Genomic DNA, 72,089 nt, shown 5'->3' on the forward strand with positions numbered 1-72,089 from the left:
AGGGTCCCTTGCCATCCAAAATCTCCTCCCATGTCCAGGAGTGCTGCAATCGCTGCTGCTGCTGCCCGTTACCACGCTGCTTGGTCCTTTGGTGGTGGGTGTTTCTGTAACGGCCGTCGTCGGTGGAAGAAGGTGAGGACCAAGGTGCAGCGTGGTAATTGTTCATGATTTTTAATATAATCAAAACTGAACACTAAACAAAATAACAACTAGGAAGAACGAAAAAACGAAACAGTCCTGTCTAGTGATGAAACACAAAACAGAAAATAAACACCCACGAAATACAGGTTGGAAAAGGCTACCTAAGTATGATTCTCAATCAGAGACAACTAACGACACCTGCCTCTGAGAACCATACCAGGCCAAACTCAAAAACCAACATAGAAACACAAACAGACTGCCCACCCCAACTCACGCCCTGACCATACTAAAACAAAGACAAAACAAAGGAACTAAGGTCAGAATGTGACAGTAGTTCCTCGCCCTTCTAAGCAGTTCGAGACCCACAGTAGCATACAAAAGACCCACGGCAGGGGTACTGTACGTATGTACCAATCTGCAGGTGGTAAGATTTTATTAGCGAAAGCATGTCAACTTTATCGTTCTAGCTATTGTAACTAGAGATGTCTATTATGTGTCCCGGCAAAGGTGGAGGCTTTTCTCACTTTCTCTTTCAGTACTAGTCAGGTCCACTTGTGCAGCCCAGCCATTCTCTTTCTTTATTTTTTCTTTTTCTCTTTCTTTCATTCTCTCTCTCTCTCTCTCTCTCTCTCTTTTTATTTATTTTTGTCATGCCCTGACCTTAAATCCTGTTAATCTCTATTTGGTTTGCTCAGTGTGTGATTTTGGGGTGGGTATTCTGTTCTTTCATTCTATTATTTGTATTTCTATGTTTTGGCCGGGTAGGGTTCTCAATCAGGGACAGCTGTCTATCGTTGTCTCTGATTGAGAACCATACTTAGGTAGCCCTTTTTCCCACCTGTCTTTGTGGGAAGTTGTCTTTGGTTGTTGGCACTATAGTGTTTAGCTTCACGGTTGTTTATTGTTTTTGTCGGCTTCATATAAAGGAATATGTACGCTCATCACGCTGCACCTTGGTCCACTTCATTCAACAGCAGTGACACTTTCTTTTTCTCCTCCCTTTTTCTCTTTCTCTCCCGTTTTCTCTCTCTCTCTCGCTCTCTTGGTTTTGATCATTATTTTTAAAGTCTGAGAGCTTGGCAATGTTCTCTAGTTGTGCCATGATTGACTCATGGGGACACTATGTTACTGCCAAATCTAAGGGTAGAGCTAAAACATTCAAGCACCTTTGGTGCTGCCATAGAGTTACATTAGAAGTGCCCATCCAAGAAAGCTCAAGGTCATTGGCGACAGATAAAATTGTCAAATCAAGCTGTATCTACCGTAGCTTCAATTGGACTGATCATGTCAACATCATACTTTCAAAATCTTAGCTAGCAGTCATCATCATGAATCAAGTAGACAATATACTGGCAAATCTTTTTTAATTCTTGTCATATTTTTAATTCTTGTCACTGGACATAAACATTACATTACACATCAAGTAGGAAATTCCAAATTCAACATTGAGCATTGCAAAGCAATCACTAGCCTGCTATTCAGTGGAGTGGGTGTGTGGTCCCAATTCTTGGTTTAAGGGTCTCTTTTCCAAGTTTAAAATTAAAAACAGTCAATATTGGCCATGCTGTAATCAATCAATCAATTTCTCCAGCACTCAACACAACTTAACACGGAACTGGGAAATCTGACTTCTGTGAGTTACTGTAGCTACGAAAGTAATACTAATTGTATGTGGTGTAGTAAGCTGTGCCTCACCCTAATACTTTGGTCTATTTTCCCCTCATATTTTCACCTATTGTTCTGACTTGATTCAAATGTAGCCTATAACCTGTTTTAGATAAATGTAATCATTGAATATTGTAAGAGCTTTCATTGTCTGCTTGTATACCTCCTTTATTTATCCTATAATTCTGACTTGGTGTACAGGGAGAATACTGTAAGAACAGCCCATGTTCTGTCGATGCACATTTCAAAAGTGCTGAACAAGTTAAATTGACTACGTCCTTCCTAGCTCGCTCATTAATGTCTTAATTGAAATTACGGATTGTCTCTTATCCACTTGTCGTCGTCCCCTTATGCCATAGTTGTACATCTCAATTGTCAGTAGAAACCACATTTGTTTAAGCAAGTCAGCCATACCAGCTATGTTTTTAAAGGCAGTAAATGAGGGTGAATTTACTGTTTCACTGCCAGACAAGTTCAGCTATTCGCTCCTTATTTTTAATCAGTTGTCGTTCATTTGGGGCCTGATTAATGCCACCCAGGTTGTGTAGGCTGACTGTTAAATGGGCCAACGGAAAAAGTGAAAAGCCAAATAAAGTATTTGGATTCTCTGGAAGAATCAAGTAATGGGGAGACTGAAATAAATGGCATCATCATCTGTCTTTATCCTCATCTTATTGGAGATATGTAATGAGGATGTGCGTGTATTTGTGTCTGTTTGTGTGTACAGTATACACTGAGTGTAAAAAACATCAAGAACACCTGCTCTTTCCATGACATAGACTGACCAGGTGAAAGCCATGATCCCTTGTTGATGTCACCTGTTAAATCCACTTCAATCAGTGTAGATGAAGGGGAGGAGACAGGTTAACCCATAAGAGTCGAAGCACTGTCTGAGCTGGGGGAGGGGTTCTATTAAGCTACATGGAATGGTTTTAAGAAGGTTAAGGATAATTTTGCATAAAAAAAGTAAAGCAAAATAATTGATGAAACACTGATATTTAGCCCATGAAAACACATTGAATAACAGATTCACTACATGGAACAACAGATAGTCCCCCCAAAGAATTCAGAAGGAAGTTTGGTGTGAAGTGTCTACAATGTAGAAAATAGTACAAATGAAGAAAAAACCCTGGAATGAGTAGGTGTGTCCAAACCTTTGGCTGGAACTCTATATTGTACTTTCATTCATTTATTTTCAACTGGTGCCAGGACACTTTCAGACGGGTCTTATGTGACCTAAAGCAAAACAACCGACATGTACACGACCGGTCAAAAATAATACGGTTGAGAGAAGGCCAAGAGTATAATATCAAATATAAATATCAAATTGTTTAAAAAAATTAAGAAAAACCCTTGAATGTGTAGGTGTTCTAAAACTTTTCACCGGTAGTGTACAAGGTCTTGAGAGTCATCTTTTCACAGAGGGGTCATATTAGTGGGTAGCCCAAAATGCTTCAGACAGACGTTTCCGAGACGCTTTTGGGGGTCGTAGAGAATAACAGAGAACACCATCGTGCTCGTGAGTTTCATCTTTCCATAGTGGGGTCATAATAGTTTATAACGTTTGGACGCTACAGACGATTTTGTTAGAAGACTGATTTTCAGGGTGTCTCATTGTCTGACAAACACTGCTCAGGTGGGATGGGCTGAGAGTGGCTGAGGGTTGGGATTAAAAAGCTTATGTTTGGTAAAATATGATTGTTATGTATGTAAAATGTATGTATATTTAGCAGAAAAGAACTACATATATTTGTCCGCCGAAGAGTGGTAAAAAACAAACATTTACAGTGGCAAGAAAAAGGTTGTTGAACCCTTTGGAATTATCTGGATTTCTGCATAAATTGGTCCTAATATTTCATCTGAACTTCATCTAAGTCACAACAACAGGCAAACACAGTCTGCTTGTCTATATTGAATGCATCATTGAAACATTCACAGTGTAGGTTGGAAACCTAGGCTAATGACTTGTCCAAAAGCTAATTGGAGTTAGGAGTCAGCTAACCTGGAGTAAAATCATTGAGACGAGATTGGAGTGTTTACAATAAATAATGGATAATAGGATAGGCTTTTCAATAGGAGAGAGAGAGAAAAGGTCTCGCTCCAGGCGCTCGCGCATGCACAAATCTGGGGACACCTAGCTATCCACTGACGCGAAGTGATCATTCTCGCTCATTTTTCAGAACAAAAGCCTAAAACTATGTCTAAAGACTGTTCACACCCTGTGGAAGCCATAGGGAAAGGAATCTGGTTGATATCCCTTTAAATGGAGGATAGGCTTGCAATGGAACAGAGTAGTTTCAGAAAAACAGCACTCCCTGGTTGGATTTTCCTCAGGTTTTCGCCTGCGATATCAGTTCTCTTATACTCACAGACGATATTTTGACAGTTTTGGAAACTTTAGAGTGTTTTCTATCATAATCTGACAATTATATGCACATTCTAGCTTCTGGGCCTGAGAAATAGGCAGTTTACTTTGGGAACGTTTTTTATCCAAACATCAAAATACTGCCCCCTTGCTTCAAGAGGTTTTAAGCAGACTGTTTGTCTATTGTTGTGACTTAGATGAAGATCAGATCAAATTGTATGACCAATTTATGCAGAAATCCAGGTAATTCCAAAGAGTTCACATACTTTTTCTTACTACTGTAAGTGCCTTTGAACTGGGTATGGTTGTAGGTGCCAGGCACACCGTATTGTGTCAAGAACCTCAACACTGCTAGGTTGTTCATGCTCAACAGTTTCCCGTGTGTATCAAGAATGGTCCACCACCCAAAGACATCCAGCCAACTTGACACAACCGTGGGAAGCATTGGAGTCAACTTGGTCCAGCATCTCTGTGGAACGCTTCCTACACCTTATAGAGTCCATGCCCCAACATATTGAGGCTGTTCTGGGGTGCAACTCAATATTCTTCATTAATGTTTGGTATACTCAGTGTATATGCATGCATTCATCTTAGTATCAAAGCCCCGGGAAATGAAGAGAAACCACAAAGAATAAAGTACAACGCTAATATACTCTAGTTTATAGAAAACCTCTGTCATTTCCGACATTAAAGGACCTGATCACCCACTGCTCCATTGGAGCCAGGCTGTCTCTAATCACTCTGGGGTAATTGGAATTTTCTGAGGTTGGTCGTGCTGCTTGGATAAACCTGTATTAATCCAAGAGGCGTTCAAGTCGAAAATAGTCTGTTCTCCCTTTGCACCCTGAGAGAATGAAATGCCTTGCTTTAAACTCCTTATTCTAAAAACTAATTTGAAAATGACAAAATGAACAAAAATATGATCTCTATGGTCTGAAGCAGGTCTAAAACTGAGAACTCTGATTCTCTTTTTCAATTGAATTTTGGGGATATAAAGGTATACAGTGGCCATAAGGGGCAAAGTATATTTGGCGACTACAATAGAAGAAGTCAGGGGATGAAAAGGAGTGTGTGTGGGAGAGACATACAAGAGAGAAAGAACGAGGTGAGAGAGTGAATCACCTTAGTCTAGTGAGGTGCAGCTGGAGATGAAAATGTGAGGTGGACAGAGACAGGCTGTGAGCGATGACTGGAGATTGCCGATGTGACTGAAGGCGAGAGAAATGTCTTGATCATCACATCAAAATCCCCGGGCTCCACCGAGATCCCTCTATCTTCTCTTCTCGCTTTGGTCAATGGTTTGATCGAACATATTAAACCATACATTTCCCTAGCTGATTTTTACTGTTTAAAAATCTACTGTTCTGAAACATACACTGAAGTCATATGGTCTCATCTTTGCTCGTTTTTAACATATATTGCTGCATTAATGATGTGGCTAAATGTACAGTGTGTAACGATGTGCGCTGAGAGTCAGGAAGCAAGTTCAGGGAGTGAGTGTTTTAATAAATAAACAACAACAAACACAAGCAACGCACAGACATTGGAACAAATCAACGACGCCTGGGGAAGGAACCAAACGGAGTGACATATATAGGGAAGGTAATCAAGTAGGTGATAAGTCCAGGTGAGTGTCATAATATGCATAATGATGGTGACCTAGAGGCTGGAGAGGGAGCACACGTAACAGTACCCACTCCCCGACACGCGGCACCAGCTGCAGGACGCCGACCAAGATGACGATCCAGGGGATCAGGAGCGGACCGGTCACTTCTGCTAAGGCGCGGGAACCTGTCGATCCAGCTGAGGCACGGGAGCATGGTGACCTAGAATGCCGGAGAGAGAGCATACTTGACAGTACCCCATCCCCGGCGTGTTCAGCTCCAGCCGCAGGACGCCAACCACAGGGACGATCCCAGGGATCAGGAGCGGACCGGTCGCCTCCGCTGAGGCGCAGACACCTGACGAACCGGCTGAGGCGTAAGAGCCTGATGAGCCAGCTGAGACCTCCCTGGTTGCCTTGGACGAGGCACAAGAACCTGCTCACGCAGCTGAGGCATGGGAGCCTATCGAGCCTGCTGAGGTATGGAAACCCATCGAGCCAGCTGAGGCAGGGGAACCCGTCGAAGCTGCCGAGGCATGGGAATCTGACAAACCGGCTGAGGCCTCCCAGGTAGCTCCGGTTGACACCCAGACCCGACATCACCTCCAAAAAGAAGGGGGAAAAACACTCCCTGATGCTTGGTGAGGCGTTATTCTGCAACAATGTGTGTTGAGAGTCCGGAAGAAAGTTCAGGGAGTGAGTGTTTTAATAAATAAATGCAACTAAATACAAGACAAGAAACACAAACAACGCACAGACATGACACTGGAACAGAAAGAATGATGCCTGGGGAAGGAACCAGAGGGAGTGACATATATTGAGAAGGCAATCAAGGAGGGGATGGAGTCCAGGTAAGTGTCATAATAAGCATAATGATGGTGACAGGTGTGCACCACAACGAGCAGCCTTTTGTGACACAGTGTGACATCTGAGATTGAAGCAAGAGTCCTGCTGAGACTAAGGCTGTAATAATATGGACACCGTATGTATGCGTTTTTAATTAGCTTATAAATGATATAAATCAGGAAGGGGCATGGCGATGGTTGCTACAATATATATACAGTATATTTTTTCTCTCATTTTTTAGTTCTAAATTTTACTCCCTTTTTTTTCCCAAATTTCGTGGTATCCAATTGTTAGTAGTTACTATCTTGTCTCATCGCTACAACTCCCGTAGGGGCTCGAGAGAGACGAAGGTTGAAAATCATGCGTCCTCCGATACACAACCCAACCAAGCCACACTTCTTCTTAACACAGCGCACATCCAGCCCGGAAGTCAGCCGCACCAATGTGTCGGAGGAAACACCGTGCGACACAGGATGTTTGCTACAATTTGAACACAGGCCTTAACCGTGGTATACTGGCCATTTATACAACGGGTGGAACTAATCCTGATTGCTGATTGGGTGAGAGAGTGAACGTTAGCCGTGGTATATTGGCCATTTATACATCATCCTGAATGCTGATTGGTTAATAGCTCATTTCAGCTGTTGTATATTCCACAAGTTACCACCTGCTAAATATATGAAGTTTAAATGCCTATTTACTCTGTTCTATCTGACTGCACAATCCACTGTCTCATCAGCCCTGGCAGGGAAGTTATAAACTTTATCTCCACTTCGAAAAGCATCTAGACATTATCTCTTACAGTACTTTAAGACTAACATTTAGTTTTCAACAGCGGAGATTTGAATAAACCTTACTGTCTATATCTCTGTTTGCAACATTGTTTCAATATTCAAATTCAATCTCCAACTGTCCCATAGTAATGTAATGAACGTGTAGGGGTCGGGAGTCGGGACAAAAAAAAAGGCAGGCAGCGTTTCTCAGCCAGTCGAAATCCTGAATCAGCTGGCATCATTTTTATGGGATATATACAAAGAAATGTCAATTGAAAAAAGGTAAAACAAAACTAAGTGCAGCTAGTTTGCAGTCTTTCCAGTTTCAGTTTGAAGTGATTGTGTTAGCTGTATTGTTGGCTAGCTCTTCTGAACAACAGTGTCCCAACGAGAGAGCACATTTTCTGCCAGGCGAAATCGTGCCTCATTAGCTCATTGTAATGGATATAGCCAAATAAATGTCACAAGAAAACAGCTTAAATAAATGCAGCTACTGTTGTTATTCTGTCTGCACTGTTTGACGTGACTGTAAGTTAGCAGTAGTTGGCTAGCTAGGAAGCAAGGGATAAGAATGTTGCCAGCCAGTAAGGAAATGGAGTATTTAGACTGAACGACTGAGTCGCGTCCATAGATACAGAACAAAAAGAACGACGACTGGGTCTTGCAACCCTAGATTTGTGTTGGGACTAAATAATGATTTTAATGACAATATCTCGATCATTATTTGAATATGTTGGTAACCCGTTGTATAAAAGTGATAATGCCCTCGAAGCCGGTGTTTGTTGGATATATTGGCATGGTTTGCCGGTTCGCCGACTTGGTCTCGGGCCTAACAACACCCGTGCCAATATATCCAACAAACACTGGCTTCTCTGAGGAGCCTTATTGCTATTATAAACTGGTTACCAACGTAATTAGAGCCGTAAAACTAAGTGTTTTGTCATACCCGTGGTATACGGTATGATATAGCATGGCTTTCAGCCAATCAGCATTCAGGCCCTGACCCACCCAATTTATACTTTAGAATACCCTTATCCAAAACGAAGTACTATATAATAAGGTAGCAGGTAGTCAACCACCAATTGTGCAAGTTCTCCCACTTAAAAAGATGAGAGGCCTGTAATTTTCGTCATAGGTACACTTCAACTATGACAGACAAAATGAGAAAAGAAAATCCAGAAAATCACATTGTAGGATTTTTAATGAATTTATTTGCAAATTATGGTGGAAAATAAGTATTTGGTCAATAACAAAAGTTTCTCAATACTTTGTTATATACCCTTTGTTGGCAATGACAGAGGTCAAACGTTTTCTGTAAGTCTTCACAAGGTTTTCACACACTGTTGCTGGTATTTTGGCCCATTCCTCCATGCAGATCTCCTCTAGAGCAGTGATGTTTTGGGGCTGTTGCTGGGCAACACGGACTTTCAACTCCCTCCAAAGATTTTCTATGGGGTTGGTTGAGATCTGGAGACTGGCTAGGCCACTCCAGGACCTTGAAATGCTTCTTACGAAGCCACTCCTTCGTGGCGGTGTGTTTGGGATCATTGTCATGCTGAAAGACCCAGCCACATTTCATCTTCAATGCCCTTGCTGATGGAAGGTTTTCACTCAAAATCTCACGATACATGGCCCCATTCATTCTTTCCTTTACACGGATCAGTCGTCTACAGCCCCAAAGCATGATGTTTCCACCCCCATGCTTCACAGTAGGTATGGTGTTCTTTGGATGCAACTCAGCATTCTTTGTCCTCAAAACATGACGAGTTGAGTTTTTACCAAAAAGTTATATTTTGGTTTCATCTGACCATATGACATTCTCCAAATCTTCTTCTGGATCATCCAAATGCTCTCTAGCAAACTTCAGACGGGCCTGGACATGTACTGGCTTAAGCAGGGGGACATGTCTGGCACTGCAGGATTTGAGTCCCTGGCGGCGTAGTGTGTTACTGATGGTAGGCTTTGTTACTTTGGTCCCAGCTCTCTGCAGGTCATTCACTAGGTCCCCCCGTGTGGTTCTGGGATTTTTGCTCACCGTTGTGATCATTTTGACCCCACGGGGTGAGATCTTGCGTGGAGCCCCAGATCGAGGGAGATTATCAGTGGTCTTGTATGTCTTCCATTTCCTAATAATTGCTCCCATAGTTGATTTCTTCAAACCAAGCTGCTTACCTATTGCAGATTCAGTCTTCCCAGCCTGGTGCAGGTCTACAATTTTGTTTCTGGTGTCCTTTGACAGCTCTTTGGTCTTGGCCATAGTGGAGTTTGGAGTGTGACTGTTTGAGGTTGTGGACAGGTGTCTTTTATACTGATAACAAGTTCAAACAGGTGCCATTAATACAGGTAACGAGTGGAGGACAGAGGAGCCTCTTAAAGAAGAAGTTACAGGTCTGTGAGAGCCAGAAATCTTGCTTGTTTGTAGGTGACCAAATACTTATTTTCCACCATAATTTGCAAATAAATTCATTAAAAAATCCTACAATGTGATTTTCTGGAATTTCTTTTCTAATTTTGTCTGTCATAGTTGAAGTGTACCAATGATGAAAATTACAGGCCTCTCTCATCTTTTTTAGTGGGAGAACTTGAACAATTGGTGGCTGACTAAATACTTTTTTGCCCCACTGTATATGCAGTTATGACATACTTGCCACTTTCAATGTCAAGTGCACATCAAAAAAACTTTATTATTATTTATTAAATTTATTAAATTATTTTTGCCCCAGTGCTAAGTACAACATAGTAGCCTGTAATTACTGTACAAAATTATAGCGCCACTATAATTTAAAGAGTTGCTAAAAAAGACACTTCTCACCAAACATGAGATAGTTATATCATCTGGGTGATGTATGTACGTAGGGGGCTATTTTGCTTCCGTGCTTGGTTGGAACTGCAAACTGTGAAATTATTTTTGTCCATTTTCATTAGTGTTCGTATTGTTTAAATAGATTTGAACAGGCACAGTGATGGTCCTACTGGGCCTAACAAGGTGTGGATGGCACTGACACAACGAATGCATCCCAAATGGCACCCTATGCCCTATAAAATATGGGCAAGCTATGGGCCCTGATCAAAAGTAGCACGCTATAAAAGGAACGGGGTGCCATTTGGGAAGCGCTGACACACGGTCTTGTTCCAAGCTGTCTGTGCCACATGGTTTCTGTGATTTAGCGGTTTCCTTATCCCAGAAGCATCTGCCAAAACATGCTCAATGTCACACTTCACCTGACCTGAGCTCTACACGCACACTCGCAGGAATGCGCTCATGCACATACAAGCGCACACAAGGGTGCCCGCAAAGACTTACAATGTGACACTGTGTTCGTAATAATGCGTCTGCTGGCATGAGATCTACTTTAGGCCTACTGTTAAGACAAGGCAACTTTTGAATATTATTTCTGTTATTATATGACTGACACAACAGATTACCACTGAACACAGTCACATGGTGCCAATATTGTTCCTCCCACGCCACATTCAACATCCCACGTTGGAACGGGCAGAGTCAATATCGTTCCCCTTTGTTACGGATAATCGGATAAGCACGATATGCATAATTTGCTGGACTGGATTATCAACGTGTAACATTGCAATGCAGCTAAACCAACTGTGTTGCGAAGCTTGACGCATACCAGGACTTTGACATTTTTTCTCTATCCCAGGACTTCAGGAGGACTTGTGTGTCGCCCTGTTCTAACATCCCCATCTTCTCATTGTCCTACTCTCCTTCTCTCAACCGCTCCCTTCTCCTTTCCATCCCCATCCCCCTTTCTCCCCCCCCTCTCCACTTCCCAGCTCCTCTTATAGTATGTTTTTCCCTCCTCTCCTCTTCCATTCCCCTCTTCCCCCCCATCTCCTCTCACTTCCCCCTCCCCTATCCTCTCACCTACCTTCTACTGTCATTCTCCCCTCACACCTGCTCCCCACTCCTCCAGACCCAGTCTTTCACACTGGGGCAAGCACCATTCATTTCACAAACGTGCTCACTGCTTCGGGGGAGCCTGAGCAATGGTAGAGACATTGTGGGTCAACGATGCTTGAGCCTCGCAGGTATCAACCTTGGTCTCGATTATATCTAACCTCTGTGTACCCTTAAACCTCTGAGTTTTCATAAGTTCAACGCTTGTCAAGGAGGAGTGACTCATCTGCCCCCTAGTTCTGTTTCGAAATTATCTTTGGCCTCTACTCTCATATAGGCATCAATATTTAGTTTTGCCTCTAAGCTTTTGTTCATAAAGACAAGAGCAGCAGTCACGACTCCTTTCAACTGCAGATGTACTTATTTCCTCAGTCATCCTCCCTCCACCACAGGCAGGGTTTGCATCTACTGTATATACAGATCTGGAATCATTTTATCCCAGCCAAATCTAAACCGCAACCACTGGGGAGCTAAAGCACCAACCTGATCTCAGATCAGCTCCTGAAGGATAGAAACCTGAACCTGCATTTACCACAAAATGTTTCTTTTTTTTCTCCCGGCTCGTCCTGTTTAGTTAACCTTTTACCATCGCGATGCACTAAGTGATGCAGCTAATGTGGATGTAGCTGTAGGCTGTTTGAAATAAACATGTGCAACTGCTATATCTGTCTTGTGTTGTTCAAGTGAGAGCGAGAGCGAGAGAGGCAGCCAGAGGAAGAGATGGAAGGTAATTCCAGAGGGAGGGGTCAAAGGAAAAAAAGAACGACACGTGTTCTAAGTGTGTACTATAGTGCCTTCAGAAAGTACTCACACCCTTTTGACTTTTTCCTCCATATTGTTTTGTTAATTGAAGCCTGCATTTAAAACGTATTAAATAGAGATTTTGTGTCACTAGCCTACACACAATACCCCACAATGTCACAGTGGAATTGTGCTTCTGGAAACTTTTACAAGTGAATTAAAAAAGAAAAGCCGAAAAGTCTTGAGTCAATAAGTATTCGGCCCTTTTGTTATAGCAAGCATAAATCAATTCAGGAATAGAACTGGGCTTTAACAAGTCACAATGCATTTCATGGAGTCGAGATTTTTGAATGAGTTACCTTATCTCTGTACCCCACACATACCTTATCTCTGTACCCCACACATACAATTATCTGTAAGGTCCCTCCTCAGTCGAGCAGTGAATTTCAAACATAGATTAAACCGCAAAGACCAGGGAGGTTTTCCAACGCCTCACAAAGAAGGGCACCTATTAGTAGATGGCAATACATACATGTATTTTTATTTTCTTACTTGGCTCAGTCTGCTTTCCACCAGACACTGGGAGACAAATTCATCTTCCGGCAGGAAAATAGCCTAAAACACTTGTTCAAATACACACTGAAGTTGCTTAAGACTTGAAAATGGTTTTCTAGCATTGATCAACAATTTGCCCGTGTGGAACAATTCCTCAACCCACAAAGGCATTGGATCACAGAAAAGCACAGAAATGGGTCTGGAGATGACTACATAAATCCAATACATGATGATGATGATGATGATGATGATGATGATGATTTAGCAAATGCTCTCATCCACTGTGACTTACAAAATACAGTGCATTCAACTAAGGTAAATTAGAACATCCACATCACAGTCATTATAGGTAAAAACCTTCCAAACAGATAATGATAATGACAATTGCTTGTCACTGTTGGTTTTGTATCTTATTATCAAAAACGAGGGAATTCATTCAAAAGACAAACATTCTCGCAAAATGGAAATTAACCTCGAAGATGCTTCGTTAGGCCCAGCAACCTCATTACCATCATTGTTGATAGTCCGGATATGACTCAGCATAATACAATACATATTAAAAAAGTCACCTCTTGAGTTACTACATAATTACCAACCACTGTTTCTCCACTATTCGAGTAGTATTCGTGTGCGCAGATTCATTTCAGAAGCCTTCGTGAATTATTCAGACGAAATCACTCTGCGAAGTCAATGGTGATTTAACACGGATGTACAGCATTAGTTATTACTCTCGCTATAGATGGACCCCCATTAGTTCCAGTTCCCCATCAAAGGATATTAAATGCTCTTGCATTGCTTTACATCATCAGCAGGCCATGGCTGACGAGGGCCTCGGTGGACCAACAGCGTCACTGCACGGGAAAACCAAGCCGTGACGCGGCCAAACGAGAACTAAGGAACTACTTTGATAGGAACTACTTTTGACAGTAAAGCTTCTCTTGTTTGGTGTCGACACCTGTTGACGTGTGACACTGATGAGAACTGACAATGATGGACTGATCCAGTCTGGTTTGTGTTTTTCTTTTTTAGACGCTTGTGGAGTACAATGAAAAGGCAATGGGATTTTCAAACAGGTCCTATGAAAGGGCCTCATCAACAGATGGGGACAAGTATCACAGAAGATTTCAGTAACAAATGCACTTCAAAGACCCTTTTAAAAATTTTTTTTTTACATATTGTCATGTTAAAAAAATGGTTTCATCCTGTTGATACGTGTTGCGTGCTCAAACGTTGTCTGTGATGTCTTCAGTACTATCTACAGCTTTCAGCTTCCCCTGTATGTCTCACAATAGTCACATCTCCCATATCATTTGTTTCAAAGATACTAAGCAACACTGTATTAGATGATTCCGTATTAGAAGATAAACTCCTTCCAGTAGAGCAGTAGCTGCTCATTGTAATCTGCGCATGAAATTTTCAAGAAGCGCGTCAATTCATATTCATGAATTATTGAGAACTTGTGGGAAATATTGCCAAAGTGCGTTGCCATGCAAATGAGAAGATAATGGCTTTTATGAGCCCCCGCTAAAAATAGATGATGATGTTCAGTGAGAAATAGACAAAAAGAAAGAGGGTGTGTTGGGGGGGGGGAAAGATGTGGGGAATGCTGGGGGAGGCACAGAAAGAGGGTGGGGTGGGGGAGAAGAGGAGGGGGAGTGATGTTGGGGAAACGGGAGAGCATGAGGGAAGGAAGTTGGAGGGAGAGACTGAGATAAAGTACATATAGGGAGGTAGAAAACAAAATGGTGGTGGTAGAAGAGGAGGGCGGGGGTGACGGTGGTGGGAAATGTACACACCGAAAACGCGGGAGGGAGGGAAATACATTAGGAGGGACATAGAATGGAAAATAAAGAAAGGCAGGAAGAAAATGGATTAAAAAAAACAACTTTGAAATGAGAAGGAGGAAGCGCTCGAGAGGAAAGTACAGAGAGGGTGGGAGGAAACGATAGAGGGGAAGATGAAAAAGTAAAGAGAGAAGCTCCACGGGTGAGATCATACGAGACATTCTTGAATGTTTTTGTAAGCCGCTTTGTCAAAAGCGGTGGTTTTAAAGGATGACTGTGATGGGAAAAAGGTGGAGAGGTGGAAACATTCTTATCTCTGCTCTGAGAAATCGAACTCATCTTTCGCCCAAGGATTAGTTTCGATATAGGCTTTGGGTAAATAACGTTGGCCCACATCTTGGACAGTTGAATAGATTGATGATGATACCATATGTCCTTTTTCACTTCGTAGAAAGAGACAGATTGTCAACCTATGGGATCTGGTTAATCATGGTAAAAACAATATATGCTAAATATGCTCAGAGAAAAGTAAGGTTTGGCAAATGAATCCTGATTTTTGCAGGTTCAATACATTAAGCCTACAAGATATGACATTATTTCATCCTACAGTACACACACATCCCATGAGTATGACCCAGAATGTATGAAATGTAAATACATTAATAAGCATAATTTATGTTGTCATGAGTCAAGACATGCCTTAAAACCACAGTCGATATACCATCAGGAACCGCCTTCAAGATACGTGAAGGGAATTGGTCTTTTCTCATTTATCTTTTATACATTTATTTGCTAATTTATTTGGACTGGCCAGACCTGATCTAAAGATCCTTCACTTTCTTCAAAGAGCTTCTCAAAAGGTGTAGTGCGCTGTGTAACGCTCCGGGTGTCGTGGGTGTGGAGTCAGACGCAGGAAACAGAGTGCGATGCTGTGCTCTTTAATGCACAAAACACAGGGTGCTTACAACCAAAATGCACGACCAGGAACAAACACGTTCCTCTACTACAAAACAGAAGGTCACAATAATTAATCCCGCACAAAGAACCAGGCGGACCGGCTGACTAATAAAGCCTCACTAATTATACCCAACTCAAAACAGGTGTACTCAATAAACACATAAGGAGGGCGAGGAAAGAATCAGTGGCAGCTAGTAGGCCGGCGACGACGACCGCCGAGCGCCACCCGAACGGGATGGGGAGCCACCTTTGGTCGGAGTCATGACACGCTGTGTCGCTCGGAATAACCATTTTGTCTGTTAATCTTGACAGCTAGCCGCCAAGCAGTCGAAAGAGAACCTGATCAGAAATCTAATTCCAGATGAACATCTACATCTCTCCACCGAGAGGTCTCAGCATCAACCTTCTAACAGAGTCGGGTTTAAAGAGGTAGACGAGGGTCGCAAATCTAAATGAGCATCGATTTCCATACCGAGGAACTCAACATGTGTTCTGCTCAAGCTAATTGCATTCCTCCTAATACATTTGAATGATTAAGAAATCACAGGTGTGCGTCAAATGTGTTACAGGCGGCCCTTTGATGTGGAAAATACCATGATGGTAGGCCTATATGTTATATTAGATAAGGCTCTGGGGGGGTTCAGAGAATCCATGCTCTGCCTGCATGATTCTAGATTAGCGTGTTTGAAATGGACTGAGTGATAAATAGTAATTATAGTGCAGTCTACAGGTGGGAGTGCACTCCGTCACCTGTGTGCTTGTGTGTGTGCTTGGTTCACCTAAATCAAGTTAGACTGTTAGTGCCTCGAACAGCAAAGGTGTATGGAAGAAATGCATACAGGATTGATACTGTAACCTGGAGTGGTTTATCTTGCCTGAGTATAATGTGCATTGATAATGCCCAAGGCATCAGTGAATTTGTTTTTCCCTCATGCTTCTGGCATTTATCTATCGAGATGCCATCAGGTATGACCCAGAGATGAACAAAGATGAGATATATCTCTCAAGATTCCATGCCTGTCAGACCTCCTTCAAAATAAAACCCTGCGACGAAGCTGGCATATGCCTTAACGATGAAAAGAACTACTGAGAGACAAAGAGTTATATAGTTGACTGTATGTGTTTTGGCTGGTGGCTAAAACGATGGCTCTCTCAAACAGACAGGAACACACACATTTTCAAACTCACACAGGCCCTGATTCCAAAAGACAGGCGCCTGTGCCATTAGCCACTCCCACCAATTAGCCACTCCCACCAATTAGCCACTCCCACCAATCAGCCACTCCCACCAATCAGCCACTCCCACCAATCAGCCACTCCGATGAGCAATGCAATTAACTGGAACTGTTTGACACAGACAATGCCGGCTATGGATGAAATGAATGAGGAATTGAAGTATAAAGTAAACACATTGCTTTTACAATAATCAAACGTTTAACATGTCAATAAATGCTTTGAATAAATATGTTTCAAAATAGTAATTCATCTCACGTTCACATGCTAGTCGAAACTAGGACACTCCGAAATTTCGGACTCGCTAACTGGTTGAACGCGGCACGTGTATAACTACAAGCAGTTAGCAAGTAGGACATTTCCAAGTTTCCTAGTTCTGACTAGCAAACACGACAATAGTCCACAGGGAAGGGCTTCCCTTCACAAACCCCTTCCTTCAAAAGGCAGAAATGCCTTTTGTTACAGTATTACTTCATATAATCCATTACGATTGGCAACTACATATACCAAAGAACACAAACTGGTGCTTCTTTCAATGAAAGAAGCTATAGGTCATTATAATATAATTACATTGTCTTCTCATTTCTAAGCACCGGTAAATGTTGGACTGTAAAATAAAGGATAAACAATTCCAACGCAGCTGGATCATTCTTTGGACAATTCAGACGTAGTTCCCTGGTCATTTGTAAGAGGCATACTACATTTTGAAAGGCGCAATTCATATTCAAAGGGACTTTTCGAGTAAACAAAGTCATTCTCGAGTGCGGTAACACATCCGTGAAGTTGACAGACCCGTTTGAGATAATACACGGTTGTTTCTGTACAGATGGAGATTACCAGGAGTCACACCAAGGTTAACCATGTTTCTCCCTCTCCGCTAAAGTACATTGAAGACCAAAAGAGACATCGCTTCTGAGCCTTAAAATGCTTGCCGCATAGAAATGGCAGTTATTTTATCCACATTTAGCGAACCTAAAATGTTGCTTTTGATACCAACAGCACCAAAAACATTCAGTCCAATGTGTTCAGATATTAATCATTCTCATTGTGCATTTGCAGATTTCGATTAGTTAAAACAGGCATTTATTACATCAGTTCAGCCTTTTTCACTTTTAATCCCGTTGGGCCACTACATTTAGAAGATTCCACCAGGATGGTGGAAAAACAGGCATCTGGAAGTGAAGTCCCATTATAGTCCCCCCGAGCAGTTAACTACCTGGCAAAAAGTTCATTGCCACAGCGTTAATGGACGTTTAAATGTCAAACACTTCTATGTAGCCTCCTTTACACCTTTTCTGTCTGTGTCTCAGAGCCAAAAAAAGAGACGCATTGGCTTGGGTTGGCAGAGCCGAGAACAAATTGATTTATTTATTTAATTCCGCGGCAACTGGATATAACCAGTGAGCCTGCCAGAATTAATGAATCTCAAAATGCAATGAAATCATCATTCTTTCAGAACCATTTCCCCGCTGTTTCCTCTCGAGGTCTTGCAGTCGTCTCTGTGTGTCTCGCTGCCAACTTCCAGCACCAATCTGAGGCGCAATCCACGACAATCATAAATCATCTTTGAGCAAAGCCCTAGGAGCTAATGGAGAACAAGCATGGCACCATTTTCAATTCACTAGTAGCTGTCTGCAGGGCCTACGACATGTCATTGATATGGCACACTGATGGCCCCATGCGCCCTTTCTATTCAAGAATTGCATTGTTTTGTACCTTTTCAAACCAATACCCACTGCCATAATTGATTGGTTGATTGATTTTTTTTGATTGATTCATTGATTAATTGATGATATTGTGCCTTCACTCTCATACCTGTCTGGCAAATGCTGAATAAATCAATAATAAAATGAACAAGGAGGAAACTAAGTTGGGCCCAACAAATCATTTTAAAACACTCAACACTTGAAGTTGAAGAGAAAAGAACATGTTTTGAACGTGTTGAGAAAAAAAGTTGGATTAATTGAGAATTGGGAATATTTGATTGAAAACCAAATTTTGAAAAATAACAAAAGAAACGTGTGACATTGATGTCAAACTGAATGGGAAAGATGAAACATAGCTCTTAATAGTGAAAGCATAATTAGGCTCGGTTTCTTTCTCTTGTTGACTGAAGTATGTTGCTGGATGATTGCTGCTAGTTTGATTGACATCAGGCTCCACACTGTCTTTAATCCATCTGTTTTTGAGTTGAACGTACATTTTTGATCTCTCAAGTCAACATTTTGACCAAGACTAAAAATAATATAAGGAACAATGGGGGAGCCTGAGAAGAAATGGTTTGTAGAATGAGTAATAACATAGAATACTGCCTCCTTGATATCTATTTAGTCTTCCGTGACATGTGCATGGTGCCTTTAGATATGCCTGGTGACAAAGCTGCTGCTCTAAAGTATTTCATCTCAAATCAAACTTTATTTGCCACATGCGTCGAATACAACAAGTGTAGACCTCTCCGTGAAATGCTTACTTACAAGCCCTTAACAAACAGTGCAGTTCAAGAAGATTTAAGAAGATTTTTACCAAATAAACTAAAGTAAAAAATAATAAAAAGTAACACAATAAAATAACAATAACGAGGCTATATATGGGGGGGTACCGGTACAGAGTCAGTGTGCGGGGGTACAGGTTATTTGAGGTAATGTGTTCATGTAGGTAGGGGTGAAGTTCCTACGCATAGATAATAAACAGCGAGTAGCACCAGTGTACAAAACCCATTGGAGGGGGTCAATGTAAATAGTCCGGTGGCAATTTGATTAATTGTTCAACAGTCTTATGTTTTGGGGGAAGAAGCTGTTAAGGAGCCTTTTGGTCCTAGAAATCCCCACCCCTCGTCTTAACTTCTTGCGTCGAGCCATCCCAGATCCGGGATCGTGAATACAGCCTCAAGCTCATTACCATAACGCAACGTTAACTATTCATGAAAATCGCAAATGAAATGAAATTAATATGCTAGCTCTCAAGCTTAGCCTTTTGTTAACAACACTGTCATCTTAGATTTTCAAAATATGCTTCTCAACCATAGCAAAACAAGCATTTGTGTAACAGCTAGCGCAGCTAGCGTAGCATTTAGCGTTAGCATCAGCAGGCAACATTTTCACAAAAACCAGAAAATCATTCAAATAAAATCATTACCTTTGAAGAACTTCAGATGTTTTCAATGAGGAGACGCTCAGTTTTTCCTGAAAGATTATTTGTTTAGGAGAAATTGCTCCGTTTGGTGCGTCACGTTTGGCTACCAAAAAAAATAAAAAATTCAGTCTTCAAAACGCCAAACTTTAAATTAACTCCATAATATCGACTGAAACATGGTAAACGTTGTTTAGAATGAATCCTCAAGGTGTTTTTCACATATCTCTTCATGATATATCGTTTGTTGAAAGCCTCCTCTCTCCTCTCAATCACTGGATGACTGCGTGCAGCTTGTAGATTACGCACCAATTTAGACAAAGGACACCGGGCGGACCCCTGGTAAATGTAGTCTCTTATGGCCAATCTTCCAATGATATGCCTACAAATACGTCACAATGCTACAGACACCTTGGAGAAACGATAGAAAGGGCAGGCTCATTCCCGGCGCATTCACAGCTATATAAGGAGACAATGGGAAACAGAGCTTCAAAAATTCAGCCCATTTCCTGGTTGAAGTTTCATCTTGGTTTCGCCTGTAGCATGAGTTCTGTGGCACTCACAGATAATATCTTTGCAGTTTTGGAAACCGTAGAGTGTTTTCTTTCCAAAGCTGCCAATTATATGCATAGACGAGCATCTTTTCGTGACAAAATATTGCGCTTAAAACGGGCACGTTTTTTATCCATAAATTAAAAGAGCGCCCCCTATATCCAAGAAGTTAACAGATGTAGCTTCTTCTCTTTTCTGCCGGTGCATGGAACATCCCGCCAGATCTATATTATTTGTGTCGTAGTTCAGCCACTACTCGGTGAAACATAAGATATTACAGTTTTAATGTCTCGTTGGTAGAAAAATCATAAACGTAGGACATCAGTTGTATTTTCCAATGATTGCACGTTAGCTAGTAGAACGGACGGCAGTGGGAGTTTACTCACCCATCTACAGATTCTCATAAGACAGCCCGACCTGCACCCCCCTTTTCCTCATCTTTTCGTCAAGCAAGTGACGGGGATTTGGGCCTGTTCCTGGGAAAACATTATATCCCTCTTGTCGGACTCGTTAAAGGAAAAAGCTTCTTCCAGTTCATGGTGACTAATCGCTGTTCTGATGTCCAGAAGTTATTTTCAAGCATAAGAGATGGTTGCAGCAATATTACGTACAAAATAAGTTTTTAAAAAAATAGCACAGTTGATTAGGAGCATGTAAAACATCAACCATCCTCTTCTGCGCCATCTGGGAAGGCAAATATGTGAATTTAATGACTGTGTCAAAAAGACTTCCTGATAGACCATATCATCGACACGTTACAATGTAACTTAACACATTTACAGAATGACACTCTTGTACATAGTAGGAACGCGTCTCTAATGATTTGTTGTGTCATTTACTCTTTCATAGGTACATGCAGTGCTTGCTGAATAACAAGAGTAGGTGTCGTGTTGACATCGTCAAACGCTATCTCATTTGTCTGGGATCATCTGAGGCTCGTCAGGCATTCACTCCTCTGCATGGTGACAGTGTTGTGGAACATGAGAGATTGAGGGTGAGTCCCAATAATATATTCTTTCTCCTGAAGTGTACACTTGTTCACTATACATCTCATAGCATTGGATCGTTGGAGGCATGGGCTAGATGGAGTTTCCATGTTTCTTATACCAGTAATTTCTTTTCAAATCAGTGAAGGGAAGTGAACAAGTTTGGGGAGAAAATAGGGACACATCCAGAGAGTGGGCTGAACTTTTTCTGATGTTTGCTCCTGTTCAGGGACTTTTAATGAGTCCCTACACATCTCTTTAGGGTCCTACTGACAGAGAAGCAACAGCAGACATACAGATTTGTTAAAGCTCTCTGAAAAGCACTGAAGGCTCAACAGGATCTGGCGACAGATTCATTCACAGCCACATGATAACTCAGCAATGTTGCAACTGTGCTACCTAACACAGCCAATATACATTGAGTGTACAAAACATTACAAACGCCTGCTCTTTCCATGACAGACTGACCAGGTGAAAGCTATGATCCCTTATTGATGCCAGCTATTAAATCCACTTCAATCAGTGTAGATGAAGGGTGAGGAGACCGGTTAAAGAAGGATTTGTTAAGCCTTGAGGCAATTGAGACATATATTGTGTATGTGTGCAATTCAGAGGGTGAATGGGCAACACAATAAAGTGCCTTTGAACGGGTTAAGGTATTAGGTGCCAGGCGCACCGGTTTGACTGTGTTAAGAATTGCAACACTGCTGGGTTTTTGACGCTCAACAGTTTCCTGTGTGTATCCAGAATGGTCCACCAGCCGAAGGAAATCCAGCCGACTTGACACAGCTCAATATTAGCAATGTTTTCTCCTCTGTTTTGTACATTTTTGTACTACAGGAAAGAAAGGAAACACCAACAAAAAGTGTCTTAGTAGGGCGTTGGGCCACCACGAGTCAGAACAGCTTCTATGAGCCTTGGCATAGATTCTACAACTGTCTGGAACTATAATTGAGGGATCTGACACCATTTTCTCACAAGAAATTCCATAATTTAGTTATTTTGTTGAAGGTGGTAGAAAACGCTTTCTCAGGCGCCACTCCAGAATCTCCCGTAAATGTTCAATTGGGTTGAGATCTGGTAACTGAGACACACACACACACACACGTCCTTTAAACCCCCAATGCTCCTTTGAGAACCATCTTTCAAAGTCACTGAGATTTATTCTTTTAGCCATGGTAACCAGAATAATGGGCAACTGGACATTTTTATGCATGGCTCTAAGCATGATGGGATGTTAATTAACTCATGAACCACACCTGTTTGGAAGCACCTGCATTCAATATACCTTGTATCTCTCATTTCCTAAGGTGTCTTCTCTCTCTCTCTCTCTCTGCCATACTTAATAATTATATGTCTCTCTAATTATCTGTCTCAATGGGCTGGAAGGAGCTTGGCCAACCTGACGGATGGAATGTGATGATACACTAGCAAGGCTGGACGGTAGGTCTTTACCAAACATAAACAGACATACTGCATTGAAGGCTGGACAGTAGTTCCTTACTCTGGAACCTCAAGAAACTGGAGTCAGTACAGTGGGACAGTCTCTGAGTCCATTAGACTGTGGAACGTGACTGTCACTTAAACTTACTGTATTACAGTACTGCAAATGGATCTTCAGCTTACTTTGATCAAAGTTCTGTTTCTGTACAACAATGTTTTGCTACTTTTAACCCTTTGAGGCGTACAATCACATATTTGTGATCATTGTCGAGTGGCCCCTGCAGCCTAACATAGCAAATATGTCATTGAAAAAAAATGCGTCTAAACAGCATTCTTGTCTGAAAAGCATTGAAACAATGTTTTGCACTGATGGAAAATAAAGGTTGACACAGCATTATTCCTCAATGTCACCTTTCATTGTAAAAGGTGAATGCAAAAGTTCATCCAAGCATCACGCGGAACACATCCACAGGTAAATTCGTTCCATAAACCAGTCTACATAGCATGTGGAGCTGACAAACAAAACAGTGGTTAGCGACCTAACAGCTAGACTTGTTTACAATGTGCCACATCTACGGTGAGCACAAGGGATACATGTTTCGAAAAGAAATGCAATGTCAGCTAAGCTAAAAGCATCAAAATTCTTTAGTATGGCAGCCATGTGACTTAACAGGTCATTTACAGATTTTTGCTAATCACGAAGCAAATAAAATGTCATCACCTCACAGATTATCACCTCGAATACAATCCTGCTGCCTAGCTGTCGTGCGAAAGCTACACAGGGTTGCCAGATTTGAGTGAAACCAAAAATTCTAAATTCTAATTCTAGAACAGCAGCATAGAATCCTGGTACCGTGTGTCACGCCCTGGTCTTAGTATTCTGTGTTTTCTTTATTATTTTGGTTAGGCCATGGTCTGACATGGGTGATTATGTGTTTGTCTTGTCTAGGGGTTTTGTAGATTGATGGGGTTGTGTTCAGTGTAGTATTCTAGGTAAGTCTATGGTTGCCTAGAGTGGTTCTCAATCAGAGGCAGGTGTTTATCGTTGTCTCTGATTGGGAACCATATTTAGGCAGCCATATTCTTTGGGTATTTCGTGGGTGATTGTTCCTGTCTCAGTGTTTTGCACCAGTTAGGACTGTTGTCGGTTTTCACGTTACGTTTTTGTAAATTGTTCGTATTTTCATCTTTCATTAAAGATGTTTATGAATAACCACGCTGCATTTTGGTCCTCCTCTCTTTCACCAGAAGAAAACCGTAACACCGTGAGCAAAAATAGCTCACTTTGTAGGTGCTGTTATTAATATTTAGAATTTATATGTCAAAAGGGTTAAGGGGAAATATTCAGTAAATATGTACAGTATGAATTAAAGGGCAATTCCAACCAGATTTTCATTATATCAGGCACAATACCACAATACCAGTGTCTACAAAATGTAGAAATGAAAGTGGAAATGGCACATTTCTACATGTTGTTGGGAGGAAAAAAAACACTACGAGATTTGGGGAACAAGAGAACACCCTACCTCTGGCTAAAAACCTGTTGCAGGTTTAGAAAATCACAGTTTTTCTTTCTTTTAATCCTACCCTGTGATGTAATAAGAGAAGCATTTCTTAGGACCTTTCCTCTTATCTTTTCAACCAAAGATCATAGAAGCGCGCCGTTTTCACACATTTAGACACTGATATGATGCTGGAGATAATGAACATGTGGTTGAAAAGTGGCGGAATTGCTCTTTGAACCCCTTCAATGGAGTGACACTTTCCTTTCCACCAAAATGGACAGGGCTTGTTGATAGGCCCTCTCTCCACCTCCGTTCTGAAAGTGATGCATTATTATTAACCGCTACACTCTGCATCACTTTATTTCCAATTGTTCACTGTGAACAGGCAATGGCTAAGGACTGTCCAAACAATTAGTCATGTCTTTTTCTCCATGAATGAGACTTGTAGTGGAGCCACGACATGGTTGAATGAGGCATCCTCCAAATGGACTAATTTTACACACAATAAACCTCTGTCAAAGGGCTGCAACTCAAGGTCCTGTGTGGTTCAGTTGGTACGGCATGGCACTTGCAGCACTTGCAATTTTATTTTGTTGAATTTGTATCATTATTATTATTACGTCATTGTTAGTCTTATTAGACAGTAATTGCCATGTTATTCTTGTGTCTAAGTACTGTTTGTTTATTGTTTTTCTTTTGGACTGCCTTGAAATTTCATCCTGCAAAATTTCAACTAAATTGATAAATGTTTAAGGCCTGCTACCAGTTCCTATAAAGTGGATACTGGATACTTGAGCATGCCAGTAGTTTATTGTTAGGCAGGTTTGTGTATGAAGGAGGGAGTAAGGGTGGGAATAAAGGGAGAGAATGTCTGTAGACACGCATCCTGGATGCACATGTGAATTTACACCTGTCTCTTTGTTTAGGCATGTGTTTAGTGTGTATGCGTCACAGGGGGCTGCTGAGAGGAGGACGGCTCATAATAACGGCCGGAACGGAGTGAATGGAATGTCACCAAACACAATGGAGACTACGTTGGATGTAGTTGACACCGTTCCATGAATTCTGCTCTAGCCATTACCACGAGTCCTTCCTCCACAATGAAGGTGCCACAAATCTCCCGTGGTATCCAGTGTGTGTGTGTGTGTGTGTGTGTGTGTGTGTGTGTGTGTGTGTGTGTGTGTGTGTGATGTGTTTCCTACTACTGCAGTCTTATTGGAGTCTGAGGAACCCCGAGCACAAACTCGGTCTGCTTCCTCCCTCACTCGCTCTCTCTCTCTCCCACTGCAGGAGGACAAGGGAAGAGTAATCGATCAGCAACCAGGCCCAGACCACAGTGTGAAACCCTGTCAATACAGGATGCTCAAACGAGACACAGAGACGAGACACAGCGAGCCAATCCCTATTTTACTGTCCAGCAGACGGATCAACCGACAACTTCTATTGGATGACGCAGCAGTACTCGGAAATGTGAGGAGTCACAACAAAATCGAATCAAATCAAATTGTATTGATCACACACACCTATTTAGCAGATGTTATTGCGGGTGTAGCAAAATGCTTGTGTTCCTAGCTCCAACAGTGCAGTAATTCAAAGACTCAATCATCGACTCTCTTACTGACAGTTGTGGCTGCTTTGCGAGATCTATGTTGTCTCTACTTTCTTGCCCTTTGTGCTGTTATCCGTGCCCAATCATGTTTGCACCATGTTTTGTGCCGCTATCATGTTGTATTGCTACCATGTTGTTGTCATGTTGTGTTGCTACCATGCTGTGTTGTCATGTGTTGCTGCCTTGCATTGTTGTCTTAGGTCTGTCTTTATGTAGTGTTGTGTTGTCTCTCTTGTCGTGATGTGTGTTTTGTCCTATATTTATATGTTATTAAAAAAATATATACATTTTTTAAAAATATATTGTTTTATTTAATCGCAGCCCCCGTCCCCACAGGAGGTTTTTTGTCTTTTGGTAGCCCGTCATTGTAAATAATAATTTGTTCTTAATTAACTGATTTGCTTAGTTAAATCAAGGTTCATTAAAAATTAAACCTAACAATTATATTAACTAACTATTATATTAACTAACTATTATACCTAACAATTCATAACAATACACATGAAAAAACTGTGGAAAATAAGGATTTAGAGAAAAAGAATGGAAAAATGTCATAAGAGATTAGGCTGCACATCTATTTTTACTCTGTGGGGATTTGTGACTGGGGAGATAATCTAATATAGGTCATTATTGTCAGTTGCCAGTTATGAGGATTCATGGAGATTTTTTTCGCTGAGCTCTCGGCACAAAACTGTCCGTGAAAGCCTTCACACTCTGTCAGATAAATCAAAGCTCTTCTGAAAGTAAGAGCTAGTAAGAGCTACAGTAAGAGCTACATTCAATCAAACCCGTAGTGCATGAGTTTTAGGTAGTGGCATGTAAATATGTTCCTGTACTTATATTGATGATGCTTCAACAGCATTGGGAGATGCAGAGAAAGGGAGAATGTGTGTACACATAAAGTGCACCGCTGTCAAAACTCATTCATTTACCAACGTTTGATCTATTTCCAATATGTTGTCAACTAAGTACTTTAGTAGAGTGCTGATAGATTACTGGGTTTATTTGCAGTATTTACTGGTAAAACGCCACTCTCATTTTGTGAGTGTGTCCTTTGCAAAGAAGAAGCTGTGAGAAATACTCAAATGGCAAGGTATGCAATTACACCAAACTGACACTTCCAGAGTACGCGGAAGGAGGGTGTGTGTGTGTTTGTGTGTGTGGGTGGGTGGGTGGCAGGTACCCTAGCAGTTAAGAGCAGGGGGCAAGTAACTGAGCCCTGAGCCAACTAGGTTAAAAATCTGTTGATGTGCCCTTGAGCAAGGCACTTAACCCTAATTGCTCCTGTAAGTTGCTCTGGACAAGGAGCACCCGCTAAATGTTTCAAATGTAAATGTGTGTGTGTGTGTGCATCTGTAGTGTACATGCATCAATCTGTCGATCAATCTGCATAACGAACTTACACGACTGCCTGGTGAACCTGTAGAAACACGTCAAATAGTGCCTCTTGTCTCGACAATAGAAAACGAATGTGCTCATAGCCAGCCTTCGCCATGATGTCTGATGAATGTAACAATCATGCTGCTTTGTTCGCCTAACAGGTAGGAAGAGAACACACAACAAAACATCACGTTAGCAGCCCCTCAATTAGCATGCATTACTCAAGCCCATTAAGATTACTTGACTAATTAATTGTCTAATTGACCTATGCAAGCGAGCGCCATGCGCCAAGTTAAAACACCTCATTAAAATCGGGGAGAGGAATTATTAAATGATTAAACGTGTGCCTTTTGGGAGTACAGTTTACGAAGAACCTCAGGACAGTGAATGGTGGGGTACATAAAATCCCATCCCCTCCTGAAATCAGAACAAAAAACACTCAGAAACATGAATTATAGAGTGGGAAAGTATATCATTGGAGTTTAGCATTGTAATTGATGGCAGTGAAAACAAAAAGGTCTTGGGTCTGGGTTGACAATGGCCTGTTCCGTTGAGGCAGGATTATAAACATGTCCGTTTTTCTTCCTCATCCACTTTTCCGCGCTACTCCATACATTAAATAAAAAAATGAACCGCTACTGATTTCATAATGATGGTTTTGTGGCCTGGAAAAACAACACATACACACACACACACACATGTACACACAAACTGAAGCGTTTTACACTCCGGCTTGAGTGATACACCATTCGTCTGCATGTTTATTCATTAGGCCGGACTTCTTCTGTAGCTGAATGCAGTCAGACACAGAGAGAGAGATACAGAGATACAGAGAGCCACATTATCTATTAGCACAAACACAGAAGAACAGAGGGGACCCGCATGTTAATATTTATTCAGCCATCAGATAAGACTCCCTAGCCCTGTGGAGTTAGTCACTTCTAGGCCACGGGAGGGATATGTATGTGCCTCTGATGTTCTTGAGCCTCCATGTAGGCTTCAGAGATCAGGAGTCAATGAGGAGCAGCAGTATATAGGGAGAGAGAGCATCATCTGAATTATTCATCTAGTCCTCTCTCTGTGTCTGTCACTCTCCGACAGCATTTGCAGATACTTCCCAGTTCAAGCTCGCTCTCTCTCTGTGTCCAGTCTGCTAATCAGATCACCCACTTTCATACGTCTCTTTCTTGAAATTAGCACTCATTCCTCCCTCTTTAGCATCTTCTACCTCTTCCTCCTCTTTACCCTCTGCATCCCTCTCCGCCTCTCTCTCTTTCTCTCTTCTTTTTCTGTCCCCTTCTACTGCTCCCATCTCTCTGTCTCTCTTTCTCCCTCTCTCCCCCCAATTACCCACCTATCTCTCTGTGTGATGTTCAAGGGAAAGTGACAGGCAGTCGTGGGATGAGAAGACAGGGTTTAAAATCTCAGCGTTCTGACTACCAGCCCCGTCTATTTCTCATTACCTGGGTGCCTCCGTTGCAGCCAACACATACAACACTGAGATTTTCTCCGAATGTCTTCCACTAAATCAGTGTTATAGATTTGCAGAGTTTATTATATATATGACTGTATAAGTGAGTTTGTGAGAAGTTATTCAGACTGATGGCAATATGGTGCAAGCATAAAGTATTGGTTAAACTTGACTTTACCGTGTACTTCTTATTTGTAATTATTCTTGTATGCACAGTGACACAAGTATTGGAATGACATGCTGTTGTACTATAACACACATTTTTTTCAAATTCGTATCTCAAAGCCAGAAGCACTGCTTGCTTTCCATTCTCACCTTCTACTTTCTAATCAGGAACTGATTCAGACTTAGGACACCATGTGAGATAACTCTCTGGCCAATCAGTGACATTAATCAAGAAGACAGCAGCACCTCGAACCTCGAGGCTCGGATTTGAGTACCCCTGCACTAAACTATACTTCCACTGCAAAATAAAGTGTTCCCAAAGGCTTTCTTTGGCCTGGTCACCAAGGAACTAGTCCAGTATACAGGAATAGGTCCCAAATATGTAAGGTGTACAGTATTATTAGGACAGCCTCAGTTCTGCTGAATTCTTGCTGAGACTGAGGGTGTCCTAATATGGGCATTGTGATGGCGTGTGTCTGTTTTTGGATGTACTGTACTATATTAGGGTTATAATAACATCACTGTTTAAAAAATCTACAAAATGCAAACTACAACCTTACCCGTCGAGGTTAATCTAACGTTTATGCAAGTACACTGTAAATTGCCATGTCAATCGCCCACACACAGTTCTTGACAACCACTCATCAGAGAAACCTAGTGAGTATTATGCTGTAGTTCAGGGGCTTTATTGAAAATGGCATGAAGGAGCTCAACAGGCATACAAAGGATAAAGTATCACCGCATTGATTTCCCAACTCGGTTAACATGAACGTCTTCCTCTGTCAGCATGGAACGGTTGCTAATCAACAAACATCACACACTTAACATATACAATTTTTAACAAAGCTGGGGGGACAATCTCATTATGTTTTGTTACCTTACTAGGAGCTGAGTAGAGAGAGAGAGAGAGAGAGAGAGAGAGAGAGAAAATGATAGAGCAATGGGCTGACCTTTCTACCATACTAATTTCAGCTTTTCATCTACACTGAACAAAAATATAAACACAACATGTAAAGTGTTGGTATCATCTTTCATGAGCTGAAGGAACATATCCTAGACATTTTCCATATGCACAAATGATCCTATTTCTCTGTTTACATCCCTGTTAATGAGCTTTTCTCCTTTGCCAAGATAATCCATCCACCTGACAGGTGTGGCATATCAAGAAGCCGACTAAACAGCATGATCATTACACAGGTGTACCTTCCGCTGGGGACAAGAAAAAGGCCACTAAAATGTGCAGTTTTGTCACACGACACAATGCCACAGATGTTTCAAGTTTTGAGGTAGTGTGCAATTGGCATGCTGACTGCAGGAATGTCCACCAGAGCTATTGCCAGAGAATTTAATGTTAATTTCTCTACCATAAGCCACCTCCAACATCGTTTTAAAGAATTTACCAGTACGTCCGATCGGCCTCACAACCACAGACCACGTGTAACCATGTCAGCCGAGGAACTCCACATCCAGCATTTTCACCTGCGAGATTGTCTGAGACCAGCCACCTGGACAGCTGATGAAACTGTGGGTTAACACAACTTGTCAGAAACCGTCTCAGGGAAGCCCATCTCCATGCTCATCGTCCTCACCAGGGTTTTGACCTCACTGCAGTTCGGTGTCGTAACCGACTTGAGTGGGCAAATGCTGACCTTCGATGGCCACTGGTACGCTGGAGAAGTGTACTTTTCATGGATGAATCCTGGTTTCAACTGTACCGGCTAGATGTCGTGTGGGCGAGCGGTTTGCTGATGTCAACGTTGTGAACAGAGTGCCCCATGGTGAAGGTGGGGTTATGGTATGGGCAGACATAAGCTAAGGACAACGAACACAATTGTATTTTATCGATGGCAATTTGGATGCACAGTGATGAGATTCTGAGGCCCCTTGACTTGCCATTCATCGACAGTCATCACCTCATGTTTCAGCATGATAATGCACAATCCCATGTCGCAAGGATCTGTACACAATTCCTGGAAGCTGAAAATGTCCCAGTTCTTCCGTGGCCTGCATACTCACCATTGAGTATGTTTGGCATGCTCTGGATCGACGTGTATGAGACAGTGTTCCTGTTCCCGCCAATATCCAGCAACTTTGCACAGCCATTGAAGAGGAGTGGGACAACATTCCACAGGCCACAATCAACAGCCTGATCAACTCTATGCAAGGAGATGTGTCACGCTGCATGAGGCAAATGGTGGTCACACACCAGATACTGATGGGTTTTCTGATCCACGACCCTACCTTTTTTTTCAAGGTATCTGTGTCCAACAGATGCATATCTGAATTCCCAGTCATGTGAAATCCATAGATTTGGCCCTAATTTATTTATTTCAATTGACTGATTTCCTCATATGAACTGTAATTCGCTGCACACTATTGAGGAAGACGATCGCCTTTTTAAGACCCCCTCAACAACCACATAAGGTAACGCATTGTGCAAAGGAATGAATGGCTGCAATTAACTTAATTGTGCATTCGATGACGCATTGAGAACGGATGTTGATAGTTGTTGCTTACTGCATTCTTCTTCTTTTTTCTAGACATGTAGGACAACTACACAGTAGTTTTAGTAAGTAGCAGGCAAGACAGATTTCAGACACGGCAAGAGAGTTCTGCTAGTCTGTATCCCCCTACAATCTGCAATCTGGAGCCAAGACCAGACTCACATGCAGAGGGAAAAGATGATGATAGGCTCTCCAAATAGAAAACCTTTTAATTTGAAAAACCACTTACAGAGAAAAGAGCAAGAGAGAGCGACAGAAAGGGAGAGGGGAAGAGGGAGAGAGAGAGAACTATAATGGAGAGAAAGTTGAAAGATTGCCGAAACTATTTACGTAGATGTTAGACTGTATATCGCTGCACCAAAACAGAACTAGGGGAAGGCATCATGACATATTGACCATATAGTGTAGTAGCCTCCCCACAATATTAATAATTCAGTGAGTTTGTCCTCTTGTTTACCAAACAGCCTCTGCAGCTGAGCTGAATCTCTGTATGCATCCCAAATGGCAACCTATTCCCTATATAGTACACTACCTCAGACCAATCATCAATCATTACTAGTGCGGTACATTCTGTGTTTTACACTATCCCTAGTTTTCTCTTGTCATCAAAAGTTATGGTGCATCTCACTGAATAAAAGTATTTAAATTAAGGTGTACAGAGTGTGTGACATATTGGTATTATTTTCTCAGAAAAGGTTATACCCCCAGCCCCACAAAAAAAAAGCTGATTGCAATGTAATCAAGATGCTGTTTTGATGCAATATATTGTTCCTAAATCCTTATAACACATTTGTGGCTAATGTTATTGAGCTGCAATGCTTTAAGGCTGTTGGATCTAATAGTAGGCTACAGCTATGGTTGTTTTTCAAAGGAGATTTTCATCCAACTCAGTGACACCTGTGGATGCAGATTTCACTACCTATACAACAGCTCCTTCTGAATAGTCTAGGAATACACCAATATCATCTTCTCATGACCAAAATATATACAAAAAAATGGACTTGTATATATGAATGTCATTTCTCGAAAATGCATTTTCGCTTTGGATAATAAACTCTATTTCTGATTATATTCCTTTTTTGACCTTTGAGCAAAAGATGAAATGAGTCTGCGGCAATGCTCTCGAAGAAGCAGGAAGACACACGAAGCAAGAAATTCAATTTATTTGTTTATGTTATTCAAAATGTCACCCCACGGTCCTTGTGTGTACTCACACTAGCATCAAAATAAAGAAGAACTGATACTGTAGCAATTTTTCTCTCTTAAATTTCAATTCCCTTTCACTACCTACAAAAATATATATTTTTATGCAGGGAGAGCATTCACATGGACCACCATATGAAATATCAAACGCCACTGTATGTTAGGGATTTACTGTTGTTTAGGCCTATTCACTTACTTTCCCAAAGGGCTGGGTATATCAATGTCAAATGTTAATAGTTAGCATATACCTCCCAGGCATGTGAAATATATTAAATAGCTATAATAATCAGGCAACACATAAACATTATTTGTTTCGTCACATTATATCAATACCCTACGGTGCTGGAAGAGACTGATAAATCGCCAAGTCTGTAATGTTTCCTGGCATGTGCAAAATTGGTGGGGAGATTAGCGTGCTCAGGGCAACAAGCACAACTGGTAATGATACAAATTAATTAGTTGAATGTAGCCTTGCGGAGGGAGAGTACACATAAACATTCAGAACATGCCAACTGAAGTTAATGCCAGAGCTCAGCTTGATTTACTCAATTTGCACTGACCCACCGCTTGCCTCGAATCTCCTCCCTCATTCCCGCATTTGACTCAGTAATTCCACCAATCAAACGGAGCGGCTGACCTCTGACATCATGACTTTGCCAGCCTTAATCATAGGAAACGTTAAGCAATTCTCAGTCCATTCACTGGGCTAATGTTTCCATTAGTGAGCCATTACTCACCAGTGATACCCTGAGCTCTGCCACTCCAGACATAAACACCTGACTGGATAACTAGCATGCATAGCTCCCATAGAATGGAACACAATTGGCTGATATTAATCACTGGGTGCAATGTACACAGAGACATATGGTAACATGGGAACCATTAAACATGTCACTAAGTATTGACCCTATGTGTGTGTGTGTGTGTGTGTGTGTGTGTGTGTGTGTGTGTGTGTGTGTGTGTGTGTGTGTGTGTGTGTGTGTGTGTGTGTGTGTGTGTGTGTGTGTGTGTGTCAAATAATTTATTACCCAATTGTCTCCAGCCTTCCTTATAATGTCATATCATGAATTATATGCATTCATAGAGTAAACCCTTGCTGCGCTATTATTCATGTACTGTATTAGTCAACTGTGCCTGAAGCCATCCTGTGAGTGATATCACTTCTTAAAGGCTGTGCAGCTCTGAATTTCCTGACTTCCTTCCTTGCCAGCAGGTGTTTCATAGCACCTCATAGAAATACCTTTAACCATATTTCACAGGAAATATCATAAAGCTGCCCCTCTGAGAGTGAGTTTGATGTGAGTGTGTTCTGGCAGGCTAGAAGATAAGATAGAAAATGTATATAGTGCCAGACAGGGTCTCCATCACAAAACCTGATCTGATATTATGAATTGAGTTGTCCCTAAATTCTTATCAGTGGTCAGTTTGGCAGTTTTTCCTCCTAACGGTTAAGGTCAGGATTGGGAGTGTAAACTGATCCTAGATCTGTGCCAGGCTACTTCTAACCCAGAGTTTGCCAACAGAGGAGTCACTCTCAATATTGTAGCTTTGAAATGTATTCATGTTTGTTCATGAAACTTTTGTTTGTGAATTATGTTTGTTTGATTAATTTTTTGTTTGCTGATTTAAACAGAAGTGTACTGCATCACAGCATAGCTTTGAGCTGCCCTATCTGTTGGCAAGATAGCACTGACAGATAGGGAAGCTCTGGTTCTAGCTTCTATGCAACTTTGCAGTGTTTTGTTTTTGTGAGTGTTATTTCTTACATTAATCACCCAGGAAATGTTTTGTGTTATTACATACAGCCGGAAAGAACTTCTGGATATCAGAGTGGCGCTAACTCACCAGCATTACAAACAGGAATACGACTTTTCCCGAATTGGATCCTTTGTTCTTACCTCCCAGAGCAATTGAACTGATTCCAGAGGCTGATCCAAAACACCGCCTGCGGAGAAGAGGTATGGACTTCTAGTCCGACTCAGGAGGTGCACACAGCACCCACCGCTTCTGAGTATATTACTCACAAATGTTCAGTCTCTGGAAAATAAAGTAGATGAGCTCAAGGCGAGAATCTCCTTCCAGAGAGACATCAGCGATTGTAACATACTCTGTTTCACAGAAACATGGCTCTCTTGGGATATAATGTCTTTGTCCACGCAGCCAGCTGTGTTCTCAGTACATTATGTAGACAGGAATAAAGAACTCTCCGGGAAGAAGAAAGGCGGGGGTGTATGTTTCATGATTCACTACTCATGGTGTGATTGTGATAACATACAGAAACTCAAGTCCTTTTGTTCACCCGACCTTGAATACCTCACAATCAAATGTTGACCGTATTACATCCCAAGTCACAGCCGTGTATATTCCCCCCTCAAGCCAATACCGTGACGGTCCTCAAGGAAATTCACTGGATTTTATGCAAACTGGAAACAACATACAGTATCCTGAGGCTGCATTTATTGTAGCTGGGGATTTTAACAAAGCATATTTGAGGAAAGCGCTATCGAAATTTTACCAACACATTGACTGTAGCACTCGCTCTGAGAAACATTAGACCACTGCTACTCAGCTTTTCGAAATGCCTACAAGGCCCTCACCCGCCCTCCCTTTGGTAGATCTGATCAAGACTCAATTTTTCTCCTCCCTTCCTATAGGTAGAAACTCCAACAGGGAGTACCTGTGCTAAGGACTATTCAACGCTGGTCTGACCAATCGGAATACACGATTCAAGATTGTTTCAATCACGCAGATTGGGATATGTTCCAGGTAGCCTCTGAGAATAACATCAATGAATACGCGGAAAGAGTGACTGTGTTTTTTAGGAAGTGTATAGGAGATGTTGTACCCACTGTGACTATTAAAACCTACCCTAACCAGAAACCGTCGATAGATGGCAGCATTCGTGCAAAACTGAAAGTGCATTTAACCATGGCAAGGTGACTGAGAATATGGCCGAATTGAAACAGTGTAGTTATTACCTCCGTAAGGTAATCAAACGTCAAACATGACTATAGAGACAAAGTAGAGTCGCAATATGAGTGGCAGTGTATACAGACAATGACGGACAACAAATTGAAAACCAGACACGTCAAGGACACCGACGTCTTGCTTCCGGACACCTTCTTCATCTGCTTTGAGGATAACACAGTGCCACCAACGCGGCCCACTAGCAAGAACTGTGGGCTCTCCTTCTCCATGGCCGACATGAGTAAGACATTTAAGCGTGTTAACCTTCGCAAGGCTGCCGGCCCATACAGCATCCCTAGCCGCGTCCTCAGAGCATGCGCAGACCAGCTGGCTGAAGTGTTTACAGACATATTCAATCTCTCCCTATCCTGTCTGCTGTCCCCAAATGCTTCAAGATGTCCACCACTGTTCCTGTACCCAAGAAAGCAAAGGTAACTGAACTAAATGACTACTGCCCCGTAGCACTCACTTCTGTCATCATGAAGTGCTTTGAGAGGCTAGTCAAGGATTGATACACAGCCAATTTTGCAGGTTTTCCTACTTACAGAGCATGTAGAGGTCTGTCATTTTTATCATAGGTACACTTCAACTGTGAGAGACGGAATCTAAAACAAAAATCCAGAAAATCACATTGTATGATTTTTTATTAATTAATTAATTTGCATTTTATTGCAGGTAGAGATACTGGTGTGCAAAAGAGCAGAAAAGTAAATAAATAAAAACAGTATGGGGATGAGGTAGGTAAATTGGGTGGGCTATTTACCGATGGACTATGTACTGCTGCAGCAATCGGTTAGCTGCCCAGATAGCAGATGTTTAAAGTTGGTGAGGGAGATAAAAGTCTCCAACTTCAACGATTTTTGCAATTCGTTCCAGTCACAGGCAGCAGAAAACTGGAAGGAAAGGTGGCCAAATGAGGTGTTGGCTTTAGGGATGATCAGTGAGATACACCTGCTGGAGCGCGTGCTACGGGTGGGTGTTGCCATCGTGACCAGTGAACTGAGATAAGGCGGAGCTTTACCTAGCATGGACTTGTAGATGACCTGGAGCCAATGGGTCTGGCGACGAATATGTAGCGAGGGCCAGCCGACTAGAGCATGCAGGTCGCAGTGGTGGGTGGTAGAAGGTGCTTTAGTAACAAAGCGGATGGCACTGTGATAAACTGCATCCAGTTTGCTGAGTAGAGTATTGGAAGCCATTTTGTAGATGACATCGCCGAAGTCAAGGATCGGTAGGATAGTCAGTCTTACTAGGGTAAGTTTGGCGGTGTGAGTGAAGGAGGCTTTGTTACGAAATAGAAAGCCGATTCTAGATTTGATTTTGGATTGGAGATGTTTGATATGAGTCTGGAAGGAGAGTTCACAGTCTAGCCAGACACCTAGGTACTTATAGATGTCCACATATTCTAGGTCGGAACCATCCAGGGTGGTGATGCTAGTCGGGCGTGCGGGTGCAGGCAGCGAACGGTTGAAAAGCATGCATTTGGTTTTACTAGCGTTTAAGAGCAGTTGGAGGCCACAGAAGGAGAGTTGTATGGCATTGAAGCTTGTTTGGAGGTTAGATAGCACAGTGTCCAAGGAAGGGCCAGAAGTATACAGAATGGTGTCGTCTGCGTAGAGGTGGATCAGGGAATCACCCGCAGCAAGAGCAACATCATTGATATATACAGAGAAAAGAGTCAGCCCGAGAATTGAACCCTGTGGCACCCCCATAGAGACTGCCAGAGGACCGGACAACATGCACTCCGATTTGACACACTGAACTCTGTCTGCAAAGTTGTTGGAGAACCAGGCAAGGCAGTCATTAGAAAAACCGAGGCTACTGAGTGTGCCGATAAGAATATGGTGATTGACAGAGTCGAAAGCCTTGGCCAGGTTGATGAAGACGGCTGCACAGTACTGTCTTTTATCGATAACGGTTATGATATCTTTTAGTACCTTTAGCGTGGCTGAGGTGCACCCTTGACCAGCTCGGAAACCAGATTGCACAGCGGAGAAGGTACGGTGGGATTCGAGATGGTCAGTGATCTGTTTGTTGACTTGGCTTTCGAAGACCTTAGATGGGCAGGGCAGGATGGATATAGGTCTGTATAACAGTTTGGGCCCAGGGTGTCTCCCCCTTTGAAGAGGGGGATGACCGCGGCAGCTTTCCAGTCCTTGGGGATCTCAGACGATATGAAAGAGAGGTTGAACAGGCTGGTAATAGGGGTTGCGACAATGGCGGCGGATAGTTTCAGAAATAGAGGGTCCAGATTGTCAAGCCCAGCTGATTTGTACGGGTCCAGGTTTTGCAGCTCTTTCAGAACATCTGCTCTCTGGATTTGGGTAAAGGAGAAGCTGGGGAGGCTTGGGCGAGTAGCTGCGGGGGTGGGTGGGGTGGAGCTGTTGGCTGAGGTTGGAGTAGCCAGGAGGATGGCATGGCCAGCCGTTGAGAAATGATTGTTGAAGTTTTCAATCATCATGGATTTATCGGTGGTGACCGTGTTACCTAGCCTCAGTGCAGTAGGCAGCTGGGAGGAGGTGCTCTTGTTCTCCATGGACTTTACAGCGTCCCAGAATTTTTTGGAGTTAGAGCTACAGGATGCAAATTTCTGCTTGAAAAAGCTGGTCTGCTTTCCTGACTGACTGCGTGTATTGGTTCCTGACTTCCCTGAACAGTAGTATATCGCAGGGACTATTCGATGCTATTGCAGTCCGCCACAGAATGTTTTTGTGCTGGTCGAGGGCAGTCAGGTCTGGAGTGAACCAGGGGCTATATCTGTTCTTAGTTCTGCATTTTTTGAACGGAGAATGCTTATCTAAGATGGTGGGGAAGTTACTTTTAAAGAATGAGATAAAAAACACAGGCATTTAACTACACCCACAATAACATCTTCTAAACATGTGTATGTGACCAATAAAATTGGACATGGCGGTTGGAACCAATAATCTCACATTGGGACTCAGACCAAAGGACAGATTTCCACTGGTATAATGTCCATTTCTTGTGTTTCTTGGCCCAAGCAAGTCTCTTCTTATTATTGGTGTCCTGTAGTAGTGGTTTCTTTGCAGCAATTCAACCATGAAGGCTTGTTTCACGCAGTCTCCTCTGAACAGTTGATATTGAGATGTGTCTGTTACTTGAACTTTGTGAAGCATTTATTTGGGCTGCAATCTGAGGTGCAGTTAACTCTAATGATCTTATCCTCTGCAGCAGAGGTAACTCTGGATCGTCTTTTTCTGTAGCGGTCCTCATAAGAGCCAGTTTTATCATAGCGCTCAATGGTTTTTGCGAAAGCACTTGAATACTGATCTTATTTACTGATCTAAATGTCTTATAGTAATGATTGACGGTCATTTCTCTTTGCTTATTCGAGCTGTTCTTGCAATAATATGGACTTGGTCTTTTACCAAATAGGGCTGTATTCTGTATATTCTACCTTGTCACAATACAACTGATTCGATCAAATGCATTAAAAAGGAAAGAAATTCCACAAATTAACGTTTTAAACAAGGCAAACCTGTTAATTGAAACACATTCCAGGTGACTACCTCATGAACCTGGTTGAGAGAATGCCAAGAGTGTGTAAAGCTGTCATGAAGGCAAAGGGTGGCTACTTTGAAGAATCTCAAATATAAAATGTATTTTATTTGTTTAATAATGTTTTGCTTACGAAACTCAGCAAAAAAGAAACGTCCCTTTTCTAGGACCCTGTCTTTCAAAGATAAATCCAAACACCTTCACAGATCTTCACTGTAAAGGGTTTAAACACTGTTTCCCATGCTTGTTCAGTGAACCATAAACAATTCATGAACATGCATCAGTGGAACGGTCGTTAAGACACTAACAGCTTACAGTTATGAAAACTTAGGACACTAAAGAGGCCTATATACTGACTCTGAAAAACACCCAAAGAAAGTGTGAATGTTCCTTAGGCATGCTGCAAAGAGGACTGCAGATGTGGCCAGGGCAATAAATTGCAATGTCTGTACTGTGAGACGCCTAAGATAGCGCTACAGGGAGACAGGACAGACAGCTGATCGTCCTCGCAATGGCAGACCACGTGTACCAACACCTGCACAGGATTGGTACATCTGAACATCACACCTGCGGGACAGGCACAGGATGGCAACAACAACTGACAGAGTTACACCAGGAACTCACAATCCCTCCATCAGTGCTCAGATTGTCCGTAATATGCTGAGAGAGGCTGGACCAGACAGGACTGGCAAAAAGTGCTATTCACTGACACGGTTTTGTCTCACCAGGGGTGATGGTCGGATTCACGTTTATCGTCAAAGGAATGAGCGTTACACAGAGGCCTGTACTCTGGAGCGGGATCGATTTGGAGGTGGAGGGTCCGTCACGGTCTGGGGCGGTGTGTCAAAGTATCATCTGACTGAGCTTGTTGTCATTGCAGGTAATCTCAATGCTGTGTGTTAGAGGGAAGACATCCTCCTCCCTCATATGGTACCCTTCCTGCATGCTCATCCTGACATGACCCTCCAGCATGACAATGCCACCACCATTCTGTGTTTGATTTCCTGCAAGACAGGAATGTCAGTGTACTGCCATGGCCAGCGAAGAGCCCAGGTCTCAATCCCATTGAGCACGTCTGGGACCTGTTGAATCGGAGGGTGAGAGCTAGGGCCATTCCCCCCAGAAATGTCCGGGAACTTGCAGGTGCCTTGGTGGAAGAGTGGGGTAACATCTCACAGTAAGAACTAGCAAATCTGTTGCAGTCCAAGAGGAGGAGATGCACTGCAGTACTTAATGCAGCTGGTGGTCACACCAGATACTGACTGTTACTGTTACTTTTCACATGTCTGTGGAACTTGTTCAGTTTATGTCTCAGTTGTTGAATCCTGTTAAGTTCATACAAATAGTTACACATGTTAAGTTTGCTGAAAATAAACGCAGTTGACAGTGAGGACGTTTCTTTTGTTGCTGAGTTTACATGATTCCATATGTGTTATTTCATAGTTATTTCATGTCTTCACTATTATTCTACAATGTAGAAAATAGTAATTATAAATAAAAACCCTTGAATGAGTAGGTGTATCCAAACCTTTGACTGGTACTCTAGGCTATATAAAACTATAAGCTTAAGCATTATCCGTCTTTGTGCCTGTACACTGTTACAGGATGATGCAATGGCATGAAATTTTACTTGACAAACCAAATGAATACAAATGTACTTCTATTTCCAACATCCTCTCTGCATCAAAACATGCTTTCATCATAAATGGCACCCTAGTCTTTTGACCAGAGAACATAGTTCATGAGTACCATAGAGGTTACAGGAGCAGTGTTTCAACCTTCCCAGCTGTGCTGCACGGACAACTAGTGAACAAGTCCACTCAGTAATTCGTTGTTTTATTCCCAAGTAGATCAGTATATTGGACCATAACCTAAGTGGGTTGGAAAAGCAATGTACTCTAGGTATTGTGTAGGTTGTACTTCACGTATGAGTCACCACCTGCATTTGGTCTTATGTATCAAAATTAGATTATTATTTTTTTTGTTACATTGGATAAAAGTAGAGACACAGAGCTCCAAAATGGTATACCATACACTGCATTTTTGAGGAACATTGGGGAAGTAATTCTGCTTTGAAAGTTGATCAACTTGTAAACTCACTTTTGAGAAAATGGCCTTTGAACGTTTTGGTATCTAGTGAATAGCTCTTCTTTGTCTACATCCATTCAACATCGTTCACACCCTCTTAAGCTTTAGCCCCACCCATCTCGTTTTGCTCTCAGAGAGTTCAGAGCGCACACTTGACGCTCTGGCTGAGGATTTGTTTACCTCTGGATAACATGAAAACAGCCTATCCTCTGCTGACAACAATTTCATTGCGCTTTTTTGCCGATGTTTACTGACACCGGCCATATTCAATGGGTGTTGTACACTTTAGCTTAAGACATGTATCTAGCTAGGTAAACAATGAACCTAGCTAGGTAAACAATGTTTAAGATCACACGTCACATAACGTTAGCTAACGAGCCAGCCAGCTGACGTTAGCTAGTTAAACAACAATGAACATAGTGCCAAATCATGTCATTACTACCCTGCATGAATCTGCTGGAAGCTAACCAACCAGGTTCAATGTTAGCTAGCTGACATTAGGCTCTAACTAACAAAGCAAACGGCTCTGGGATATGAATAATAACGTCATACACGTAACGTTAGCTAGGGAGCCAGCCAGCTAATGTTAGCTTGCTAGCCATGTAAACGATGAACCTAGCTAGGTAAACAATGTGTAAGATCACACACGTCACGTAATGTTAGCTAGGGAGCCAGCCAGCTAACGTTAGCTAGCTAGCAAACAGTACACTTTAGCTTGAAATGAAACCACTTTCTGTCAAAATTAGAAATGTGTAATATCTGAAAATGTAGAATGCTAGGCTATTTTACCCATATATATCATCATGCATGATGGACGTGTCTCCCTGTCACGGATGCCATGCCACGGTTGCCCTTGGTTTGAAGATGTAATTCGGAGACAGGTGTTTTCTCCTTCTCTTTAGCTATTAAACTCTAATTCCACTGATTTCAAAACTCGATCCTCCAGAAATTGGAGAGCAACACCTATGCAGCTCCACTACACGATTCATTTTTTGTTAAAGCAGCGTTCGACAGGATTACCAACACAGACTGACCAGCTCAAATAGAGAGAAGCCTTCTATATGGCAGACCAATCCGAACTCCTCTCTCGGCATGTCCAGCCCACTCATTATCTCAGCCAATTTTATTTAAAAAATATATATTTTAATTTAATGACAAATTCTTATTTTCAATGACGGCCTAGGAACAGTGGGTTAACTGTCTTGTTCAGGGGCAGAACAACAGATTTTTACCTTGTCATCTCAGGGATTCAATCTTGCAACCCTTCGGTTACAAGGCCAACGCTCTAACCACTTGGCCACCTGCCACCCCATCATGGCTAGTGGGAAGGTTGCTGTATTTTTCTGTGGCTTAACCAACAAGGCTCGTAATTGATCCATTTTATTCATATTTACAGATGGCATACAAGTGTGTTATTAAGGCACATGAAAGATCAAATGTTCCAGAAGGCATTTCTACCAACAAAAAAAACTAAGTAAAAAAATACATACAATGGCTCTCCTGTGAAGTCATGACTTGCGACATACGCCTAGTTTCCTGAAACGGGTCACATATACTGTACTTGCAACTGGGGATCTATTGGAGCCTAGCATGTCATTGTAACTGAGGAAAGCTCTTGTTCTGCACAATAGCTAGTACTAACCCTTGTGTACTTGTCATTGAAGTGTAGGTATTAAAGAGAAACATCACAGAAGCCTCACATCTGTGTGTTGATCAGAATCTAAAACGAAACCTTCTCCAAAATCAAACTCGGAGACCAATTTCGTTCAAATTTCATTTTCAACCGAAGCTGGAAACTATTATTTTCATATCTGCCTGCATTTAATGATATGGAAATGTAGGTCACACGGACATGTCATATTATATTTCATATTTCAGCTTTACACACCATTACTGCAACATATGTCAAGTTTTACTACCAGCACTTTCAACAGAACAGACCTCTGTTCTGATATGGTCTTATGTATGAAACTAAAAATGTAATGAAGGCTATTACGGAATGTGGGGATGGTGTTAGCTGCCCTTCGCTGCACCGCAGAGTCGTTTCGAACACGCACACACACTCCTTGGGCCTGGGTGGTTGGCTTCGTTATCCTGGTTCCATTACCACCCAGGTGTCTCCATTCCCATCAGTCCCTACTCTACCCTCCTCTCTCTCACACACACACACTGCTCCGACAGGCAGAATAAAAAGCTCCTGCACTCAGCCTGTGGCTCTGAGTGGGTCTGCTGGGGAGTGAGTGAAAGTCCTCAGCCCGAAGCGCTGTGGGGGAGATGGGCCTGGGAATAAGGGACACAGGGTTAGTTTGAGAGTCTGCACACAGTCCTGTGTGTGTGGGGGGGGTGATGGTGCGTGTGTGCATGTGTGTGTGTACATGTGGACGTGTTTAGCTCCGCTTGTGGGGACATGAAGTCCCCAAAAGAATAGTAAACAAACAAAAATTTGACCAACTGGGGACATTTTGTTGGTCCCCACAAGGTCAAATGCTATTTTTAGGGGAATTAGGGTTGAGGTTAGAATTAGGTTCAGGGTTAGGAGCTAGGGTTAGTTTTAGGGTTAGGGTAAGATTACCGGTTAAGGTTAGGTTTAGGGAAAATAGGATTTTGTATGGGACTGAATTGTGTGTCCCCACAAGTTTAGCTGTACAAGAGTGCGTGTGTGTGTGTTTCTGTATTCTCATCTTTCCACCAAACATCAATCTTGACCAGACTGGGAGAGGAGGCTGTTAATGCATTTTGCCCCTCCTCTGCTTGTGCACTCTAGCAGTCACAGTGGGGGAATAATATACAATTATATATGACATTTTGCAGATGCTTTTATCTGGAGCTTACACTATCGTAGCGTTGCAAGCGCCTTGCTCTACCAACTGAGCTACAGAGGACCACGAGGGATTCAGGGGGAGGAGCCATCTTTCAAAAAGAGAGACACATTTTAAGGTGTCAGTGGGTTACTGTGCTACACAGAAGTTTTAATGTAAGAGAAGGCCATGAGTTAGAAATATGACTTCATAATAGAGATACATTTAGGCAATGTTGGAAGGAGTTTTACATAATAGTGGTGGTAGCAGCAGCAGTAGTAGAAGTTATAGTACTTAACAGTTGCAACCGAAGAGGAGGGGTACTGTAATGGTAGTAAAAGTGTCAGTAATAGTTGAGCTCTACATAGGACTGTCACACTAAGAGTGGACACAGATGTAGTTACCATGACCAACTGAGCCTTTTATTCCTCACTCTTCTAAGTATGTGACTTAAATTAAGTAATGTGAGGAGTTCAATGTGAACATTTCTAACTTCCTGGACAATCATAAGTGACTGAGAAAAAGGGAGAAAAGCACCTTCACTAGCTTGAATATACTTCGATTCATTTTTATCAATGAACTCTCAACCTCTTTTATTTACCATAGAACCATTGATGAAAGATAACATTATGGCCCTGAGAGAGTCTGAAAAAAAAACAGGACCAGTAGAACCAGAAGAAAAATACAATTATTTTGATTTAAAATAATACAGCTATTTAAATGAGGCCACTTGTAGGCTCATTACACACCCGTTTGAGTTACTTCCCCTGAAAGTGAATTAATGGCGACTCTTTACCGCTGCTTCAGATTGCACAGTTATTGTGAAGTGAGCCTATTAATCAACATTATCCTTTCCAATAGGGGGTAAATGGCCTTTTTCCCCCACCAAGATAGCTAGCTGATTACATCCTTTGGTTCACCCTACACCTTCTCAAACACAAAGAGTGAGGTGTTCATCATGGGAAGCCCTAATATTTGTCATTGAATTTGTGGTAGCCATTATGAATAGGGAACAATAGTCCCAGCCTACTGTACAGTGCCTTGCCAAATTATTCATCCCTCTTGGCATTTTTGGTAATTTAAATAGATTTTTATTTGGATTTCATGTAATGGACATACACAAAATAGTCCTAATTGGTGAAATGAAATGAAAAAAAATTACTTGTTTCAAAAATGAAATAAAAAATTTAACGGAAAAGTGGTGCATGCATATGTATTCACCCCCTTTGCTATGAAGTCCCTAAATAAGATCTGGTTCAACCAATTTAACTAACATAATTAGTTAAATAAATTCCACCTGTGTGCAATCTAAGTGTCACATGATCTGTCACATGATCTCAGTATATATATATATATGAAAGGAATATGGCACCACAGCAAACCTGCCAAGAGAGGGCCGCCCACCAAAACTCACGGAGCAGACAAGGAGGGCATTAAATCAGAGAGGCAACAAAGAGACCAAAGATAATCCTGAAGGAGCTGCAAAGCTCCACAGAGGAGATTGGAGTATCTGTCCATAGGACCACTTTAAGCCGTACACTCCACAGAGCTGGGCTTTACGGAAGAGTGGCCAGAAAAAAAGCCATTGCTTCAAGAAAGAAATTAGCCAACACGTTTGGTGTTTGCCAAAAGGCATGTGGGAGACTCCTCGAACATATGGAAGAAGGTACTCTGGTCAGATGAGACTAAAGACTAAGCTAGATGACTAAGCTAGATGAGACTAAGCTTTTAGGCCATCAAGGAAAACGCTATGTCTGGAGCCAATTCAAATCCAACACCTCTCATCACCCCAAGGATACCATCCCCACAGTGAAGCATGGTGGTGACAGCATCATGCTGTGTGGATCTTTTTCCATCGGCAGGGACTGGGAAACTGGTCAGAATTGAAGGAATGATGGATGGCGCTAAATACAGGGAAATTCTTGAAGGAAACCTGTTTCAGTCTTCCAGAAATTTGAGACTGGCACGGAGGCTCACCTTCCAGCAGGACAATGATCCAAGCATACTGCTAAAGCAGCACTCGAGTGGTTTAGAGGGAAACATGTAAATGTATTGGAATGGCCTAGTCAAAGCCCAGACCTCAATCCAATTGAGAATCTGTGGTATGACTTAAAGATTGCTCTATACCAACGGAACCCATCCAACTTCAAAGAGCTGGAGCAGTTTTGCCTTGAAGAATGGGCAAAAATCCCAGTGGCTAGATGAGCCAAGCTTACAGAGACATACCCCAAGAGACTTGCAGCTGTAATTGCTGCAAAAGGTGGCTCTACAAAGTATTTACTTTGGGGGGTGAATAGTTATGCACGCTCAAGTTATCCGTTTTTTTGTCTTATTTCTTGTCTGTTTCACAATAAAAAATATTTTGCATCTTGAAAGTGGTAAAAGTTGTATAAATCAAATTATACAAACCCCCCCCAAAAAATATATTTTAATTCCAGGTTGTAAAGCAACAAAATAGGGAAAATGCCAAAGGGGTGAACTGTATTAACAGATTTTTTTGTAGCGAGAGCCATGCTAATGCTAAGTGTAGTTAGCAACAGATAGTGGATGGAATATATTTGGGATGCTGGTAGCAGAGAAGTGTTGGAATTCACATAACATTAGTGGAATGCTGAGTGTAGTTAGCAGTACCTAGCTAAAGAAAGTGAATGGAATCTATTTGGGATGTTGCTATCAGAGAATTGTGGGTATGTGTACGTGGCTAGCCTCAACCTCATCTGTTAGTCAAAGGTTATCTGTCTACTTGTCGACAGGGGAAGAGTGAAGGACGAGACTGTATGCGTGTGAGCCAATACGCAAGGGAGGTATGAGGAAGACTCTACCGTGTGGTTCAGTTAACCTGTCTGCGACAACTGGATAATCAAGGGTGTCAGTGTCTTCTCCCCGTCTTCACCACCGTTATCTGGAGGGATTGTTTGTCGTCGCGGGCCACCCCGTCTCCCCTGACAACCATGTTATTTTTGACCCGAGTAAGAGGGGCCAGTGGCTGGTTGCTGGCGGTGACAACCTCGCCATCATTAGTCACCCACGGCAACAGCTTCAGCAACACAGCAAAGGCCATTGGTGTCATGTCTGTGTGACAATGTCTAGCCACTCATTCCTACAATATTAGCGGTGCCGAGGTCAATATCACACCCATAGGGCCAAATTGATCTAATGCTAAATCTTCTGGGTAATGGGGCTGGTGATCGGTGATCACTAAAATATATGTTTAGAGGACCAACTTTGCCCCTCTAGTGTATGTAGCCACATGCAGGCTGGTTTTTGAGAGTCTTAACTATATTGACAGCGTTTTATTAGTTGTGGTATTGTCAATTTCCAGTAGGCAGTGCTTTGCAGATATTGATGTTGTCAGATTCTCAGGAGAATTCTCACTTAACATGAGTGTGAGTCAATGACACAAATTCCTCTTCTTTATGACATTTACTAAATAGAGACGTGGGTAGAACTTATTTAGTTACAGAATATTCATCAGGATCGTCCATATATCTTAGTAGTAGTGACAGATTGCTGGGTTCCCTGGCTAATATGCTAATGGTCATGTTAATGCAATCTGGAGCAAGAGGCTAGGTTAACTGGATACAACACCATGATCATTTCCAGGAAAAGCCAAATGCTAACGCTTTCCATGAGCACAGTTTCACCTGTCAACACATTAATACTCTTTAAAACAAGAAAACATTTCTGCCTGTGTGCACTGGAGGGAGAAAGAATGGACGGTTTATAGTTTGAATCAAATGTCATTTTAGGAGAACACCATATTCATCCCAAATGGCACCCTATTCCCAATGGGGTTCTGGTTAAAAGTAGTGCACTATAAGGAATAGGGTGCTATTTGGGACGCAGACCTGTTTTCTAATGTTGAGGTAGTTGATATGTCATTAAAGTGCGGTCTCACTGCGTCTCAAAACAAACACAGTTCTAAAAATGTCTCTGTCAATAATTTGGTTAATATTAGGCCTTACAGAGTACTGAGTCTGTCCTAATATGGACACCGTATAGAGAGCATTGGTTCCACACTTTGAAATATTGTCGTATAGAAAATGCATTAGGTTGTTATAACGATTACAGGTCTCTAGGTGTATTGAACTGGTAGACGCCTGGCTGTGTGGTGTTGTTGTTGCTACCGCCGACCGATTCCAGCCCCATTCCGCACCATGATTCATCCATCTTGCTGCTCCTCACGCCTGTACTGTATTCGATAAAGCTATAATTTCCCCTTAACAGAGTGGATATTACAGGGTATCCCAGCAACAGCCACCAGTTCAAATTGGACCAACTTAGAAAGGCTGCTCGTATTAGCACAGGGTGAATGGATTCTGTACACAAATAGAAGCTAGCAGCAGGCTTGAAATGGATGAACCAGGTTGACAAGAACGAATCAGGCCGGTGACCTTGGCGAGCAAAATCTAGAAATGATCTGGTATATTAATGTCTCAGGGGTGATATGTGTTTTTCTTCGCATGTGAAAATGTACCATATAAAAGGCATGGAACATATCTATCAAACATTCCACTTAAAGCTAGATGTGTTGACTTTTGGTAATGGTCTTTATGGATATGGCTTCCGTAAGCCTGTTTGATTTATATGTATTTTCATCAACATTCTTGCTGATTTGATTTACACAAATAAGAACACACACAATATCAGTTTGATTTGTTTTGATGGAATATTATTAAGGGGAGGACAGAGTGGAGAAATCATATCAGACAACATAGTGTAGCATCTGGGCTCATGAATCACCCTGCAAGAGAAGTCTAATAAAATTAGATGCTTGATCCTGTATCGTATTATTGGACACAGTAGAACTTTGGACACTGGTAATAACCAAAACAAATGTGTAATCTGAGTCTCACAGACCTGCAGCATTGGTATTAACCTGGATTCACTGTCTACGTAAATGTCCCTTCTGGCTCTTGCAATTACCCTATTATTCTAAACATTACTCATCTAACATGGTCTCGGATATAAGAAAATGCGGGCCCTCTGCACCGCATTATAAGATCTGTGGAAGGAAAAGTACCACCAGAATCACATCAAAGAGCCTTTGTGCCTACTGCCTTGACATCACAAAGATGCTGCATTGGACTTAACATTCATATTCCACTTTAAAAAGTCGTTTTTTGAAGGTCACTGTTGAAGGTCTGATCTTCTGACGTTCTGTTGAAGGTCTGACCTTCCCCATATGGTCAGGGAACATTTAGAGAAAGTGAGTGTAAAATGTTGGGCATTCGTCTAAAGAAGGCCAGTTGTATTGTTTCTTTAATCAGAACAACAGTTTTCAGCTGTGCAAACATAATTGCAAAAGGGTTTTCTAATGATCAATTAGCATTTTAAAATGATAAACTTGGATTAGCTAACACAACGTGCCATTGGAACAGGAGTGATGGTTCCTGATAATGGGCCTCTGTATGCCTATGTAGATATTACATTAAAAATCAGCCGTTTCCAAATACAATAGTCATTTACAACATTAACAATGTCTACACTCTATTTCTGATCAATTTGATGTTATTTTAATGGACAAATAATTGTGCTTTTCTTTCAAAAACAAGGACATTTCAAAGTGACCCCAAACCTTTGAATGGTAGTGTATATTCATGATTCCGCACACTTCGTCGTCAAGGGCAGCTGTGACATCCCACCGCACTGTGATTTCATACTGATTAGCGGTCTACCGCCCAGTCATGTCTTCATGGTATCTAACCAGGACAAGCTGATGGCTGATGGGAAAGAAGGTCCTTGGTGAAACTGCTGAGCGCTCCATCTAATGACACCTCTGTCATGCATGGCCATTTTTATACCATTTTCACACTACAGTGCCAAGCTGAGCTGTACTGGGCTGGCCTGGTAATGCATCCTGGAAAGGGCAATGTGAAAAGAAAATATTTGAGCCAGCACAGTACGGTTTGGGTCGGCCATATAGTGTGAATGTAACGGTTTTCTAGGTGTGAAGGAGAGTCGGACAAAAATGCAGCGTGTAGATTGCGATCCATGTTTAATGAATAACGTAAACACGAAGTAACACAAACACTACAAAACAAAGAATGTAAATAACGAAACGAAAACCGAAACAGCCTATACTTGTGTAACCTAACACATAGACAGGAACAAGGACACTAAGGACAATCACCCACGACAAACTCAAAGAATATGGCTGCCTAAATATGGTTCCCAATCAGAGACAACGATAAGCACCTGCCTCTGATTGAGAACCACTCCAGACAGCCATAGACTTTGCTAGATAACCCACTAAGCTACAATCCCAATACCACCACCAAAACCCCAAGACAAACACACCACAATTACAAAAACCCCATGCCACACCCTGGCCTGACCAAATACATAAACACAAAATACTTTGACCAGGGCGTGACAGAACCCCCCCCCCTAAGGTGCGGACTCCCGAACGCACCTCAAAACAATAGGGAGGGTCCGGGTGGGCGTCTGTCCATGGTGGCGGCTCCGGCGTGGGACGTGGACCCCACTCAGTAAATGTCTTAGTCCCCTCTCCCTTCGTCCCTGGATAGTCCACCCTCGCCGCCGACCATGGCCTAGTAGTCCTCACCCAGAACCCCACTGGACTGAGGAGCAGATCGGGACTGAAGGACAGCTCGGGACTGAGGGGAAGCTCGGGAGTAAGAGAAAGCTCAGGAGTGAGAGAAAGCTCAGGAGTGAGAGGAGGCTCAGGAGTGAGAGGAGGCTCAGGAGTGAGAGGAGGCTCAGGAGTGAGAGGAAGCTCAGGAGTGAGAGGAAGCTCAGGAGTGAGAGGAAGCTCAGGAGTGAGAGGAAGCTCAGGCAGGTAGATAGATCTACCAGATCCTGGCTGGCTGGTGGTTTCAGCAGATCCTGGCTGACTGGCAGATCTGGAAGAGTCTGGCTGACTGGCAGATCTGGAAGAGTCTGGTTGACTGGCAGATCTGGAAAAGTCTGATTGACTGGCAGATCTGGAAGAGTCTGGTTGACTGGCAGATCTGGAAGAGTCTGGTTGACTGGCAGATCTGGAAGAGTCTGGTTGACTGGCAGATCTGGAAGAGTCTGGTTGACTGGCAGATCTGGAAGGGTCTGGCAGATCTGGAAGAGTCTGGCAGATCTGGAAGAGTCTGGCTGACTGGCGGATCCTGGCAGACTGAAAGATCTGGCTGCTCCATGCTGACTGGCGGCTCTGGCTGCTCCACGCTGACTGGCGGCTCTGGCTGCTCCATGTAGGCTGACAGCTCTGGCGGCTTCTTACAGACTGGCAGCTCTGGCGGCTCCGTGCAGACTGGCAGCTCCTTACAGACTGGCAGCTCCTTGCAGACTGGCAGCTCCGTGCAGACTGGCAGCTCCGTGCAGACTGGCTGCTCCTTGCAGACTGGCTGCTCCTTGCAGACTGGCAGCTCCTTGCAGACTGACAGCTCTGACTGCTTCATGCAGACTGACAGCTCTGACTGCTCCATGCAGACTGACAGCTCTGGCTGCTCCATGCAGACTGACAGCTCTGGCTGCTTCATGCAAACTGACAGCTCTGGCTGCTCCATGCAGACTGACAGCTCTGGCTGCTTCATGCAGACTGGCAGCTCTGGCTGCGCTGAACAGGCGGGAGACTCCTGCAGCGCTGTGTCGGAGGAAGGCTCTGGCTGCGCTGAACAGGCGGGAGACTCCGGCAGCGCTGGAGATGAGGAAAGCTCTAACAGCGCTAGATAGGCGGGAGACTCCGGCAGCGCAGGAGATGAGAAAGGCTCCGACAGCGCTGGAGAGGCGAGGCGCACTGTAGGCCTGATGCGTGGTGCTGGTACTGGTGGTACTGGACCGAGGACACGCACAGGAAGCCTGGTGCGGGGAGCTGCTACCGGAGGGCTGGGGTGTGGAGGTGGTACTGGATAGACCGGACCGTGCAGGCGCACTGGAGCTCTTGAGCACCGAGCCTGCCCAACCTTACCTGGCTCGATGCCCACTCCAGCCCGGCCGATACGAGGAGCTGGAATATATCGCACCGGGCTATGCACCCGCACTGGGGACACAGTGCGCACCACTGCATAACACGGTGCCTGCCCGGTCTCTCTAGCCCCCCGGTAACCACAGGAAGTTTGCACAGGTCTCCTACCTGGCTTAGCCATACTCCCTGTGAGCCCATCCCCAAGAAATGTTTGGGGCTGACTCTCGGGCTTCCGTCCGCGCCGCCGTGCTTGCTTTGCCAACCTCATTCTCCGATAACCTTCCGCACACTGCTCCATCGAATCCCAGGCGGGCTCCGGCACTCTCCCTGGGTCGACCGCCCACCTGTCTATCTCCTCCCAAGAAGTATAGTCCATACTGTACTCCTCTTTGGGCTGCTCCTGTTGCCTCTCCTGCTGCTCCTGCCTGTTGACACGCTGCTTGGTCCGTTGGTGGTGGGTGATTCTGTAACGGTTTTCTAGGTGTGAAGGAGAGTCGGACCAAAATGCAGCGTGTAGATCGCGATCCATGTTTAATGAAAAACGTAAACACGAAGTAACACAAACACTACAAAACAAAGAATGTAAATAACGAAACGAAAACCGAAACAGCCTATACTTGTGTAACCTAACACATAGACAGGAACAAGGACACTAAGGACAATCACCCACGACAAACTCAAAGAATATGGCTGCCTAAATATGGTTCCCAATCAGAGACAACGATAAGCACCTGCCTCTGATTGAGAACCACTCCAGACAGCCATAGGACTTTGCTAGATAACCCACTAAGCTACAATCCCAATACCACCACCAAAACCCCAAGACAAACACACCACAATTGCAAAAACCCCATGCCACACCCTGGCCTGACCAAATACATAAAGATAAACACAAAATACTTTGACCAGGGCGTGACAGTGAAACTGGCATGAGAAGGTAAAACAATGCCATTCCTCTGACATAAACATATCAATGCGATAAGGCTAATTACCCACACTTAATTTAAGCTGAGGTAGGAAACACATGTATTCCATTGTTTGTGGTTGTTATTGTACTTTTTTTTCCTACTTGTTTTGTTGATCACATTCCCAGAATTCAGAAGTGCCTTATGAGTATTATGGTTAATTATGGTTAATAATTGGACAGCCCACTCAAGCTCTTGAACGCGATAGGTAGGTTCTCCAGCGCCACATTCTATCATAAACACACCACTCAGATGTGTCCATCATTAGAAGTTTAACCAGAGAGGAGTAAAGCCTACATATTTTCTCATGCATTTGGATCTTTTCCAATAGTCACAAAACACAATTAAAACATCAAGTTGGACAGTAAACACAGTTTCTCAATGAAATAGTCTCTGAGTTGTAAAAGTCTCGGGGGTCTCTATTCCTGCTGTTGTATTTGTCACTAAAGAACAACCCATTTTTCTTTGAGTTTCTGGACTTGGATTTGGTTCCGCTTTGTATTCTCCTCACAACTGTGGAGATGAAGCTGTTACTGTGCTTCTCTATGTCTACATGTAAATATCCCCTCTCTTCTTATCAATATCTCATGATGCATGTTGAGAGAATTCAGAGATAAGGCTTTAATGAATATTTTCTCCTGGTCATTCATTAGACTTCAGGCAGCTCCTCTTCCCTTCTTTGATTCATACAGGAAGTGTTTAACCAGAGAGAATGGAGACAGAAAGCCACTGCAAATGCAGGATGCTTTATTACACTGTAATTAATTACCCAACCTGATGACTGTCATTAATCTGCTGTCGTCTAGTTGATTTAGAGTAAGCGTGGACACATCTGTGGTAAGGCATCACTGTCTCCTTATTTTTGGAGGGAAAGTCACTTCCTATATAAACAGGAAGTAGGAGAACTCCTCTGAGGAGAGAATCCAACACATCAGCAGATGTGAATGAACCAGCACACCAGGTCAGAAAGGGTATACAGAAACAGCTAACAAAAGCATTTTTAAAAAAAACACATTTTGTCTTCCAATTAAAAAATAAGGGACGTTGGGAGGTTGAAGATTCTGGCTTGGCAATGACCGTCTGGTAGCAGATGGTTCAGAAACAATTCCTGTCTGTTTGGTCTAGACCTCGTCAGCACTGATGGCTATTATGACTGTTGACTTGTCAGGTTCCTAAAATCACCCATAAAGTTTTAATTTCTCAGCAGCTGCTGTCTGCTCTGCAGAGGGAGAATTTGTCAAGGATGATTAGATCAGTGACAGTATTAGCAGGCACTAGCATTAGCATTGCCCCCATCAAGACGGATCTATCCAAATATTTTCCACCCAGTGGATCTCTAGAATCTCTACACTTACGCATCTCTCTATTTGTCAGCCTGAGCGATTTCCTCTTCCCTAGAGCGGCTCAATCCAGTTGGGAGAGGAGGATTTTATAAGTGAGTATAGCCGCATGGAGACAGGGAGTGGGGCTTCTTCTCCCCAGCCCATGTCCATCGACATGGATCAAGGTCACAACGCTGGTTACTTCTACCTCAGATATTCAGGCTCCTTTTTCATTTTTCAGTTCAGAAAGTGGATTGAATTGAATTTAAGGACTGAAAATTGCCCATCAATTTTCTTTGAATTAACTCCATGAATTGAAAACTGAATTGACCCCAACCCTGAACCTTATATACTAAACAGTAGAAAAATCTATACCCACAGTACCTTCTATTAATCTCTTCAAGGTACATTTTAATTGGGGACTGCCTAGCACAAGACATTGACCCTGCCTACCCAATGTGTCTCATGTCCTGAAGAAAAGTTTGCATAATCCAGCATTAACAGATAGTATCAGAATGTTTCCAGCCCTGGTATAATTAGTGACATGTGTTGAGCGAGGTATTAAAAGTTAATTGAGTTGATGTCTCTCTGTATGAAGAACTTTGATCTGCACTATTTTCGGCTGGCGTTAAGGCAGTGCTAGTGTCAAACACATATTACTTTGCACTTTTGTCATGTAAAAACTAGTGCCCTACATCATCAAGTCCTTACACCAAGTTGAGCAATTTACCTGTTTTATATCAGCTAGCTTGTCCTCAGATGGACATTTCTGAAGTGTGTCCTTAAAAAGATGATCCAAAGTGCTCATTTCAGGCAGCGCTGATAGGGATATTTAAGACCAACCAAAAGCTGGTTTTAGAGGTACCTCAGTTTGTTCTGGCAAGAATTTTGAAAGCAGAAAAGCAGCCTATCCAGCCATGATACCCACAGCCCATATGTGCATGGAACAAAAGTAGCCTAATGTGCTTTTGGTGCCTGTATACTTCATATTTGGAAACATAAAAAACTAATGCTTTTTCCCATTTCATTGTATTTTACTAAAAACAAAGCATAGACTCCCCTCCTCCCAATGAAAACTTGTTTTGATCTGCCCAATGCAATCGCGAAATAGTCAAGACTGTCGATAAAGGGTTTGGCTCCTGAGACCGCTTGGAAATAAATCTTAATCACCTTTATTAAAATATCAAGTTTGAGAGGAGTAAAACAGTGAGCTGACAGTGCCTTGCAAAAGTATTCATCCCCCTTGGCGTTTTTCCTATTTTGTTGCATTACAACCTGTAATTTAAATGGATTTTTATTTAGATTTCATGTAATGGACAATCACAAAATAGTCCAAATTAGTGAAGTAAAATGAAAGAAATTACTTGTTTCAAAAAAATGAACAACATTTTTTTACAGAAAAGTGGTGCGTGCAAATGTATTCACCCCCTTTGCTATGAAGCCCCTAAATAAGATCTGGTGCAACCAATTACCTTCAAAAGTCACATAATTAGTTAAATAAAGTCCACCTGTGTGCAATCTAAGTGTCACATGATCTGTCACATGATATCAGTATACCTGCTCTGAAAGGCCCCAGAGTCTGTAACACCACTAAGCAAGGGACACCATAAAGACCAAGGAGCTCTCCAAACAGGTCAGGGACAAAAATGTGAGTACAGATCACGGTTGGGTAAAACAAAAAATCTTAAACTTTGAACATCCCACGGAGCACCATTAAATCCACTATTAAAAAATGGAAAGAATATGGCACCACAACAAACCTGCCAAGTGAGGGTTGCCCGCCAAAACTCACGGACCAGGCAAGGAGGGCATTAACCTGTCTAGGACACAGGTTCAGCTAACGGAACCTCCCCCCAACATTCCGCTGAAAAGGCAGCGCGGGAAATTCAAAAATATATTTTTTTAATATTTAACTTTCACACATTAACAAGTCCAATACAGCAAATGAAAGACAAACATCTTGTTAATCTACCCATCGTGTCCGATTTAAAAAAAATGTTTTACAGCGAAAACACAACATATATTTATGTTTTGTTAGATCACCACCAAATCCCAAAAAACACAAAGCCATTTTTATCAGCCAAAGATAGTCACAAAAGCAGATTTAGAGATTAAATGAATCACTAACCTTTGATAATCTTCATTAGATGACACTCATATGACATCATGTTACACAATACATTTATGTTTTGTTCAATAATATGCATATTTATATCCACAAATCTCGGTTTACATCGGCGTCATGTTCAGAAATACCTCCAAAATATCCAGAGTAATTGTCACGTTCTGACCTTTATTTCCTTTGTTTTGTCTTTATTTAGTATGGTCAGGGTGTGAGTTGGGGGTGGGCAGTCTACGTGTGTTTTTCTATGTTGGGGTTTTGAGTTCAGCCTATGGTTCTCAATCAGAGGCAGGTGTCGTTAGTTGTCTCTGATTGAGAATCATACTTAGGTAGCCTGGGTTTCACTTTAGAGTTGTGGGTGTTTGTTTCCGTGTGAGTGTTTGTTGCCACACGGTACTGTTTCGGTTTCGTTCATGTTCACATTTATTGTTTTGTATTTCAAAGTGTTCAGTTCATGTCTTTAAATAAACGTTATGGACACTTACCACGCTGCGCATTGGTCCTCCGATCCTTCTTTGCTACTCCTCCTCAGAAGAGGAGGAAGAATGCCGTTACAGTAATTACAGAGAGCCACGTCATATAACAGAAATACTCATCATAAACTTTGACGAAAGATACATGTTTTACATATAATTAAACATACACTGGTTCTTAATGCATTCGCTGTGTTCAGATCTTTTTAAAAATGTTACGAAAAAAGCATACCATAAAAATAATCTGAGACTGCGCTCAGAAGTAAATATATTTCTCCGCCATGTTGGAGTCAACAGAAATACGAAATTACATCATAAATATTCCCTTTGATGATCTTTCATCAGAATTCAGTGCAAGGAATCCTAGTACCTGTTACGGTTTTCTAGTGGTGATGAGAGTCGGACCAAACTGCAGCGTGTCGATTTAGATTCATGTTTAATCAAACGAAGAAACACGAACACTACACAAAACAATAAACGTAATCGAAACAGCCTATCTAGTGCAAACTAACCGAGAGTAAACATAGGACACTAAGGACAATCACCCACGACAAACTCTAAGAATATGGCTGCCTAAATATGGTTCCCAATCAGAGACAACGATAAGCACCTGCCTCTGATTGAGAACCACTCCAGACAGCCATAGACCTTGCTAGACAACCCACTAAGCTACAATCCCAATACCACCACCAAAACCCCAAGACAAACACACCACAATTACAAAAACCCCATGCCACACCCTGGCCTGACCAAATACATAAAGATAAACACAAAATACTTTGACCAGGGCGTGACAGTACCGCAATAAATTGTTGTTTTGTTCCATAATGTCCATTACTAGTGTCCAATTAGCTACTTTTGCTAGTACGTTTAGTTCACATGTCCAAAAGCTGGCTCTCGTCCAGGCAAACTCGGACCAAAACTTCAAAAATTATATTCCAATTTGAATAAACTGCTCCAACTAAGTAGAGAATCAATCTTCAGGATGTTATTGTCATATATATCCAATAACCTTCCAATCGGAGCATTCGTTTTTGTCTACAGAGTAATGGAACGCAAGGCGACATAATGACTACTGCGCGTAACCAGGAACTGGCATTCTGTCAGACCAGTGACTCAAATAGCTGCCATCCGTTCCCACATCACACTAGAGGCTTCATTCCATGTTCTACTGACTGTTGACATCTAGTGGAAGGCGTAGGAAGTGCGAACAGATCCATATCTTATTTGGATGTGAATAGGCGATGAGTTGAAAATCAACTAGCCCCAGAATATCCACTTCCTGTTTGGATGTTTGCCTGCCCTATGAGTTATGTTATACTCACAGACATATTTCAAACAGTTTTAGAAACTTCAGAGTGTTTTCTATCCAATAGTAATAATAATATGCATATATTAGCATCTGGCACAGAGTAGGAGGCAGTTCACTATGGGCACGCAATTCATCCAAAGTGAAAATGCTGCCCCCTATCAGAGAGACAACAAAGAGACCAAAGATAACCCTGAATGAGCTGCAAAGCTCCGCAGCAGAGATTGGAGTGTCTGCCCATAGGACCACTTTAAGCCGTACACTCCACAGAGCTGGACTCTATGGAAGAGGGGCCAGAAAAAAAAGCCATTGCTTAAGGAAAAAAATGAGCAAACACAATTGGTGTTTGCCAAAAGGCATGTGGGAGACTCCCCGAACATATGGAGGAAGGTAATCTGGTCAGATGAGACTAAAATTGTGCTTTTTGGCCATCAAGGAAAACGTTATGTCTGGCGCAAATCCAACACCTCTCATCACCCCGAGAACACCATCCTGCATGGTGGTGGCAGCATCATGCTGTGGGGATGTTTTTACATCGGCAGGGACTGGGATTCTGGTCAGAATTGAAAGAATGATGTATGGCACTAAATACAGGGAAATTCTTGAAGGAAACCTGTTTCAGTCTTCCATAAATTTGAGACTGGCACGGAGGCAACAAAATAGGAAAAATGCCAAGGGAGGTGAATACTGTTTATTGCCATCTACAAAATTGTATTACTTGCTGATTCACTATGAGAGACTGAGCAAATCTGACCCGTTGCCAGGTGGGTGGTTATATAGAAATGTGTCCCTTTTCACTGAGCTGTGGGGTTTCCCTGGTGTGCTCCTCCTCTCCAAGGTCTGTCTCTGTCATGTCTGCTCCTCTGTGGATGAATAGCCAGCCTCCAGCTCTATCAGTCAGTCCAGCCTTTCTCTACCTGGTGGAGGTCTGACATCACCATGGCTGGCATACGCTATGTTGTAACAGTTAACTTTTTTGTCAACTGAAGTAATTCCGATTTAACTGTATGGCTTATGAGTAATGCTGTCATTTGGTCGAAGGAACTGGACCTGTGCATGAAGCACCTGTGCATGAAGCAACTGTGCATGAAGCAAGGTCAGCCTAATGTTAATGCTAGTTTCCACTTCATAATGACCTATAAAGTCCTCAGAAACACCCTTACAAACTCTGACACCATTTTGATATTAACTGGATGCTAATGCCACCTTTTTAGGTCCCATGTTTCATTTCAGAGCACTTCTTTGTGCTCTGTGGAGGTAAAGTCACCTTTCTCCAGGGTTTTGCTGAACAAGCACTTGGTGTGTGTTGGTGAGTAACACCTCTGAACTGCAATCAGTGTCTACCCTAAATGCCAAATTGCCTGTGAAACACTCGGCTGTCATGGCCTAGTGGGGTGTACCTAGATGTCACGTTCTGACCTTAGTTCCTTTTTTATGTCTTTGTGTTAGTTTGGTCAGGGTGTGAGTTGGGGTGGTTAGTCTATGTTCTTTTTTCTATGTTGTATATCTGTGTTTGGCCTGGTATGGTTCTCAATCAGAGGCAGCTGTCGATCATTGTCTCTGATTGGGAATCATACTTAGGTAGCCTGTTTTCCCCATTTTGGTTGTGGGTGATTGTTTTCTGTGTCTGTGTTTTCCATACAGAACTGTTTCGTTTTAATTTTGTGTTGTGTTCAGTTTTAATTAAAAAGATGACGAACACTTACCACGCTGCGTTTTGGTCCACTTCTCCTTCTCCAGATGAAAATCGTTACACTAGACTACTTATACACTGTGAATATATTCACTTTGAAACCTTGGTTTTTCATCAAAATATCATCAACCGCAGCAAATATGTTGAATGAATCTTAGAAGGCTTAGTGGGTTTTTCGCCATGGCAACAATACATGTTAGTGGGGCATGTTCTAAATATCTTCCAAGTTTGGGCAACATCTTATCTTTCTCTTCAGTCAATTGGACTCAGACCAAGGTCACGACATCAAGGTCAGACTCAAAAGTCAATCCGTTTCTCTGGAGGGTCTTCAGTTTAGTCAGGCTCGAATCTGCACTTTTTCAACAGACAGAGACAGACATATAGAGGGTCTCAGGTCCGGTCCCCCCACCCACCCCACACACACACACACACACATACACACATATATACACACATAGCCATAGCCATAGCCAGACAGCTCATGCTCAGCAGAAAGTGGAATGGAGGAAAGTTCACTTGAGGAGCTGAGTTTCGGACTTTCAGACTCTGTAAGAACACCTCTAAAGACAGAAAAGAAGTTGTTTAATCTAAAATTCCACGAGTATTGCATTCATCGAATGTACAAACTGGCCACAAAAAGTTAGGACTACTACAAGAAATGTCATATGACTCATATATCCTTACATTGCGAACAAAAACTGTGCAAGCACTCCAACAGATGCACTTGGTTAATGTGCTGTGAAACTGTAACTGGCTGAGCACAAAAAAGCAAACAAATATTATCATTGTTATTTCATGAAACCCGGCTGGAGCATCTCTATCTCTCCAGTGCAGTCGTAATGACACGCTTAGATGACAAGCGCTTTGTAGGCTTAGTTGGAGCCGCAGTGAAAACAAGACGTCATTAAACGGCATTAGAGCTGACTCATCTCTTCGGCGAGGCGGACATTTTAGAAAACAGGTTGTTAGGGAACACTCTGTGGAAGAGACAACAGCTTAATGGCAATCCAGGAGCATTTGTGTCGCACTGATACGGTGTGTTTGACATTTCAGTGGCGGTGATGTGCTTTTTTGTTTGTCTTTGTCAAATTTGTATTCATTATTCGTCAAGGATAAGACTGGCGCTGTGAAAATGGAGCACCGTGTGTTGATGGTGGGGAAATACACCAAGACAATATAGCTGACACTGAAATGGGGGCTAAAAGCAGGCACCAATTTGACAGTGTTTCCCCTGCACTTTTTTTCATCACAATATTCCACCTTTCAACATAACAACTCAGGTAAAAAGCTTGTGCTGATCCCACACATTGCTCATGTGCCCTTTTCTCTTCTGCAGAGACCCATTTGAATCTCGTCTTTAAATCATACCTCATCCTTAAATTTTCATAAATCAATAAAAGTTGCATAATATGTATTGTAATACACTGGGCTTTGCAGAGACACCCCACTTTGTGTTTTCTGGGGCAGAAATGATCACGATGGTATAGCTGCAGCCTGGAGGAATGGATAGATAAATGTTGTGGGTTTTTGGACCAAAGAACAATTTACTATTTTGGAGAGGGCCCTATTTTCTGTATTGGTGTCCCACAGGGTTGTGGAGTAATATGTAATTGATTACCCCCCAAAATCAACTGTAGTCTGTTACTTTACCAGCAAAAATATTGTAATCAGATTACAGATACTTTTGAAAACTAGATCATTACTTTTAAGATTGCTTTCCAATTCATGAAGGATGTTTGCGAAAAAATATGACACCTTTCTGTTTTCTCAATGACATTCAAATCAGTATTGAAAAAAGGCGCAAGTTGAATGTTTTGTTGTGCCTGAGCGAGTCTTACCACAAGTCAGAGACCGATATGATATCATTGGGAAAATGACTTGGTGCAAGACTCAGTGCAAGCTACAGTTTGCCTTCCAATGATGCAACTGCTGTCGACATCAAAGATTATACGACCAACTTAAATAAATGCTTAGAGGTAAGGACGACAGCAAAGGAGTAGGCTACGGGAGATACGGATATCACTTAGGACTGTTATTGATATCTATATAGAAATTACATGAATCACACTGCTGCTACTCTCAATTATTTGTGCCTTCCGGATTGTGGTTGATATGGATGGCTGTTCACAAATGTTTAGGCATATTTTACCCCATTACTGGTTGAATTGAAGTTGCCTATCAGCATTGTTTATGCGGCCCGTTGACAGCCAGTGAAGAATGGCAACAGCTGCATAGGGCAGATCCTAGCCTATGGCATAACAGTTTAAGCGAGTTCCTCCCCTGTAAACTCCTCCGTGGTATTGAGCTCCACACATACTGTAAAAAACTATTTTCATTTAAGAAGACCGCAAGTAGGGCTTTTAATCTAATTTGTGCTGATTCCCCCCAAAAAATGTTCAAAGGCCTAACGGCCATGTGCTTCACCTCTCACACTTTTGATAGACTTGGAAAGCTGCAAACTATTGAGATATCATAGTGTCACCCATACAGATCCTATTAAATTAATTAACTATTCTAATTCCTAATTCTGTGTCACCAACAAAAACTTAAGCAACAGGCCTTCAGCAAATACAGCATATGGTATTCATTTGTCATGTCATGCAAATAGCCCTTTTGGTAGTGCTCAAAGCACGCCATTCCATGCCAGCAGCATTTCAATTGAGTACAAGTTTAACTGAATGAACAATGGAGACCGAATGCAAAGTTGAATTTTATTCAATAGCTTGGGCTATGGCCTCGTCTCTGAGGATGATGCTGATGACAGGTAGCCCTATGCTGGGCAGCTGGCATCGAAACCCCCTCAAAAATAATAACTTGGGAGAATGGATCTAAAGATTGAAAACGATGGTCATTAGATGTATGCAAAGAATAGAGTGCAATTATGCTGCAATGGAAAGTATGAGATGGAATATGTTTTGATGCAAGGTACGCTGAGCACAGGACTCAACATCATTTGATGTGTTTGTTTGGAATTTGATGTCTTCATGTGTCTACCCAACCGCACATGCCATAATGCGATATGTACGATTAACATGAAATACTAACTGAACGTTGGCCCCACTAGTGCATGCGCACCTTCCAAAAGTGCCCTGCTGAGTTCCTCTCATTGTTACAATATGAGAAGGTGTAATAATGACCAAATGCCGGGTGTAACAATGAATGACCCCTGCCACTATGGCATGAGTCTAATTGGATACTCGCCAACTAGTCATCTATGCATAGTCCCTTTAATAACTCCACCTACATGTACATAAACTCAGCAAAAAAAGAAACATACCTTTTTTAGGACCCTGTCTTTCAAAGATCATTTGTAAAAATCCAAATAACTTCACAGATCTTCATTGTAAAGACTTTCCTATGCTTGTTCAATGAACCACAAACAATTCATGAACATGCACCTGTGGAACGCTCGTTAAGACACTAACAGCTTACAGACGGTAGGCAATTAAGGTCACAGTTATGAAAACTTATGACACTAAAGAGGCCTTTCTACTGACTCTGAAAAACACCAAAAGAAAGATGCCCAAGGTCCCTGCTCATCTGCGTGAACGTGCCTTATGCATGCTGCAAGCAAGCATGAGGACTGCAGATGTGGCCAGAGAAATAAATTACTATGTCCGTACTGTGAGATGCATAAGACAGCGCTACAGGGAGACAGGATGGACAGCTGATCGTCCTCGCAGTGGCAGACCACGTGTAACAACACCTGCACAGGATCGGTACATCCGAACATCACACCTGTGGGACAGGTACAGGATGGCAACAACAACTGCCAAAGTTACACCAGGAATTCACAATCCCTCCATCAGTGCTCAGACTGTCCGATATAGGCTGAGAGAGGCTGGACTGAGGGCTTGTAGGCCTGTTGTAAGGCAGGTCCTCACCAGACATCACCGGCAACAACGTTGCCTATGGGCACAAACCCACCATCGCTGGACCAGACAGGACTGGCAAAAAGTGCTCTTCACTGACGAGTCATGGTTTTGTCTCACCAGGTGTGATGGTCGGATTCACATTTATCGCCAAAGGAATGAGCGTTACACCGAGGCCTGTACTCTGGAGCGGGATCGATTTGGAGGTGGAGGGTCCGTCATGGTCTGGGGCGGTGTCTCACAGCATCATTGGACTGAGATTTTTGTCATTTCAGGCAATCTCAACGCTGTGCGTTACAGGGAAGACATCCTCCTCCCTCATATGGTACCCTTCCTGCAGGCTCATCCTGACATGACCCTCCAGCATGACAATGCCATCAGCCATACTGCTCATTCTGTGCGGGATTTCCTGCAAGACAGGAATGTCAGTGTTCTGCCATGGCCAGCGAAGAGCTTGGATGCCAATCCCACTGAGCATGTCTGGGACCTGTTGGATCAGAGGGTGAGAGCTAGGGCCATTCCTCCCAGAAACGTCCGGGAACTTGCAGATTCCTTGGTGGAAGAGTAGGGGTAACATCTGACAGCAAGAACTGGTAAATCTGGTCCATGAGGAAGAGATGCACTGTAGTACTTAATGCAGCTGGTGGCCACACCAGATACTGACTATTACTTTTGATTTTGACCCCTCCCCTTTGTTCAGGGACACATTATTCAATTTCTGTTAGTCACATATCTGTAGAACTTGTTCAGTTCATGTCTCAGTTGTTGAATCTTTACACATGTTAAGTTTGCTGAAAATAAACACAGTTGACAGTGAGAGGACGTTTCTTTTTTTGCTGAGTTTATTACCATAACTAACTCGTGCCCCCACACATTGACTCTGTACCGGTACCCCCGTGTATATAGTCTAGCTATTGTTATTTTACTGCTGACATGAATTACTTGTTACTATTATTTCTTATTCTTATCTGTATTTTTTTAAACTGCATTGTTGGTTAGGGGCTCGTAAGTAAGCATTTCACTGTAAGGTCTACACCTGTTGTATTCAGCGCAAACGACTAATACAACTTCATTTGATAATGTATCTATTGATAGATATGGTGAAATGACGATTGCTGAAAGGATGGCGAATAGATTAGGCCTAACATAGAGGTGTCGGCAGGAGGGTGAGATTAGACCTAGTGTGGCTGCGGTGGTGTGAAGATATAGCATATCAGCATAAAGCATAATAATGGACTGTATGTGCAAGATATTATTATAGTACCCCAGGAAAACAATTTAGAATGCTGAAGAGTGAGGCTATAGTGATTAGGGTGAAAAGACCAGATCAAAAAAACCTAAAGAATAAAAGTGATAGATGGAGTGAACCATTAGAAAACCAGTAAGAAGTCAGCCAAGCAAAACATCAACGCGGAACGAGACTGCCTTATCTGAGAGCTGCGAGCATATGATGTAGAATAGGAAGTAGCAGGTAGCTTAGTAAGATTACAACTGTTGTGTTGCGATGAAGAGTCGTGCTGGTTGAATATGACAAACAAGGGTTAATAGGTGCCTGAAATAATGTAATGATAAATCAAATAATGATTTGTCTAGTTTGCAACATACTGTCGCTAGGCCCACTATTGAGTTGCCAATTATCCGTAATGTAAGATCAATGAACTGCAGATTAGTGAGCCTGAAAATCCCACAAAGTACACATAGGGAAATCATCCGTAGTAAAACCTGTCCTCAGAAGGCCAACTGTCTAACACATAATGCGATCTTGAGAACAGGCACTGTTGCAATATTACCATAGAACTATAGGACCACCCATGAAAAGGCAAGTGTTATGAAAAATGTAGTGCTAACCAAGGATGCACACCAGCAGTAAGGGAACCAACATGTTGAAACCCATTGATGAGTACCCTTAATTTGCAAACAGAAGGTGGTGACTGTGGGTCCAACAGTTGTTAGTTAGGGTAGGATGTTTGAAGCTTGCATAGAGAAGCATTTCCACGAATCAGTTCAGGCAAGGTGTAATTTTATTAGTCAAATACACTTATTAGCAGATGTTATTGCAGGTGTTGCGTAATGCTTGTGTTCTTAGCTCCAAAAGTGTAATAATATTTAACAATCCATACACATCTAAAAAGTAAAATAATGGAGTTAAGAAATACAGAAATATTAGGACGAGCAATGTCGGAGTCTGGAGTATAATATACACTACCATTCAAAAGTTTGGGGTCATTAAGAAATGTTTTCGTTTTTGAAAGAAAAGCACTTTTTTTTATCCATTAAAATAACATAAAATTGATCAGAAATACAGTGTAGATGTTGTTAATGTTATAAATTATTATTGTAGCTGGAAACGGCTGATTTTTAATGGCATATCTACATAAACGTACAGAGGCCCATTATCAGCAACCATCACTCCTGTGTTCCAATGGCACATTGTGTTAGCTAATACAAGTTTACCATTTTAAAAGGCTAATTGATTATTAGAAAACACTTTTGCAATTATGTTAGCACAGCTGAAAACTGTTGTTCTGATTAAAGAAACAATACAACTGGCCTTCTTTAGACTAGTTGAGTATCTGGAGCATCAGCATTTGTTGGTTCGATTACAGGCTCAAAATGTCCAAAAACAAAGAACTTTCTTCTGAAACTCGTCAGTCTATTCTTGTTCTGAGAAATGAAGGCTATTCCATGCAAAAAATTGCCAAGAAACTGAAGATCTCGTAGAACGCTCTGTACTACTCCTTTCACAGAACAGCGCAAACTGGCTCTAACCCGAATAGAAAGAGGAGGGGAGGCCCCGGTGCACAACTGAGCAAGAGGACAAGTACATTAGAGTGTCTAGTTTGAGAAACAGACACCTCACAAGTCGTCAACTGGCAGCTTCATTAAATAGTACCCGCAAAACACCAGTCTCAGCGTCAACAGTGAAGAGGCGACTCCGGGATGCTGGCCTGTTAGGCAGAGTTGCAAAGAAAAATCCATATCTCAGACTTGGCAATAAAAATAATAATGATTTTGGAATGACACTTTCGACGAGCAGGTGTGTTATCATAATGGTCTCTGACTTATGGTCAGACTCGCTCAGGTGTAACAAATTTAAATTTTGCACCTTATTTCAATAATTATATTAATCGGATTAGGCTATATTTTTACGTTAAAAAGTCTGTCCGATTTCCAGTCATTCTAATTAATTGAATACCCCTTGATCTTCAAGAATAGGACTGATAAATATGGAAATATAGATTAGCCAAATTGTTTTACCTAAGTATAACCCAATAAATAAGGATTTATAAGCCTACCCTGATGTTCAAGATTTTGTTGTCATGGAGGACTGATTGGGCTGATTCCTTTGAGTTGAAAATGAAATGCTGCCCTCGGAATGGCATCCTTTGAACACTACCGAAAAGTTCTATTTGCATGTGAAAAATGTATACCATATGCTGCCTTTACTATTAGCCTATTTTGTACATTTTTGTTGGTGATACCTTGATATCTCGAATAATTTGCATCTGTTTAAGACTATCAAAAGTGTGCAAGTTTGAGCATGTTTATGTTAGGCATATGGATTTCTTTCTCAGAAAGGTGTCAAATATTTTTTTCGGAAACATCCTTTCTGCCTTTAAGAGTAATCATCTAGTTTTTCAAAAGTATCTGTAATCTGTAATATTTTTGCATGTAATGTAAATGATTACAGTTACAGTTCTTTTTGTAATACGTTACTCCCCAACCCTGGCTATAAGGTAAATAGATGAATGAAATTATGCATGTGGCTAATAGGAAAGAAAAGAAGCAAAACGCTATGCTTATGATACGTTTGTATTCATTCCCACTATGCCCATAAAATATGAACAAAGTGAATTATGTTTGATGAAGTTAAACGAGAATTCAGGCCAGCCCTCCTTATTGAACTAGTAAACTACATTTATTTTTCAACCATGTTTTAAAGCAATGAGCCCAACAGTCCTCCATGACAAAAACATAGTAGGCTAATAAGTCCTTTGTTTTGGGGTTATGTTTAGGTAAAACAATTAGACTGATCTATATTTCCATATTTCCAAGACCTATTCGGCAGGGTAGCCTAGTGGTTAGAGCGTTGGACTAGTAACCGGAAGATTGCAAGTTCAAACCCCTGAGCTAACAAGGTACAAATCTGTTGTTCTGCCCCTGAACAGGCAGTTAACCCACTGTTCCTAGGCCGTCATTGAAAATAAGAATTTGTTCTTAACTGACTTGCCTGGTTAAATAAAGGTAAAATAAAAATTCTTCAAGCTCAAGGGGCATTTAATTCATTGGAATGACAACTAATCTGACAGACTTTGGTGTTTAATGTACATACAGTTGAAGTCGGAAGTTTACATACTCTTAGGTTGGAGTCATTAAAACTTGTTTTTCAACCACTCCACAAATTTCTTGTTAACAAACTATAGTTTTGGCATGTCGGTTAGGACATCTACTTTGTGCACGACACAAGTAATTTTTCCAACAATTGTTTACAGACAGATCATTTCACTTATAATTCACTGTATCACAATTCCAGTGGGTCAGAAGTTTAAATACACTAAGTTGACTGTGCCTTTAAACAGCTTGGAAAATTCCAGAAAATTATGTCATGGCTTTAGAAGTTTCTGATAGGCAGAGGTGTACCTGTGGATGTATTTCAACGCCTACCTTCAAACTCAGTGCCTCTTTGCTTGACATCATGGGAAAATCCAAAGATATAAGCCAAGACCTCAGAAATAAATTGTACACCACAAGTCTGGTTCATTCTTGGGAGCAATTTCCAAATGCCTGAAGGTACCACGTTCATCTGTACGAACAATAGTACGCAAGTAAAACACCATGGGACCAGCTGTCATACCGCTCTGTCTCCTAGAGATGAACGTACTTGTGTGAAAATTGCAAATCAATCCCAGATTGCTCCAAAACTGCCATAAAAAAGGCCAGACTACGGTTTGCAACTGCACATGGGGACAAAGATCGTACTTCTTGGAGAAATGTCCTCTGGTCTAAAGAAGCAAAAATATAACTGTTTGGCCATAATGACCATCGTTATGTTTGGAGGAGAAAGGGGGAGGCTTGCAAGCCGAAGAACACTATCACTACCGTGAAGCACGGGGGTGGCAGCATCATGTTGTGGGGGTGCTTTGCTGCAGGAGGGACTGGTGCACTTCACAAAATAGATGGCATCATGAGGCAGGAACATTATGTGGATATATTGAAGCAACATCTCAAGACATCAGTCAGGAAGTTAAAGCTTGGTCGCAAATGGGCCTTCCAAATGGAGATTGACCCCAAGCATACTTCCAAAGTTGTGGTAAAATGGCTTAAGGACAACAAAGTCAAGGTATTGGAGTGGCCATCACAAAGCCCTGACCCCAATCCTATCGAAGATTTGTGAGCAGAACTGAAAAAGCTTGTGTGAGCAAGGAGGCCGACAAACCTGACTCGGTTACACCAGCTCTGTCAGGAGGAATGGGCCAAAATTCAACAAACATATTCTGGGAAGCTTGTGCAAGGCTACCCAAAACGTTTGACCCAAGTTAAACAATTTAAAGGCAATGCTACCAAATACTCATTGAGTGTATGTAAACTTCTGACCCACTGGCAATGTGATGAAAGAAATAAAAGCTTAAATGAATAATTCTCTACTATTATTCTGACTTTTCTCATTCTTAAAATAAAGTGGTGATCCTAACTAACTAAGACAGGGATATTTTAAGAGGATCAATTGTCAGGAATTGTGTAAAACTGAGTTTAAATGTATTTGGCTAAGGTGTATGTAAACTTCCGACTTCAACTGTATCTATTTTGAAGTAGAAAGCAATGAATTAGAAGCCTACATAACCCATTAAGTAAAATGCAGCATCCATTTATGGCCAGCAATGTAAATTCTAACATTGATTTATCTTGCAATGGATGTTGTTCAATTGGTAATGTTCATTGTTGTCTTCTTCTAATGCCTCTTAAGGGGAAAGTCATGTAAAAGTAACAGATTACTTTACTGAGTGTGGGTAATCGGAAACTTATGTTATTAATTAGAACGTTGGACTGTTAACTAGTAACTGAAAGAGATAATATTTGGAAAGTACCCAACCCTGGTGTCCCTAAGTTCACCACCCTGGTGTCCCTGTTTCACCTGAAACAGTTGCTAAAGTATCATTAGAATTGCTTATACTGCTTATTCTTTGTTCCCCCCATTGACACGGAGTATCGATTTCCAGACCCAGGTGCCTGAAACACTTATGAACTATCCCGTGGTGTATCATTATTTCACCCACGTAGAAGTCAATAGTTGGTCGTTAAAAAACTGCATGAGGAGTTGTGTTATTAGATAGAGTTGGTAGAAAGGTCAGTACATTTATTCCGTACAGATTTCCTATTTTAAACTGTTTTTTTACTCCCTTTCTTTTTGCCTCTCTCAGCTGGACTGCACCACACAAAATCACGTAAACACACACACTCTGACTCACACTCAGAGACTCCACTTCTGAGACGAGGTCCATATTTTTCAGCTTGAACTTTCTGTACCCTCTGTTTGACTCACTCTCTATCTCTCTCTCTCTCTCTCTCTCTCTCTATAGTTTGGTAGAACCTTCCTCTGTTTCCAGGGACTTTCTCCCATGCATCGAAGGCAATTATCAAGATACTGAAAGTTATATGAACTTAATCTCTTATAGGGAAATTTCACTGCTAGACACCATTCTCCCTTGATTTTCGTGCTGGGAGAGTTCAACCATTGATGTCACGTTTTGACTGAGCCTGCTGTCTGATCAAATATTAATGGAGTCATGTTTCTAAGCAATTATTGTGGCCTTTGTGTTTTGCCGATTGCATGATCACACTAGCAGTGAGTACATATATGGTTGCCCTTGTTCAATAGAGCCATAGGAACATCGTTGAGACAAATCCTATCTGCCACTACATTGCAGGATATCTAGTTTGACAATTTTTCCTGGCTTTGTAAAGACTACAGCCTGACAGGAGCCCTACTTCCTTGGCCAAGTGTGCTAACACCCTCGAAGGTGAGCTTTTCAAAAGGGGCGTTACTAGTTTCTTCAGGTTCCTAATGGAAGCTATGTTACCGTGCAATGTCTATCCGAGATTGCTAAATAATTACAATAGCTGCATCTGATGATATATGGCTGCTTCTTTCCAATATATATATATATGTTTTATGTTATTTTACATAGGAAAACTCTGCAGAGGAGTTGAGAAAGAGAGAACAAGTATTGCAAGACCAACAAGCCACCACCTTTGCTCCCGATCCTATGCGGGTACTGTCCAGCCATGCCAACAGAAGAAGAATGTCTGTGCTGCAACGAATTTGATCGCGGACAGATCTTACTGGAGAGGGTCAATGCAGACCCCATGGATCATGTGTGTGTGACAGACCATCAACATTTCATATGAATATAGGGGTGCTGGAGACATTCTCCAGAACCTCCCAGATCAACTGGGGGCAACAGCCTAGACCAGCTGGATCAGGAGGGCAAATGATAAACAAATAAGTTGTTTTGCTGTCGGTAACTAGCTAGCAATATAAGCTTGCTTTTTCCACAAGGCAGTGTTGTTCATTACAGTAGAATTTTGTGATCGATTTGCCCATAACCAGGCTTGCTAGTACTACAAGGCAAGCAAGCAAAGTTGAGCTAGTTAGTTTTGTTTGCAATAACGTTACATAAAAAGGTACTGTATTCTAACGTTATACCTGGCTAACGTTAGCTATCTAGCCTCAGTGTATCTCATTAGGCCCAAAACTGGAGAAACGTTTTGATGATGATGAGTAACTATATAGTCTTGGAGTGTTTATCTGGCTAGCTAGCTAACTTGTGTTTGGTTAAGCAAGCAGTGTGTCAAGAGCAGTGTGGCTTGGCAGGGTCGTGTTTTGGAGGACGCATGGCTCTCGACCTTCGCCTCTCCCGAGTCTGTGAGTCCGTAGGAGAGTTGCAGCGATGGGACAAGGCCATAGCTACCAATTGGGGAGAAAAAGGGGTAAAAGTAAAATATATATATATATATTTTGTTTTAGCAGTAGGATTGTAGCTATTTACTTCCAAATACATTTAATGAATGAATGAATTGATCCAGAAGTCAAATCAAATCAAATCAAATTTGATTGGTCACATACACATGATTAGCAGATGTTAATGTGAGTGTACAGTAGTTGTAACACCTATTTTGGGAAAATGGCCCTGGATTATTTTGGTGCACCTATTGGAGAGCTCTACTTTGTCTAAATCAAATCAAATCAAATGTATTTATATAGCCCTTCGTACATCAGCTGATATCTCAAAGTGCTGTACAGAAACCCAGCCTAAAACCCCAAACAGCAAGCAATGCAGGTGTAGAAGCACGGTGGCTAGGAAAAACTCCCTCGAAAGGCCAAAACCTAGGAAGAAACCTAGAGAGGAACCAGGCTATGTGGGGTGGCCAGTCCTCTTCTGGCTGTGCCGGGTGGGGATTATAACAGAACATGGCCAAGATGTTCAAATGTTCATAAATGACCAGCATGGTCGTATA

The 72,089-nt window shown here is 42.1% G+C and overlaps 1 long non-coding RNA gene across 1 annotated transcript; it reads left to right on the forward strand.

The window, feature by feature from the left end:
* Window positions 1-22,584: 22,584 nt before the first annotated feature.
* Window positions 22,585-25,971, forward strand: LOC112262270. Its single transcript, XR_002955311.2, has 3 exons — window positions 22,585-22,689; window positions 25,121-25,300; window positions 25,485-25,971. It is a non-coding gene; the product is annotated as an uncharacterized LOC112262270 (long non-coding RNA).
* The last annotated feature ends 46,118 nt before the right edge of the window (window positions 25,972-72,089 follow it).

The sequence above is a fragment of the Oncorhynchus tshawytscha genome, linkage group LG11, assembly GCF_018296145.1.
Source record: "Oncorhynchus tshawytscha isolate Ot180627B linkage group LG11, Otsh_v2.0, whole genome shotgun sequence".
Classification (NCBI taxonomy): Eukaryota; Metazoa; Chordata; class Actinopteri; order Salmoniformes; family Salmonidae; genus Oncorhynchus; species Oncorhynchus tshawytscha.